Genomic DNA, 70,519 nt, shown 5'->3' on the forward strand with positions numbered 1-70,519 from the left:
ACAATCACGGCCAACCCATCTCTCTTTCCGAGCTCATCGCTGCGCTCAATGTCCACCCTTCGAGAGCTCATTTCGTCTCGCGCCTGATGCGCATCCTCGTTCACTCCGATTTCTTTGCACAACATCATCATGTTCATCATGATTGTGACAATGTGGAGGAAGGAGAAGCTGTTGTATTGTATAGCCTAACACCAACTTCTAGGCTTTTTCTCAAAGACGAGCCATCAAACATCACACAACTTATACTCCTGTCACTCGATCCGGTAGTGCATATTGAATTTGATATCTATTAATTGGAAAAATTAGTATCCGGTCCTTAGTTTCTAATGTTCAGACCTTATTAATTTTTAGATTTTGACCAAAGTCCCTAGCATTAATGTATTAATGAGTTACATAATTTTTTAAAATAAAAATTAGGATTTTAATACTCACATCCTTATTAAACTCCTAATTAATTTTCAATTCAAAACATTTCCAAAATATAAAATATAAAATTAGAATAAGTTTGTATGCATTAATTTTTTTGATAAAAATTTCAATTTTTTAATATTATATGTACCATTCATATAATTATTCAATTTATTCTAATCTTAATTGTACCCATTCTTAAATATATTAATTTATTATATGTAAAATGTACCTTTTGTTAATATAAAATGTACCTATTTTTTATATAAAATTCATTCAATCTTTTTTCTAATCCATTTTTTTAACTTCTATAGGTACATTCTTTGATTTGAGAATGTATCCATGTCAAGTTTAATAGAAGAAATTTAATAATGTTACTAAGCCTAATATATATATATATATATATATATATATATTTGTTTTGAAAAATGTACCCATGTTTGGTGCAATAATTTTTTGGCTAGTTTTGATGAACGTAGCCATGTATGTGTGTGTGTATATACACAATATATTGGAGAATATAATTTATCTTTAATATTTTTTTTATCCCATAAATTATGGGTTTTATATAAAATTTCATTAATATAAATAAATATAAATTTCATTTTTAATTTTAAAAGTTAGAAATACATTACTACATGAATGTTAGGGACTTCGATCAAAAATTGAAAAACACAAAGGTTTCAGTCAAAAAACGTTGATAGTTAGGGACCGTATCCAAAGTCTTCCAATATTATTTACAGGTAATATTCTTTATAGGAAAAATTACTAGCCAGTCCCTACTTACGAATGTTCATTGACGGAAACCTTATTAGTTTTCAGATTATGATCGAAGTCCCTAGCATTAAAGAATTTACATGTCAGTTACATAAATTTTAAAATAAATATTAGTAGTTGATTAGGGTTTAATACTCACACCCTTATTACCTAATTAATTTTCAATTCAAACAATTCCAAAAAAAAAAAATATTAGAATAAGTTTATACCCATTAATTGTTGTTTTATAAAAAGGATTTTTCAAATTTTTAATCTTAAATGTACCCATTCATATAATTTTGCAATTTTCTCTAATCTTAAATGTACCAATTCTTAAATATACAATTTGCTATATGTAAAATGTACCATTTTCTAATATAAAATGTACCCTTTTTTTATATAAAATTCGTTCAATTTTTTTCTATTCCATTTTTAAACTTATATGGGTACATTCTATTTCATTGCTTTGAGAATGTATCCATGTCAAGTTTGATCGAAGAAATTTAATAATGTTACCAAGCCTCATATCTATTCTTTTTAATGTAGTTTTGAAAAATGTATTCATGTTTTGGTACAATAATTTTTTGGTAATTTTAATGAATCTACCCATGTTTATATGTATACAATTTATTGGAGAGCATAATTTATTCTTTTGATATTTTTAATCCCACAAATTATGGGTTTTATTTAAAATCTCACTAATATAACCAACTACAAATTTCAATTTTTATTTTAAAAATGTAATAACTTACATAGAACCACACCATTACATTAATGTTAGCAACTTCGATAAAAAACTGAAAACCTACAAGGTTTCAGTCAAAGAACATTGATAGCTAGAGATTGTACCAAAGTCTCCCTTCTTTATATATACATCACAAGTCTTGGGATTTAATGACAAAGAATATTAGGATTACTAGGAAAGCAAGAAAAACTAATTTACATTTAGTTACAATACTTGTGGAACAAGGAATCCTAACTAGGTTTTACTCTATCAGGTAATGACAACCCCACTTCACTTGATGGGAGCTTGGTTGCAGATGAAGGGTGGTGATGATCCAGCTACTATATGTACACCATTTGAAATGGAAACTGGAAGGCCCATTTGGGATTTTGCAGCTCAGGAACCAGGGTTCGGTAACTTGTTTGATGAAGCAATGGAGGCTGACTCCAAGCTTCTCGCAAGGGGGGTGGTGGAACAGTGTGGAGGAGTTTTTGAGGGCTTGAAATCCCTGGTGGATGTTGGAGGAGGAAGAGGAGCCATGGCCAAGGCCATTGCCAATGCATTCCCCAGCATCAACTGCATTGTGTTTGACCAACCACATGTGGTGGCTGACTTGAAAGGAACCACCCATAATTTGGGTTTTGTGGGAGGAGACATGTTTGTGGAAATACCCCCAGCAAATGCAATTTTGCTCAAGGTACGTAATATATAACACTCAATTATTTGTTGTTTCTTAGTTAATTTCGTAATTAATATAGGATCCACCCCTATTAAAGAAAGTATGAACAAGTGTATTTAAATAGAATTATTGATACGTAAAAGGTGCCGACAAGCAAGTATATATATTGTTGATATAGTTGTGTGTACATATCCTCGTTTTATTTATAGATTAATTGCAGAAATATTGTGACTAATTGAGTAATGTATGAAATTAGTTAATGATCTATATCTCAGTGGATTATGCATGATTGGAGCGATGAAGAAAGTGTGAAGATATTGAAGAAGTGTAGAGAAGCAATACTTCTGAGCAAAAACAACGAAGGGAATAAGAAGATTATCATCATAGACATAGTTGTGGGACATGTCGATAACAAGGAGAAGATGGTGGATAAGAAACTAATTGAAACCCAACTGATGTTCGATATGATTTTGATGTCTATCTTCAATGGCAAAGAGCGTAGCGAATCAGAATGGAAAAAGATCTTTTTGGCTGCTGGTTTCACTCACTATAACATCACTCATACGTTCGGTTTCAGGTCTCTTATTGAACTTTACCCTTGAAAGTAAATCTTCCTACTAGTATTGTATCAATAAAATTATGTGGACACATGCTCTAGCTAATATAGGTGGCCTACTATTATATTCCATATGTACTAATGTTAGTTTATGTGACAAATAAATAATAAGTGAAGTGTGTTTGTATAAATGCATTACTTGTGAATTCTCCATTTCCTTCTTCCTTCTGCTCTCGGCTTCTCTCCCTCTCTGTATGTGCATGTGTGTTGTGCAGGGAGGTTCTCCTTAATTGGTGCCGCATATCCTTTTTATATGTTATCTTCTTTTCTTCCTTTTGTCTCTCGCAACGAGGAGATAATTCCCAATCGTTGATGGAAACAAAAGAGCAGCACTGCTCCTAAAAATATGGGCCAACTAATCGACACCAATTAAACCCATTTGCACCACTTGACTAGGAACGCAGCAGCCCAATTAGATTAGAAAACATCCATCAACTTAAGACAACCAAGAAAGCTTCGCATCAGAATCCTTACCCTTACCTCGTTGCTAGGTCAACAACCCTAACCCAACTGGGTAAATAAATAAAATCGACCACATTAGGAATTCCGAGTTGGGAGAGCCGCAAAGCCAAACAGACATGCACTAAGCCGAATAATTCAAATTCTGCACCGATCCGCACAGCTCATACAGTCCAACTTGGATAACTCTTTGGGTTTCTCATATTTTCGCCGTAAAATTCATATTTTGTTCTCAAATTATAATTTCTACCAAAATTGTATAAAATACATTAAACCCAAACTAAATTATGACTAGAATTTAAGTAAAAGAGGTACAAAATATATGTAAAATATCAACCTAACAATATGCCAATTGGTTTTGTAATTAGGATCGAAGAAGTTAATTGCTTTTTTCTTTTAATGTCTCTATTAATTGTCCAGCAAGGCACTATGTTTAATCATATATTCTGATTATGAAGAACACAATTCATGAGTTCACTGATCTTGATGCAACAAAATTCTGTTCCATTTACTTTTGTGTTCCGCAGATTTATCAAGTTTCACTTAAATGTGTGGAGCCAAACATTTGGTCTTTTTGTTTTATGGAAGTTTGTACGACAACATCTTTTAAGCTTCTACCTGAATCACATGTATATAAATAGTATTGCATATCATATATATTTAGAACTTTTTACATGTTTTATAATCTTTTAAACCTCGCATCATCATGCGGACGCCCTCGTTAGTAAAACATATATTAGAATGACAAATCATGATAAATCACCACATTAAAATTTATTAATAAAGTAATAATCAATTTTAACATGTTTAGTGTTAAGTATGACCACTGTTTAGAGACTAATCGAACCTATATTGTCTTCACACCAAAGATAAGTGTGTGGCATAAGTGTCCAATATTTTACGTTACATGTGGAAAAATTGCATGTTTTACAAGTAGCAAAGCCATTCCTAATTTTTCTTTTTAATTTATTATTGTTAAGGGGAGGGGGATGATTTTATTGTTTGCATGTCCTACAAGTAGCAAACCCATCATAGATTTATTTTTTTAAAAGGACGGGAGAGTTCGAAATTATCACAATAATTTAAGAGGAAGGATTCGAACTGTCACGTATGTGTAGAAATTCAACACCCTGTCTATATAGCCGGTTGCACCTGCATGTTTCTATTGCTTGCGTGGTCTGCACTAGCTACAATTGGAAATCTATAGGGGATATTGGTAGGATTTTTAATACCTGATCAAATAGGATTAAAATCACTGAAAAATACTTGCAAGAATACAAGGTAATTGTAGTATAAATGCTCATGCAAGGTCGTTGTCCCCAAAGATTGTTTGACTAATTTGTAATTAAACTAACTCTTAATTAATTATTAAAACAGATTTTATCAAAGAGTTGAGATTTTTGAGTTTGAAAATATTAAATTAACAATTAAAGAAACTTAGAAGTTAGAAAATAAAGGCAACAAACAAAGAAAACATTTTTAACTTAAAAATCAGTTTAGTGAAAAAACTAGGGTTTAGCCATCACCGTCACAATCCTATGCAATTCTATCAATTTCTTATGAATTTCCGCATACATACTTTGAAGGTTAGGTTTTCCTAATGCATATTTTCCTTGTGATGTTCAAGCGAAAACATATATCTAACACGCAATCCGTCTGTGATGTTCAGATCAAATGTAAACATGCAAGACTCATTAAGTTTCATGAAAACCCTTTGGAAAACCATGCAACCCTTAAGAGCGTGATGTTCGCCTTAAGTGAACTTACAATTACTAATCACAAGAAGCCCTCCTCAATTTCAAGGTGATGTTCCAACAGAAATTGCATCAATTTACTTGTCTAAATACCCTAATGGTGATCAATCATTAAAATATATAGATAGTTTAATCACAATGATTAATAATTCAAAGCAAGCATGCATCCATTCATAAGCAAATTAATAAAATCACTTATTCATGCTAAGGCTCATGGCCTAACCCTAGCATAAAGAATTAGTTACGCATACTCATAATAAAAATCAAAGAAAATATCATTAGAATGAATAAGAATGAAAACACCTTGAAGTAGAATGTCTTCAAGAACCCCTAGCAAATGTTCTGTCTCCAAAGATGAATAAAAATAAACGTAACCTAGACTAGAGCCGGCCAAACCCTTTTAATTTCCTCCTAAAGCCAGCGCACCAACCCTAACAACCAAGTATTTTATTTCCACTATAAAACTAAATAATAATAAAATATATTAAAACATAAAGTCCTAATTAAGTTAGGAGAAACTGCACAAAAACTGTCCAGCCACGTTTTAGCCTCAAATATCCTCCAAATCCGGCCCATGATAGCTTGTTTTGAAGATCAGGACGTTATGAACACATCTCCAGAAGGCCACAAACCCATCCGAGGTTATCTTGGACTCCAAAAACGCGATTCAAGCCCAAAACGTCACTATTCCAGCACTGCACGCTGCTCCTTTATTTTATTACCAGGAAATAATCGCCTGGTAGAAAAATCTGATATTTTGATACAATCAAGCCAAGTGACTCACGAACGTCCTCCAACTGGAATTACTCCAAAATTCATCCGTTTGATCATGTTTTGCTCCAGAGGAAGTCAAAAGTCCTATATTGAAAATACAATTCAAAGTATCAAAATTCTTCCAAAATAATATTCAAAATATACTAAGAATAGGGTTAAATATATAATATGAAACTCACTCATCAGATATGATAACTCATTATTCAAATCTGACTTAGCCACTTTATCTATACTAAAGTAGGGGGGAGGGCAGGCACTATTCACGTTTGTTTTGATTTTGCTTTATTTACAACAATACCAGCCTGATGGGGAGTGGGTTGGGAGGGTAATTCTCAAAATTTCAGAGGGTAATTTTGTCCATGTGGCTTATCAGGGAGCCACTCGATTTCACGCTATTTACAACAAGCCCGTCAGGTTTGGTCTGATATTGGGGCTGGTTGGAAGGGCACTTTTGTCCTATTTGTTTGAGACGGATTGGGTGGGTTTACTTTGCTGTCATTCAGGGAGGGTTTCGGGGATGGGAGGCCATGCCTCCGTTAGAGAGGGAGAGAGAGAAACAGAGCAAGAGAGAGAGGGAGAGGGATCCTGGCATGGGTGAGTGGAATGGAGACAGTGAGAGAAAGAGAGAGGGAGGGGTTGGATGGTGAACAGAGCCGAGTAAGGTCCCCTCAGTTCATGAATCACTCTGGATCGTTCGTTCCCTTTTGCATGTCGGATCAATGGCTGGATTTCGAAAGCTAAGTTCCATTTTTTATTCCATTATTTGCTGTTAGCATAGATGTGAACTGTTGGGTTAGGTTTTGGGGGTTCCTTTGTTTCGTTTTCTCTCATTTTCTTTCATTTTGGGGATGCATCTCTCTGTTCTGTGCATTGCGTTCTGTTTTAAGGTCAGTTTTCTTCTTCTTTTTTGTGGCTTTTTTTTGGGGGGTTTTCAGTTTGTTCATCTTTCACTCTGTATTTAGATTTTTCGTTCGTGAATGACTGAATGGATATTGGGTTTTGGTGGTTGAAAATATGTTTTTTTTTTTCTGCTTAAGCTTCTTGCTCATTTTCCTGGGATTTTTGGTTTTCGGTTGCAAGGTTAAAGAGAACACTCAAATCTCAGGTTAAATGGGTATTGGGTTTTGGTGGTTTAAAATATGATTTTTTTTCTGCTTAAGCTTCTTGCTCATTTTTCTGGGATTTGTGGTTTTTGGTTGCAAGGGTAAAGAGAATGCTAAAATCTTAGAAATTGGTATTGGCTATTGTATTAATGCATTTGCATTTTCGTTGGTTTGCAGTGTAGGTGCATTGAGACCTAAAAATATTTGCGAGAACTTCATAAATTTTTCTGAGGCTCCGATCCTTGAAGGGTATGTGTTTTTGAGCTAAGTTTTTTTTTTTTTTTCGCTTCTCTATTGTTAGCATGTATTGTTGTCATTTATGGCCTTTTGTTATGAATTATTTCTGGATATTATATAAACTGCATAAAATTTGGATATGATGAGAAAACTAATTAAACTCAATCTTGGTAATGATTTCGTTTTTGAGAAGCTGTCGAAAAACAAAGTTTGGATAAGAAAAACATCATCCTTACCAGTTAAGTCATTGATAGCATTTTGAGCATCCTGAAAAGGTAAATGAGAGTATGATGAGTTTTGATTTAGTTAGAAATTGACAAACTGTTAAAGGCAGAGGCTGGGCTCTAAACTATTGTTCAGTGTTTATCTGTACTGGTTTGTTGTGTGCTTGAGGAGCTCTATCTTTTATTCTGTCCTGAAATTGGTCTGTCTGTGGAATGGAAAGATAAAAATTTCGTAAATGTTTTGATATTTTTGACATGATTTATACTTGGGATTCATATTTTTCAAAGTTTGTAAAAGTACTTGACCTGTGATGAGTTCCTTTGTATACCTTATTAAATAAGTTACATATTTTTCGTGAATAATTGTGTGTTTGATCTGGTATTAGAACAAGAATGCTGTTTGAAATTTTGTTGGCGTGCTAAGTGAAACCACGACTACTGAGGCTTTGGAGGAATGGTGTTGAAACCTATCAAATTTTCCCGTACTGATTGCTTCGTTTATTTTTTTAAGCTTTATTTGCTTCATTGTTCACCTGTGATGGGTTCATCAATATTGGTAACATAGGATAATTTCATGTTTTTTTCTTTCGGTTTTACGACATTTTTCCTCACTTCAAAATCTTATAGGTTTCATAAATTTACTTACCTTTGTTGGGATTCTGATCTTTTTACTGAAATTGTTTTGGTCCCTGATACTCAACTCTGATTTCTGCTATTAATTGCTGCTGAAATGTGACTTTTGCTATTAATTTATTTACCCTTCATATTTATGCTGCTTTTTGATTCCATTCGAATTAAATAATGTAGTTAATCTTGATATGAATTCTCTCTGTAACAATAATTAGCGATTTTAATTTAAATTATTACTGATTTGTTCTTGATTTGCCATTGAATCTTTCTTAATTTGGTCTGCAGGTGGTTCTGACGCGGAGGAGAAGCTGTAAGAGGTTATGATCTTGCTGCACTTAAGTGCAGCTGTTCTTCAACTCATATAAACTCTTTGGTAGGGTTCAAACTGTTAAGGGTTTTATTATTTTGTAAAAGCTTTTTAGCAGCAGAAGTTTGGTCTTTTTGTGGTTGCATTATTACACTGTACAACTCGAGTTAGAATGGGTTTCTTGCTAACTGATGTGACTTAGGGATTCTAAAAGTGGTTGCATTTTACAACATACAACTTCAGTTTGTCTCGGTTTCTCAATGAATGTCGTATGAATTCTTAATTTAATTTCAGAAGGTGATGCGTTTAAAGTTTGTGCTATGTGATGAAGTTAGCATTTTGTTTTTTTTATTATATACTGGTGGTCAACATTTTTAGTATATTGGTTGAGAAAGATTTATCATTTTCTCATTTTTGTATTTCTATAAATTTTGAGAGTCTTCGTTCTTCAAAAATCAGAAAGGTCACAATGTAGTAAGGGTGTAACAGTTGCCTAGGATCAAGCAAAAGGAGTAATACATTCAGCATTTACACACTGAAGTAGGCCAAAAGTGAAAACTGACCAGTAAAGATTATGGTAATTCACTGATTTAAACATAAACCAGCTTTGAGAGTGATGCTCACCCATTGTTCGTTTTCCTTGCAAGCATATTTTCTGCCCAAAGTTTCCCAAACTGTTCTCGAACCGCTGTATCAGCATATCTTTCCAACTTCTAATAGTCTCTGGTGCTAGAACATCTTCTAACTTCTAATTTTTTGTCTTTGTGTTGGATTTTGATGTTTATGTTTTGCTGCTAAGTAGACTTTATACTGTTTTAAATCTATTTTGTAAATGTGCTTAAAGATTGGACATGTTATTGAATATTAGCCATGTAGTTTGAATTGGATATGTGATTGAGTATTGGGTATTTAGTTTAAATTGATTTGAAAATGTGGTTTGTTGAATTGGAATTTGGATGTGTGCTAATTTGAATTGCATATGTTTGAATTAGAGATGTGCTGCTTTGAATTGGATAGGTTGAATTGGAGTGTGCTATATTGATATATAATGAACTAATGGATACAAAACACAGACGCACACACACGCACACATTCACCAGTAACCACCTACTTTGGGTTGTACCTGTATGGGTGAATCGCTCTGATACTGTGTATTCACACGGTTAATTCTGTTAGGTGCACGTTACCCTATAGATGTTACAATTTAGGTCTTGAATAATTTTTCTCACCTCCCTTCTAATACCATCAAATCAGGTAGACCTTTCCTTAACAAACCTAGCAATCTCTAAAATCTTCCAAATTTCCATACCTCTTCTATAGGTTTTCAGTGAATCAAGACGTTTTGTTGATATCTTGGTGTTTGTGTTCAACACATAACTGAACAACGAGTTACAAGGAAATGAGATTTTTATGCAAATCATTTGGAGTTTGATCTATTAGTATTAATGTACGAATGGAGAATTATTGTAATTGTTTTTTTTTTATGTTTAACATCTTTTGCTAATCATATTTTTACCTCTTTTCCAATTTTGGGTAGCATTTTTTGCTTTTTAGTTGGCTTTGAAACGAAATTTTTTAAGCTGCCAAACACCATTTCGTTTTGTTTCAAGCTACTAAACCGCATTTGGTTCTGTTTGATTGTTGTCTATTTAGAGTTTTTCCTGTTTTGGTTGGTGGGGTTGAATTTATTTGGGTTTATATTTGATTTAGTTGGTTAATTTTTTTATTGGTTGCAGATGATATATTACTGTGGAACTTTCTATCTTTGTGGTTGTTTCAGTGGTCGTTTTTGCATATCTTGATATGTAATGATAAAAAAGTTAATGACATTGATCATAAAACAATTTTTTGGTTTGGTTTAGAAGAATGCAGTTGGTTCAGTGAGATTTTTATTCATTAACTGTATAACCAAATTTATGAATTGTATATATTGTCTTGATATCTGAATGTGTAATGGAGATGTAAACACATAGTATGAATGAGAGGGTTGAAATGGAATCAACCCTGTGGTTGGGGACTGAACGAATGTGAAATGTTGCATCTGGTATAAATTGGATAGTTGAGCATCCCGCTGTGGTTCTCTGTTTTTCCAAGAGAGGGTATCTGTTTTGAGTCTGCTATACTTATTGCTTTAATTTTTTATGACCCTTAATAATAGAGATTGAACTACAGTGTTGTATGATGGTGTTTCCAATGTTTTAGATGACATTGATCTATATTAGTTTAAAAAAATATTTAAAGATTTGTTTTCGAGGGAACCATTAGGTATTAATTCATATATGTATTCGGTGAGTTGGTCAGCTTCGATTTCAGCAATAGGAGAAATTTAAGCTGTGATATATAAAGTTGGTTATTTGCTTCTCAAGCCATTGAGCCACAAAAGTTATTCATGCACTTAGTTCTTTATTATAAGATTGAACAAATTTAATTTGCTTTTATATCCGATTGTATTGAACTAATTGTAGATTCCATGACATTACTGTTCCATTATGGCCTTGGTATAGAGCCCTTGGAATTTACTCAACATTTCACCTAGGTCTACAACTTTTGTATTCTTCGCTGAACCAAATTATTGTGTTAGATTCAAAATATTCCTAAATTTTTTTTTGTTTTGTTTTGCTTTTTTTTTTTTTGGGCTTTTTGGTTTTTTGGTGTGTCTTTGCTCATTTAGCTAAAATTTCATTAGATTTCATCTTTAAATTTGAAAGTCTTAGGGTTGCTAATGGATTTACTTTTTGCAAATTTCAGAAATTTCGATCGTTGGAGGAAGAAGTTGGTTCCTTGATGTTTTGAGGTATATAATTATGTGCCATCATTTTTTTTTCAAAGCCTGATTAGTTATCTACCTTTTTTTTATTTATATTCGTGAAGCATTCATATTTGGATTTTAAATATATGATTAACTTTTGTTATTTTAGCTTTTATTGGAACTGAGTTTTTTTCTTTTTTATGTGTGTATCTGTTATCTGTTGATTTATGCAAATGTTGAATAACTGAGTATTTATTTGGTGGTTTAAGTTTTAGAGTGGAACTGGGCTTCTTTCTATTTTGTACACGTATCTGTATCTGTCTATTTATGTAAAGCTTGAGAAAACTGAGTGGTCGGTGTATTTGTTCCAAACAACATTCAAAATGGATGATTGGTTTATTTGTTCTAAACCCTATTAGATTTGTATTTGCTTGGATGGGCTGTTAGTATAGGGATGGTTAGATTACGAATTTTGTTTTGGCATTTTGTGATTCAGATCTAATTACAGGTTTTGTGTTCATGTCTCCATGTTTCGGTTTTTGTCCTCTTTGTGTGGTTAGTTTGGGATCTAATTGTCCAATGGTTGGATGGTTTGTTTGTTTTTTTTTCTTTGAACTTTGTTTGTGTGATCCTGTTAGAGTTGAAGGTCCCTTGCTAACTCTCTTATTCTGGTTTAGGCCAGCGTTGTAGCTTTTTTTTATCGAATGTTGTTAGCCATTTTATCTTTGTGATTTTGTTATTGGTTGGTTGGTGTTTTAATTAGGTTTTTCCGATAGTTAACTATCTCATCGTTCCCGAATTGTTTTAACATATGCTGTTCATAACTGCACTTTCTCAACAAATCAGAATTTAAAAAAAAAAAAAAAAAACCAGCGTTTTAGAAAATGAGTTGCCTTTTAACAACTCATAAATACATCTTAGATGTTCAGAAAAATTCGTGAGCATTTACATTCAAAGCGCATTAACTCATGAATAATTAGGTTTTGTAGCTTCTTTATCAGCTATCACTTCAAAATTTGATTTACAACACTGTCAAAATACTTTTTGGTTGTGTTTTCTTTAATAATTATCTAACTTTTGGGAGCTCTTATGCATTTACTTTATTAATTTGAGTTTTAAAGATTTATCACAGTGTCATTCTTAAATCTGGAAAGTTAAATATATTTTGAAAAACCATCAATATTAATGTTGTATTTAATTTCTGATTCAGGGTAAATAAAATGATGAATGAGATTGATCGAAGAGAACAACAAATTCTAGGAGGAGTTTTGGTCAAAAATTTAAGGGAACTGGTTAAGGCACGAAACGAAGAAAAAAATCGAGGGACATTAGTGAGATATTTCGATGCTCCCCCGGGATCTGGTACAAGAGAGCAGTGAAAATAGAAAAAACAAGGATGGGTTTGCGTGTTTATGGTAAAGGTCCGAATCGGAACAAGTTGGTGGTCCATACTATGTATCGACCTGCAAATCGTACTAATCCGCCGAAAGAAAAAGTTCCGATGAATGATAATGTTTTGCAACGATTTTTGGGGTTTTTTCGTGGAATGTTCAAGTTTGATCGTTCGAAAAAGGTTGGAGTTTTGTTGTTCTTGCTTGCCTCTGCTGCAACAACCTTTTGGGTTCTAAATGTCTTGAGACGACGTGGGTCATGGATAAGATAAGGGTAGTGTAAATTTTTTTTGTTTGGTGATAAGGGCAATAATGTAAACAATTAACCCTTTAACCATTGTAAGCATAAAATGTTGTTGATACTCTTTTTTGAACTTTTTGGTACACTTTTGTATCGCACTTTAATGTTTTTTCGTGACCCTTTTAGCATCTTAACTATGAAGTGTTGTTAATACTCTTTTTTACACCTTTTTGATACAACTTTGTATCATTTAAGGATATTTTTTTGCTGTTGATAACCTCATGGTCTTGGTATTATGTTTCTCTGCTTATAGTTTTATGCGGTTGCCTGTTCTCATGAATGAATAATTTCTTTGCTTATTTGGTCTGATGCTGAACAAAGCCAATGTATATGCAAGATTGCTAAAATTCAGCAGATTGGTTTTCCAATTGCAGCTTTGGTCGATTTTTGTAAAGATTCTATTCTCTTTTGTAACTCAAAAAATTTTGGTTGGTTAAATTCTATTTGTATGGATGATTATGTTGTGCAAGTTATTTGTTTTGAGCAATGACTGGACTCTAAAAAATTGTGGTGGTTAATGTGGTTTTTAGGTTGGTTTTTTGGTCGGGAAAGACGAGGTGTGCATGAGTTTTACATTCTTATTTTCGATTGATATATCACTACTAGAATATGGAAGACATTCATATCGTGCAACAAATCCAAGAATTTAAAATAAAAGGGCTAAGTGCGGTTTGTAGAGGGTGGGTTCAAGAATGGGTGAAGTTTGGGTACATGGTGGGATGAATACTAATGGTTTCTTGATTGTATCCATGCCTTTGGAAAACCGTAACGATTGTCTCCTCGCTGTTTCTGTGCGGGAAGCACAATGCCGGAAAACAAAGGTTAGGAAACTAACTACGGAAGCAAAGAAAGAGTGAGGCATGATTACAACGGCAACATTGTGCCCTGCAAGAATTGCCGGTGAGATAGAGATGGCTAACAGCCTTCGCACTTGGGATGCACTTTCAAGTGTTGTCAAGGTCCTCATGTGGTGTTATGTCTCTTTAGATTATAAACTCCGAAAACTCTCTCCATGTTTTGTTTGTATTTCCGCCAAGCAGGAGCAATATCTTCTGCTGTCTTATCTCTCCCCCAAGTGGATGTGGATGTTTCTTTAGCTGCAGTTTTCCCCCAAGATGGTGTGTCATCTTCACTTCCCTTATTTGCCCCTTGGGGAAATGTCATGGATTCTTCACTTTTGCCCTAGATAGATGTAGCATCTTCTGTGGCAGTATTTGTTCACCATGCTGGAGCAGTATCTTCTGCTGCCTTGAGTATCTCCCAAGTAGATGCACCAAGTTCTTTAGCTAGAGTTTTACCCCACGATGATGAAGACCATCGATTGTGTGCCTTTGACTTTTTTTGGCTTTGCTTTAATCCATGAGTTTTTGTGCCGTAATGAATTCTTTCTCATATTGCATATAAAAAACTACTCTGGTGCTTCTATTAAACCAAAACAAAGTTATATGTCACTTATACAATTTGCATGGTAGTTGTTGGTTAGGTTTGCTTAATTCTTTTACTAACAATTTGTTTACACATACTCGGTCCATTTGTCTTCATATAAGTATATAAAAACTGCATCGTGTAACTAATTAGATTTTGTCTACCTATAATTGAGCTTATGGGGCATATCTACTTTTAATGAAAGAAAAAAATGGCAAGCTAAAAATTTAAAGAGTTTCTAACACATATATACAACGATTATGTTTTACCTTGATCTCACTCTAACTCATTCATCGTGGCAGTATATAATCGTTCCATCAAATTTATGTGTTTAAAATACTTTTCTTGCAACGCCTCCTTAATGGCATTATTGTTACTAATCATATAACTTTATATGATTACTTTTTGTTTTTGTTGGTTTGGAAAAATAATCTTTTTTTAGTTAAAAAATGAATAATATAATAACCATAGTAAATATTTATTTTTATAATGATGAAAATTGAAATGGAACTTGACAATTCTATGGATGATATGCGATGGATAGATATTATTTTCAGGCTTAGATTCCAGCCTGATGTATGCTATCGCAAGTGATGGAATTGCATCATTCGTTTCTACCTTTTCTTGAATATATGTAATGAACATTTTTTCCAACGTCTATGGGATCAGACATAGCAAATGCAAACTTTCAAGTTCCGACTTTCTGATTGTTGCAATCTTTGATGATTTGTTTAATCCTCTTAGCCTTTTATTGGATGAATGAAAACTGTTTTGCATTGTTGTTATTTTTTTGTCTTATATGCTTCTTTTTCCTAGATCGGGTTTGATTCTACATGATTCGTTTATCTTGGTGCATTTCATTGGTTAACGAAGGGAAAAAATTTCAATGTTTCAAACCCTAATCATCTTGGTTTTAGGCAATACATCTTTTTTTCTACTCGAAAAATGTTTGGTGCATGTCCTACATAATGGATTAGAACTACTTTCTATGTTTGTTGTTGATTAAGTGCGCAAAGCCCAACTCCATTTTTGACTGCTAAAAATGATTTGTTGTTTTAAATAAACAGGTTAGATTGTTAACTGTGCACTTATCGTCTCGCACCGTTTACCGTTCTAGAATGAATAGAGCCTAAATAATTTGTTTCTTTCTTTCAAATTTATGCATGCATGTCCTACAGAACTAATGGCATAGAATTGGAATTGTGACTTGCCCTTTTTTGTTTAATGTTTGTTTGCTTTTCTATTTCCCTCCAATTATATATGTGTTTATATAATGTCTTCCTCTTTGTCCAGGTTCTGTTTTGATCATTGGGGGTCCTACATTGTTCTTCATTAACATTTGTAGCAGCTGGGCTTCCACATCTACAAAGGTTAGATTTTTGGCCCTTTAAAAAACCATCGCCTTTTTTTTTAATCCACTATTTTCTTGGTTTACACGCTTGATTGTCAATGCATGTCTTTTTTGAATCATGGTAGCGTTGTTGTTTCATCTTTTGCTATTTACCTTTACCGCACTTTTTTTGTTGTCAGAATTCGTTTTATTTGTTCCTTTTCCGTATTCCACTATGAAACATCTTTCTCTAAGGAAACAGCTGCAGATCAACTTTTTGTATTCTTCCTTTTTTTTTTTTTTGGTAAAAGGGCTAGGATTATGTTTTTACTATTATGTTTACAACGTGGTCAGGATTTTGAAAACCTCCTGGTTTAATGGGTTGTGGTTCACTGGTCATTCCATGTGGTTAACATGGTTACTTCATCGTGGCATTGCTTTAATTAGAAAATAAACCACTACCGTGTGGTTTTTTCCGTCTGTGTAGATTTATGTCTGGAAGAATAGGGGTAGCTAGCAATGCCACTGGAACTAAACATGCCGATTTGCCTGCATCTGTTGCAGTCGTTGATCTGAATAGTTTGGTGTTACAAGATGTTCCCACCATTTATAACAATGAATACAGCAATGCTTCAAGCTCTTTGCTATTTTTAAACAGTGGAAGCAACCCTTCCCACACATTTGCATCAAATTTTGAACGAAATTTTCCCTCCAATGATGATTCTGCCTCACCTTTGGAAGCTGGGACAAGTTCTCAACCAATTTCTGTACCTGTTTGTCTTGCTGATCGTGCTACTCTACACTATCTATTAGCCAGAGATACTCAAAGTGTTAATTCTGTTGCAAATTCGCTCATCACTGGACAAGCAGCTTATCAGAAAAAAAGAAAAAGTATGCAATCTTCCAATGTGACTTTCTTTGCATTCTCTTGCTGGTTTGAAAATTTAACATTTCTTCTATGATCAACTTCTATTCATTGGTTTCATTTATGCTTCTATTAATCTTTGTTTTCTATAGGAATTGATCCAGAATATGTTGATTTTGGATTAAGAGATTGCCAATGTCAATACTGCAATGCTCTGTTTTGGCCTGCAGAGCAAACAAAGAAGCATGCTAAGCATACTTCCTCTGTTTCAACCCCGCAATTTACTGCGTGTTGCATGAGCAACAAAGTACACTTTGCACGTGCTAAACCCACTCCTGCTTATTTGGAACATTTGTTAAACCCCATGAATTCTCAAGCCTTTTTGAAGTTTAAAACAAATATTAGATCATATAATTCAATAATGGCATTAACTTCAATGGGGGCCAAAGTTGATCCGTCTATCAACAAGCGTCGGGGTCCATATGTTTTTAAGATTAACGGTCAGGTACATCATTTGATGGGTTCTCTGTTGCCTCCAGAAGGCAGCGATCCTAAGTTTGCACAACTGTATATTTATGACACTCAAAATGAAGTCAATAATCGTATCAATTGTTTCAATGGATCAGAACCGTCTGAAAAACTTGATCAACAGATTGTTGGTGACCTCATCAAAATGCTGGATGAGTGTAATGAAGTTGTTAAGCTTTTTAGGCTCGCCAGGGATAGGATTAATGAAGGGTCCATAAGTAATTTAAGGCTGCGTTTATATGGTGCACAGAGCAATCGTGATGTGCAGTACAATTTGCCGACATGTGACGGGATTGGTGGGTTGATAGTTGGGGATATCGGCCAATTTCACACCGAAAGAGATATTGTTGTGGAGCATAAGACTGATGGCCTGCAGAGAATCACAAAGTTACATCCTAAGTACATGGCACTTCAATATCCTCTTCTTCTCCCATACGGTGAAGATGGTTATAGGAAAGGTCTCCCTTGGAATCCCAATTTTAGGGGGAGAAAACCAAAGGATGGCAGCGGGGTATCCATGAGAGCATTTTTTGGTTATCAAATTCAGGATAGACCAGGCCATACTGACACCCTGTTAAAAGGTGGGAGATTGTTTCAACAATACTTGGTTGATGCATATGCGACACTTGAAGAAGATAGGTTAGATTTCATTAGAGCAAATCAAGATTCTTTGAGAACAGAAGGTCTTAAAGGAATTCATGAAGCACTTAAAGCAGGAAATGCAGCTGGTTCTGCTGTTGGCAAGAGGGTTATTCTGCCAACTTCGTTTACAGGTAGTGCTAGATATATGATAAATAATTATCAGGATGCCATGGCTATATGTCGTCAGTTTGGAAATCCTGATTTATTTATCACTTTTACCTGTAATGCTAAATGGCCTGAAATTATTGAAGATCTGCGTGATAAACCTGGTTGTAAAGCTGAAGATAGACCAGATCTAATTTCTAGAATTTTTAAGGCAAAACTTGACCATATGATTAAATACCTCAAATCAGGAAAACCTTTTGGCGACGTCGAATCTGGTCAGTATATTTTTCTTGGCCAAAATTTTCCCTTTATTTCTTTTTGTCTTTTTGATACAAATCTAAAAAGTCTATAATTTTGATGTATCTACATTCTATTTTGATTAACAGTCCTTTACACAGTGGAGTTCCAGAAAAGAGGTCTTCCTCATTGTCATATCTTACTTTGGGTCAAAAAGCATTATAAGTGTCATTCTCCTTATGATGTTGATTCTATAATTTCGGCTGAGATTCCTGATCAAAGATGTGACAAGGCTGGGTATGATGCAGTTTCACAATACATGATACACGGTCCATGTGGTGCTGCAAATAAATTTTCACCTTGCATGAAAGAAAACAAGTGTTCAAAAAAATTTCCTAAATCTTTCACAAGTGAAACCACTTTTTCTGACGAGGGTTTTGTTAAGTATAAGCGTCGAGATATAGAAAATCTTTTTGTTCAAAAAAATGGAATCAAGCTTGATAATGCATTTGTCGTCCCTTACAACCGTGAGCTATTATTGAAGTATCAAGCACATATAAATGTTGAATCATGTTGTCAATCGATGCTTATTAAATATCTTTTTAAGTACATAACTAAAGGTGCTGATCGAGCTAGAGCTGTTTTCGAGGATGAAGAGTTTGATGAGATTGTGGCTTATCTAAACTGTAGATACTTATGCCCTTACGAAGCAGTTTGGAGATTGTTACAGTTTCACATTCATTTTAGAGAACCATCGGTTCAGAGATTGTCTGTGCACCTTCCATCTGACCAAAATATGGTTTTCAAAGAGACTGATGATCTCAACCATGTTGTTAACAACCCTAATCTTGAAAGCACAATGTTAACACAATGGTTTCAAACCAATGTTGAAGACCCTGATGCACGTGAGTTATCTTATGTTGAATTTCCTACAAAGTATGTATGGAAAAATGATGAGAAACAGTGGTCCCGTAGAAAAAAAGGCAGATCTTTAGGTAGGGTTGCATATGTTCACCCTGCTGCCGGTGAATTATATTACCTGAGATTGTTGCTAAATTACCAAAAAGGCAGCTTTGGATTTGACCATCTGAGGACCGTCAATGCTGTTCTTCAACCCACATTTCAAGCTGCATGCACCTCTCTTGGTTTATTAGGTGATGATAGGGAATGGAATAACGCTATGTTAGAAGCTGTTCTCACTGCATCATCCTCTCAACTTAGGCAATTGTTTGTCACATTGGTTCTCTTTTGTGATGTTGCTGATCCATCAGCTTTGTTTGAAACGCATTGGAAGACGATGTGTGATGACATTGTGAAAAATATGATGAATGCTTTTGGCTTGCAAAATGTTTCTAAATACCAAGATGAAGTTAGAAATTTACTTTTGTACGAGTTAGAAAAACTGTTTGTTGCTGCAAATAGTTCTTTGTTGAAGCATCACTTACCGCAACCAAGCAATTTGATGATGGATAGGCTTGCAAATCGCAGTTTGAGAGAAGAGTTAGATTATGATGTGGACAAGATGAAACATGAGCACTCGCTCTTAATCAGCCAGTTAAATACAGAGCAACAATATGTTTATAACAGTGTCATGGAAACAATTGACAACAATAGATCCGGCCTATTTTTTGTGCATGGTCATGGTGGCACAGGTAAAACTTTTTTGTGGACAACCATCATTGCTAAAATAAGATCCCAAAATCAGATTGTTTTGGCGGTGGCTTCATCTGGAATTGCCTCCCTCTTGCTACCTGGTGGAAGAACGGCTCACTCTAGATTTAAAATTCCCATCAACATCACAGATTGTTCAGTTTGTGAAATAAAAAAAGGGACTCATCTTGCAAAACTAATCATTGAAGCTGTTCTTATTCTTTGGGACGAAGCCCCCATGAATCATAAACAATGTTTTGAAACTCTTGATAGATCTCTTCGTGATGTTCTTAAAGGGTCAAGACCAGGTTTCGACCATTTGCCATTTGGGGGTAAGCCGATTCTTTTTGGAGGTGATTTCAGGCAAATTCTTCCTGTTGTCCCAAACGGAAGCGTCGCTGACATTGTTGAAGCTTCATTAACAAGTTCATATCTTTGGCCCTATTTAACTATATTCTTTTTGAAGCAAAATATGAGACTTTCAAAGACAGGTTTGGACGAAAGGGAAAAACAAGAACTTGCTCATTTTGCAAAGTGGATATTAGACATTGGCAATGGTACTGTTGTCGAATCTTTATCTTCAACTGATGAAGAAAGCTGTTGGGTTCAGATACCCGAACAATTCCTTATTCGTTTTGATGAAGATCCCATCAAAGCCATGGTTTCAGCTGTGTATACGGATTTCATGACAAATTTTCAAGATGTCCCGTATTTGAAAGAGAGAGCTATTGTGACACCACGTAATGATACAGCTGCTGGAATAAATGATTTTCTGTTGGGTATGGTACCCGGTGAAAGTCGTACCTATCTCAGTTTTGATTCAGTGTCTTCTTCAACAGAAAATTTAGAGAATTTAGACGTGCTTTATCCAACAGAATTTCTAAACCAACTTGATTTACCTGGTTTGCCGCATCACAAGTTGGTTTTGAAAGTTGGCACCCCAGTGATGTTGATCAGGAATTTAAACCAAAGTGTTGGGTTGTGTAACGGAACACGATTGGTTGTGATCCAATTAAACGACAGAATTATACAAGCAAAAATCATTACAGGAAGCAACATTGGTGAAAAAGTTTTTATCCCCAGGATAATTACTGAATCATCTCAGCACAAATTTCCCTTTATCTTGCGAAGGCGACAGTTCCCTCTAAAAATTTGTTATGCGATGACAATCAACAAAAGTCAAGGACAATCCTTGAAAATTGTCGGTTTGTATCTATCCCAACCTGTTTTTTCTCATGGGCAACTATATGTTGCGGTGTCTAGAGTCACCTCAAAAAAAGGTCTCAAAATTGTTATCACTCATGATTCCGACATGCCTTACGGCTATACAAAAAACATAGTTTATAAAGATGTTTTGAAACATTTGCATGAAGGTATAACTTTGCATTATTATTTTGTCCTTTTATTTATTTTTCTAAACATGACTCTGCCGTTACTTTGATAAATCAGCTTAGTAAGTTTTCAATTTAATTTGGTTCTCAATTTTTATTCTATTTAGATTGATGGAGATGATGCCGCTTCATTTTCCAATACCATACTAGCCAGCAAACAAGCTCCAAATCAGGGTTTGCAGGTTGGTGATCAAAATGTGATTGTAATCAATATTTATATATAGATAAATAACTGAAAGTTTTAGTTTCAGAGATGAAATAGGTATGAGTGCTTATTGAAATCTGTTCTATTGTGGTTTTTTTTTGCAGGAAAAGCAAGAAATTACAATTGAAAAAGAAAAGTGTAATAAGCAGAAATGTATCACCATTGTGAAAGCACTGCAGCTTTTTGGTGAGCTATCTGTTGTATTATATCCTTTGTCTTTCTATTTGCAAACTTTTATTTAAATCCTAGCATAATAGGTAACTGCAATTTATTTTTGGATTTGGTTCTTCACTGATGGGATGTTGTGGGGGCGTGATTTGCGGGAGATAGGGGAGGGGATTGGGTGCAGAGAGAGGTGAGGGCAGGTGCACGATTAGGGGGACAGAAAGAGAGTTGATTGGGTCCACCATGAACAAAGCTCCTTTGAAGTTCGAAAGCCCGATATGAAATGCAATTTCCATAATCCTGTTCGCCCTGAAATCCGACAATGTCCTCATCTCCTCTCGCGACCTGTAAGTGTTACTCCACTTTGGTTCTCAGTAATATGGAGTTTGTAGCACTTTTGGCTTTTCAATTCTAAAAATTTATTCTTTAAATTCTTTTTGCAGATATTAAGATTGTACGACCTGGAAGTGACGGGCATACCAAATGGATCCATGGATGGATGAAACTATGAAGAAGACTCATGTCAGCCGCCAAGCTACCCGAAAAGTGAGGCTTCAAATTTGAGTTGTCTTTCATATCTGTGTGTGATTTTGATTTCTTTGGTTCTGGATGGGTTTTGATTTCTTTGATTCTGGGTGGATTTTGATTTCTTTGATTTCTGAGTTGGCTAATTTATGTGCTCATTTATTTCTTTATACAGCTTCCAAATCTTGCGTGGATTTTTCAATGAGTTGCACACCTCAATTCGGTTGTTGCGGTTGACAGGATTAAAGCCCAGTTTCAGCAACATTTACTCCCAAATCGACTGTTTAACAGATAGGTATTTTCTTTTGCTTTGTTGTTGACAAAATGAAAGCCTGTTATGTAAATTGATCGCTTTTATCTCGATTTTTTGTATTAATTGGACGACAGTGATCCTGACATGGCAGATCCTCTTCTTCAATGGTAAATGACTGAAAAATATTGTCCCATCACCGCGGAAAATGAGCTGTCCATTGTGACCATAATCCATGGAGGTAATCTCACCGTCAAATATTTTATGAATGACTCTCCCACTGTTAAAATTGAAAACTTGAAATATAGGTGTAAAAGTTCCACCAAACAAATACAATCAATTAAATTGATAATATCCTTGCAACCCTATAACATTATTGGAATAAAAAAAACAAAAAAAATACCTCCCTCATGTTTCATAAAAAGGATAAGCAAATATGAAAGTAACAATATAAACTTTTTATATGGGGATGTCTAATAAGATGTTCCATTGTGATTGTAATGCAATGCATGCAATAAATGGCGTTTTGTTCATCTTATCAGGAGCAGTAAAATCTTTAGTTATAAAGTATGAATCCGTGTTCATATTAATTTGAGATCCAAGATGTTTTTTAGACTAAAAGAAAGAGTTATAAAGTAAATATGGCTGCAGCACCATTGGACCAGAAGACCACATACTTTAACAATATATGATGAAAACTACTCATTGTTCTCTTATTCATTTTCTAATTCTTCTCTTTAAGATATAATATGAAAATCTTATTTCAAAATTGTGTTTTTTCCCTTCAGAAAAAATTTGGGCTATAAGAGCTCAGTGCAAAGCTTCCTGTAAGCATGGGACAAAACCAAGGCACAGTTCCACGCAAGGTGGTTCAATCGTTCATTTTCGTCTAATTGGTACTTGCCCTCCAATTATTAGATTTCTTGCAATTTTACTTTTGCAGTGCTCTTATAGTTTGTCATTTTGTTTTGAGATGCTTTTAATTCTTATTACATAGGGGAGCAATAGTTCATGTGTGTGAATTTTTGTTTGGTTGTGTTTGGGGTTCAGAAGTGGATCCATTATGCATGGATAGCTGGCTGTCAGCTTATCCCATGTATCTCTTATGTTTTCACTTTATTAATGTGCTGAATTATGGTTTCTCTCTAAATTGAAGAACTAAAAATCGCAACCAATCAAAAAAGTAATCAGATTATGAAATGAGTACTTTGCTTTCTCATCATTTGTCTGTTTTGTAATTTTCATTTATTCATCTTCTTTTGACACTCTATTCAATTGTATTTTTGGTTTTCCCTGCTTCTTTTATTTTATGCTTGCATGTTCTTTTGTATGCCTGATGTCTTTCTCTACAAGCTATGCATGAACATTTGTTGTTGTTCTCAACTAATAGATATAATTTCACGAATTATGTTTTTAAAGTCAGGGAAAAGACTTCTTCAGCATAACTGGGGTTGCCGTGGGGTTGCTGGGACCTGTTTTCACTACAAATAGGATGTATCTTTTATATAAAAGAAAAAAATGGTGAGTTCACAAAATTTCATTCTTCATCTTGATTTCTTTGATCATACTTTTTCTTTCATTTTGATTCTTCCGTTAGCTTTGCTAATTGCTACCACTCAATTTGCAATTTAACATCAATTACATGCTAAATGAACTTTAGAGATCAAGTAGGGAGTGGAATGAGAGGAAAAGTCGTCACTTTCTCTCAGCTCTCTCTAGACAAGGTTTCCAAATAGTTTTCCCTTATTTTTTATAATTGTTTTTTTTTAGTTTAATGGGATGGAATTAAATAGTTAAGCTACCATACTAATGAATGTGCTTTATTGAATTTTTAGTAATCAGAATGTGACAAAATGAACACCTCTTTGTGTTTTTAATTTTTCTCACCTTTTCGGATTCAATCCCATGCCGCCATGTCCAGCTCGCTCGGTTACCATAATTGACACAAAAATTGGAAGTACCATATACCCAGTCACAAACACTCAGGAAATCACAGCCACGTGAAAAGAAGCTTCCTTTTTTTGCTGGTCAAAGAAAGCTACTTCCTTTAAAAACCAGAAAAGTCAAAGCGACTGCCTTTTCTCTCTCTTCTCATCACCATCACTTTTTGTGTCTAATTGGAGTAAGTGTTTTCGGATGCCCCTACTTTGAATCTTCAATTTTTTTCCCTGCGTCTTTATTTACATTCTCAGCTTTTACACTACAACCGTTAGATCTGTTATTTTGTTTTCTCTCTCTTATTTTTTTTTGGTTTTCAACAATAAAGTCATCATCTTGCTTCCCCATTAACATTTAGCGCAAATAAACAAATTCAAGTTTTATATTGGGTTTAATGCATGCCCAAGATTGGATTTTGGGCAAAGTTTTTGAAAGTTAATGGTTACATTGCTGACGATTAATATGTAAACATGTTAAATTCAACCAGGTGCATAGACTTGAATTGCAACGTTACATTTCCACTTTTATTTATAATTGCACCATAGAGAACCACTATAATTCTGAATATTGTTATGCTAATTAAACGCTTAATAAATTTTGTAAAAAAAAAAAAGATTGTATATGGTTCCCACAAATTTAGAATGTGCAAGAACTAGGAAAAAGAATTTGTATACATTGTTTGTTCATTTAATTTTGCTAAATATTAATTTTACTCTAATTGTTTGCTTTGTGTTTTAGGTTTTTGGAATTTTGATGTTTGGTAGTTATTTTGTGTTTCGATTAAAGCATTTGGTAATCTATGACTCTGTTGGTGCATGATCTCAGGATTCCAAATATAGTTCTCAAACTATATTTTGGGATCCCACTTCATATGCCAATACATTTTGTAATATGGATCAATGAAATTAATTACTAATTTTTAGACTTTTGCATAACCTGATTTCTGAGTTCGACTCTGCAAATAATTTTAAAATACAGTATAACCTGATTTCTTAGTGGTTTGGATTTATGTAATCTCATCATCTCATGGTTTCTTTTTGTTGAGCAGAAAGCTTGGGAAATTGTACAGGTCCCATTCAAGAATTTGGTGATGATGGTTTCATGATTTGGATGGCTGGGAGTATAGTGTATTTGTTTAGCACTGAATCACATTTTCCGCTCTTTGGCAACCCATAATCACCTTACATGGTGTAGAGAAGGGTAAATGATTCTTATTCTGTTAATTGGTCTGTATGTGTTTGATTCTCCACTTCAACTCCTTTATTTGGTAGTGTTATATATTCTGTTCATACAGTATAGACTAATGCTTAAATTAGATATTGCTAAACTTCTAAATCCTTAGCTGCTCTACCTTGAATACATTTCGAGTTATTTTATATAAGATTTTCCCTTATGAACAAGTAAACTAAATGGAGTGATTCTTATATTTCTTAAGATTTGGTTCCCCAAAATGATTGTGACGATGATGAAAAATGTTTATTATGTGATTTAAAAAAAAAAGGGTCAAATACAGTAAAAGTAACTCAAACTATGTCATTCAGGGAGGGAGGGAGGGAGGGAGAGACAGAGAAATGGATTTGGTGAGAGTAAGGCATGCGGCTCGCAAGCAGACAGAGTTCTAGGGTTTAAGAGTTGGTTTCAAGAAAGTGAACGGGCTAGAGTGGGGGTAAGGCTTGGGCTGGGTTTGTGCAATGGTGCTGGATTAGTTACAGACAGAGAAGGCGATGAGGACGTGGAATGTCAGGGACAGGAAGGGAGAGGGAGGTCTGCCAAAAATTAGGATTGATGGTGAGGAGATTTTAGGGCAGGCATGAGGCCATGCTGCCTCTGAGATAGAGATAGAGAGAGACACACAGAGAGAGACAGAGCGAGAAAGGGCGGGATTTCACAGATTTGCAAATTCATCCCCTTGCTGACAATTCCGATCTGATTTGAAGATTTGTCAACTGGCTATAATTTCATGGTAGCTTGGTTTAAAGCGGTTCCAAAATATGGGATCGTTTGGAATATGTTCCCCTCTCTCTCCATCTCAGATCTCTGCAGTTTCATAAATTAGGGTCACAAATTTCTCTCTAACTTCTGATTTTTTAATTTGTGCTCAGTTTTTTGTTTGTTCAGATTTTCGACCTATGGTCTGATTGACATTGGGTTTGCTCGAGTTTACAGATCTATGTGTGCAGCAAGCAAAATCCTTTCATTCATATGAGCTTCTTGATCCTCTTTAACTTCACAGCAGCTGACCTACCTGGGTCAGTAATCTTAAATTGATTTGTTAATTTCTGTTGTTAAATGTTTATCTTTAATTGATTCCTTCCAGGTTATTTTCGTCTGCAGCTTTTCTTTCGGCTCCAGAATACCATATGGAAACATATCATCTTTCTCTTCTCTCTCTCTCTCTCTCTTTCTCTCTTCATGATTTGTGTCTTTCTTTCTTTAGGTGCGCACCATCAGGGTGTATTATTCTTTGTTTTCAGGTCAGTTTCCTTTTTTTTTTTTTTTTGGTTTTTTTTGTAGGTTTTTAGTTCGTTAATTTGTCACTATGTTTAGATTTTTCGTTCGTGCATGATTAAATGGGCATTCGGTTTTGGTTGTTGAAAATATGATTTTTTTTTTCTGCTTAAGCTTCTTCCTCTTTTTTCTAGAATTTTTGGATTTCAGTTGCAACGGTAAACAGAACACTAGAATCGATATTGGCAGTTGTATTAATGCATTTTCATTTTCGTTGCTTTGCAGGATAGGTGCATTGAGACCTAAAAATGTATGCGTGAACTTCATACATTTTTGTGAGGCTCGGAACCTTGAAGGGTAAGTGTTTTTGCTTTGTTGTGATGTTAAAATGATGTGAGTGTTGGGGTTGGGGAAGGATACTGGTTCTTCCAGATTACTGGATTATGGTTGTTAAATTGACACGTTCTTAGATTATTGGATTACGGTTATTTACCTTCTCTTTGAGTTTAGCATGTTTGAGAATTGATAATGGATTTACTATGTTTCAGGATTTTGGATCGTTGGAGTAAAAACTTGGTTCTTTGGCATTTGAAGGTATATAATCATACACCTTTTTTTGTTCAGAGCTTAATCAAGAGGACAGCCTTATTTAGATTTTCTTCTCTGTGAAAAAGTGAATTAGACCTCAATTTTTTTAGCATTCTCTAATTTCTGTGATGTTTGATATGTATTTTATGGTTTGTGACATCTGTTATACCAATGTTTACTAAACTATGATTCATGTTTTTTATTATAGGGCTAAACATGTTCGTCCACCGAAAAAATGACTGACTAGAGTCTCCATTATAAATTGCCACAAAGTTGCTCTGCCGTTTTTTGCCTTTAAAACATGTACAGCTGAAAACTTAGTTGTTGAAGCAACAACAGAACCTTTTTTTGAGTTTTTTGTAACTGCTTAAACAAGTGCCTAGATTCTAGAGTATGTATTTTGTCACCTTAACTATAGGGGAAAATATGTGTCAACTACATCTTCCTTTTGTAACTAACAAAAACAGGCATCCTACATCTTTATTCCTTTGAACATTTGGCTTTCTTTTTTGTAAGTACTTAAACAGGTGCCTAAGACTGCAAGGCCTGTATTTTGTCACTATAACTACAAGGGAAAAATATGTGTGAACTACCACTTTCTTTTATAACTTATGGAAACAAGCATACTGCATCTTTGTTACTTTGAACATTTATACTTGAAAGATTAGCTTCCAAAAAAATTGCTTTTTATTTAATGTTGATATGCGTACTGTTTTTAGTTAATAGAAATTGGCTGGTAATTAACAATATTACCATTTAGATGCCTTCAATTGTTCTTATTGAAAGTATTTAGTTGAATTCTACTATTTACATCAAGCCATATATACAATGATGTAATTCTAAAAGTAGAGATTTAATGGCATTACTATGTTTTTAGTTCAATTCAATGATACAAACTGTTAATTTCCTTTACAGTTACTTTTATTTCAAGACACTGCACTCTTCTTTCAATCCCACATTCTTATAAATCCTCAAAATATTATTTTTACGCAGAATTAGTTTTGCAAAATACACACGACGGTGTTAAAATTGAGAGTTATTAAAATAATATGATTTCCCTGGAATCTGACGGTGTTAAATTGCAACAACTAAATTTTTTCCGTTGTATTAAATTTTCGAAGCGCTTCCTTTACACTTTTGATAACTTAGCAGCTGCAAGAAAAGCACAAGCAAATAAATTTTTATTTTACTGCAGCTAGGGGTAGATGGGTTAGGAAAGTGGGAAATGGACCAGTTTTTGTTTTTTATTCCTTGAGTCCATTATTTTGTAAGTGGTTTGCCGACTCCTTAATTTAATAAGATTAGTTTAGCACTTTGTGATAACAAAACAATTTAAAAGTTGAAAAACCTTATCCACTCATCTATTCTATTAAACCTTAAAGATACCTCCCAATATAAACATAAATTAAATATAACTAAAAAAAATACAAATAAAACAAACAATACTAGAGAAAGCAATGTCATCCACAAAAACCAGAAGAAGGACAATACCAGATCTGATGTTGACCTCTTTGACATTGAAGATTGATTTTTTTTAAAACCGGCTCCTTTCTTTTCTCCTATTTCGGCTCAACTACATGCTGCTACACCTTTCAATCGACTGGGTTAGGTTGCTAATTCTCAAAAGTTCAGAGAGTAAATTTGTCCATATTGTTTAGCAAGGAGCCACTCGATTTCACACTATTTACAACAAAGCTGTAAGGTTTTGCCTCATATTGGGGCTGGGTTAGAAGGGTAATTTTATCCTGTTTGTTTGTGACAGATTGCGGTGGGTTTACGTTTGCTGTCATTCACTGAGCTTTTCGGGGATGGGAGGCCATGCCTCCGATAGAAAGAGAGAGAGACACAGCGAGAGAGAGAGGGAGAGGGAGGACTGGGGATCTCAGTGTCATTGCTGCAGATCCTCGATTTCATGAGTGGGGAAGGAGAAAGAGAGAGAGCAGAGAGCAACATGCGTTTTTTGAGGTTAACGAGTTACCCCACGGGGTTGGTGAACAGAGGATGTCTGAGAGAGGTATGGGAGAGGAGAGGGTTTTCAGTTTTGTCCTCTGATTCAACAGGTAAAATACTGTTGAGAAATCATTGTTTGTTGTTTGTTTCCCATTACCTTTGTTAAAACTGTGATTGACATTTTTTTTGTTTCAATAAAATTGTAATGGATGTTTATAACCTGCTTAGTTGGGTATTAGCAAGATAGATCTGTTTAGTGCACTGTTTGGTACATTGTTACAGTCAGGTTCGTGTCTTTTAAACTTAGGGTGTCGCACTGTTCGCATTTCTGTTTTCTTTATGCTTTGCTGCTGTTTCCTTCTCAGCAAGTCGAATTGAGGTTCCTTTTCTGCTTTACATCCTTTGAATCTCCCTCTCTTGCTAGGTTGTTTCTTTGAATATCCCTCTCTTGCTAGGTTGTTTCTCCATGTTTTGTTGCTTCTGTATTTGTGCGATAAGAATGTTTGAAGACTGTTTTATTTATTGTTTTGCTCCTCTGTTGCTAGGTAGTATAATTTTGGAACAAGTTTCTTCTCTATGTGTTCAAATCCATCATTGTTTTTTTGTTCTTCAGTTTCTTTTTCACCATTTGCTCTCTTCTGATCATTGATAGTTTAATAGCACTTGCAAATTCAGCACAAACAAATTATCTACTCTGTTTATTTCTACTAAGCAATATTTCTTTGCCGAGATTATGTCTAACTTTAGCATACTTGAAGCCGGTATGCTATGCCATCAGTTGCTTCTAATTTTGTAAACAGTTAATATTATCTTAAAAGTGAAATTATGAATCCTTATAATTCAAATGCCAATGATTCGAAGCTCATGACTGCATTATTATAGCTCTGTAAGACTTATACTAATGTGAATAAAAATTGCTGACATACTTGCCATGTAAACTCATATCCATTTGCTACTATTGTCCTGCTTATTTGACCACATTAAGGGTAGTGGAAGAAGATAAAGAGCTTGACTTAGTCATCCTGTTTCCTTTACATGAGGAAAGAAACATAATAAAAGTTAATCTTCCTGTCAATTTCCAGTTCATTATGGCCTTGGCCGAGGCCTCTTGCAGTTTACTCAACATTTGACTTAGGCCTTAACCTTTCGTATTCTTTATTGAACCAAATTAGTTCTGTTGGTAAAAAATGTTTGTAAATTGTTATTTTTTTTTTGGTGTGTCTTTTGGTCATTTAGCTAAAATTTCATTACATTTGGTCTTTAAATTTGAAACTCTCTGAGTTGTTAACGGATTTACTTTGTTTGCAGATTTCAGAAATTTGGATCGTTGCAAGAAGAAGCTGGTTCTATGCCGTTTTGAGGTATATAATTATACGCAATCGCTTTTATTCAAAACCTAATAAGCTATCTACCTTTTTTTATTTATATTTGTGAAGCTTTCATGTTTGGAATTTAAATATATAATTCAATTTTTGTCGTTTGAGCTTATTTTGGAACTAAGTTTCTTCCTATTTAGTCTGCGTATCTGTATCTGTCCGTTTATGTCAAGATTGAAATAACTAAGCATCCATTTGGTCGTTTAAGCTTAGAATGGAACTAGGCTTCTTTCTATTTTGTGCATGTATCTGTATGTCTCTATTTATGAAAGCTTGAGATAATTGAGCATGTATTTGTACCAAACCCGTTCCAATTGAATGGTTGTTGTATTTGTTCGAAACACCATTCGAATTGGATGATTGGTTTATTTGTTCTAAAACCCCATTATAATTGTATTTGCTTGGATGGGCTGTTAGTATAGGGATAGTTAGATTAGGAATTTTGTTTTGCCATTTTCTGATTGGTATCTAATTACAGATTTTGTGTTGCATGTCTACATGTTTCAGTGTCTGTCCTATCTGTGTAGTTAGTTTGGGATGTTTTTAGATTCTTAAATAGTGCTGCTTAATATTGTTTATAAGTTTATTTTTATGACTGGGGGAGCAGCGATACTGTCGCAACTGAACTTAGAGTTGTGAACATAACTGAATTGATAGGTAACAAAAGTACTGGGAGAACTTTCATGGGTAAGAATAAGATCGCCATTTTTTTCATCCTCTTAGCTCAATTTCGTAGTTAGATGTCCATTGAAGACACAGTCAAGGTTTAGATTCAATGTGTTTTGTATAATTTTGTTTTTTAGTATTAAACAAGCAAGAAGCCACCTTTCAAGGACTGCAGCATATGTAAGAGTATACGTAAAATTGAAAACCATTTATAGTTAATAAAAAAAGGGACGGATTAACTAAAGAAAAGTTGAAAATTTTTATCTTCCCCATATATTACTCATGATTCCGACATACCTTATGGTTATACAAAAAACATAGTTCATAAAAATGTTTTAAAACATTTACATGAAGCTATAAGTTTGCATTGTTATTTTGTCATTTTGTTTATTTTTCTAAACATGACTGTGCCGTTACTTTGATAAATTAGCTCATTAACTTTTCAATTTAATTTGCTTCTCCATTTTTTTCTATCTAGATTGATCGAGATGATGTCGCTTCATTCTCTAATACCATACCAGCCAGCAAACAAGCTCCAAATCAGGGTTTGCAGGATGTGGATCACAAAAACCATCGAAGATGACCCTCAGCCACAAAGTCTTGATTGTGTGTTTGTTGATAAACAGGTGAGAATATTTCCTCTTTTTCGTTATCGTAAGATGCTTATGTTTTTTATGTATCCAAGTGTGCATGCTGTGTTCTTGGTACAACAAATTTTGTGGTCAAACATTCTCTAAAGTTTGGGAACTGATTGCTCTATGCAATTCATTGCCGAATTATACATCACTTCCACATGATTAATGTTTGTGTGGTTAATTGTTCTATTGGATTCAATCATGGGCCTTGATATCAATTTTTAAACTGAGCCACTACATTCATGCAAATCCAAAAGAAATCAAAATTCCATCTTCTCCATATAATGCCATGTGATGCAATAAATTTTGTTCTTAGAAAACCAAATTTTAGACTCTGTTGTTGACACTTTTCCTCTCCTTGCATTTCACTACAAAGATTATATGTAATTCTGCTGAAACAATTTTTTTTGCATGTGTAAACAAAACTAAGTAGAGACAATCAATTCTTCTTTTTCTTAATTTGTTTTGTTTCTTTTTTTTACTCACAAAAATTTAATTCAAACTTTATTTATAAGTTTGCTTCACTTGCTATCATTTCAATTCATAAAGTAATCTTTACTATTATGGTGTATTATCTTAAATGCCGCCTCTGTGAACAGAATTGTTCTATCCTCACTGTTTTTTAGCTTCTTAAACCGCATGTATTAAATGTTCTCCCGCACATTTAATAATCTATATTATTTTAATTTTCTCCTTCTAACAGGGGGATGCAGTTCACGCGACTGTGAATGCTCGAGACATTCAATTTTTTTTGGACCTTCTGACAGTCGGCGATGCATACGAGATCACTAAATTTCGTGTTGTTCACAACAGGACATCGAGCAAAGTTGTCCCTCATCCTGCGGCGCTTGAATTAAATAGGAGAACCACATTCGTTCCAATTCACAAAACAAATCAGGAGATCCCAAAGCAATGGTTCAATTTGATTGACCTTGATCAACTTCATAAGAGAATCAACAACGATGTTGAACTTACAGGTAACAAATTTGGTTTTGCGTGTTGCACTAACATCTAAAATCATCATTATAATTTATTCATTGCCTTTGGTGCGCAATAATTTTCACCGCTAAATATTATTCATAGATGTGTTTGGTTATTTAACAGCTAAATATTGTTTGTAGATGTGTTTGGTCATTTAACGGCTGTGCAGCCGATTGAAGACGTGACTGTCCAAAGCTCAAGAATTGCGAAGAAGAGGAATCTTAACTTGCAAGACATCAGGTCATTCCTATGCGTTAAGTTAAAATTACGCACATAAAACGTCATATTAATGACATAAAACATCACATATTTTTAAACTTACAGGGGCGAAACGATTAGGATCACCTTATGGGGAGAAGCTGCAACAACTTTTGAGGACAGTGGAATAAAGTCCCTTCCACCACCTATCTTCCTTGCTGTAACAAGCCTCAAAGTCAAAGAATACCGAGGTTGTACCTCAACGTCCTTTATTTAGCTGCTTAAACCATCTATTGCTCATTCTTATGTTTTATATATAGGAAACCCTGTTCTTGGAAGCACTGGATCAACTGTTTGTATTTTCAATCCAGAGATTCCACAGCTCACCCAATACAAACAAAAGTAAATCGACAACCTTCCTTTAATAACTTTGCTGTTTATATTTCTTCAATTTGTCTTTCTCAACCTAAACATTCATGACAAAGGTTTAAGGATCTGAAATCACCTGTTCAAACCTTACGCACCTCAGCGGAAATGTATGCAGACCGTGCTGTTAGTCCTAATTTTGAGTCCAAAACAATTGATGAGCTCCTTCTATTTGATCCTGCTTTGCACAAAGTTAGTCTCTTATCACCTACTTATTAAGAAAAATCACATCTTTTTAATAATAAATTTTATAACTGCTTCATACTTAGCTATATCTTGCTTTCTTCTATATTCATTTATATTTCATGTTTACAAGACGATGATTAAATGTATTTCATTATTTTAAAATTGTGTGATTCCATAACAGAATGTAAGTTTTGAATGCAAAGCGACTGTCATTGGATTTGATTTGAGTAGAGGTTGGTGGTACAAGTCGTGCCCATTCTGCCATAAAGCTGTCAAAAAAACTTCCGGAGCATTTCAGTGCAATGAACATGGTTCATTAAACAGGTTACCTGAACCATGGTAATTTCTTTTACACCTATTTTACATCTAACTGTTGTATTAAGCTGCTTAGTCATTTTTAAATTTCTTGCAATTATAAAATTTATGATTGATGATGTTTTTGTGGCTATCATATGGTTCCTGTGCTATTTTACTTAAAAATAGTTTAGTTATATTGGTTTTTTTTTTTTCGTTTTGGATTTTGTGATCATTAGCATTCTTACACCCATTATGTGGTATCTGGTTAAATTTGTTGACTTGATGCTTTTGGCAATCTATACTTTCAGAATGTTAATGGTAGTGATAAATGCCTAACCTGAAAATATATAACTCTTCCTTAGGTTCAAAATCAATCTTATAGTGGAAGATAGCACAAATCAGCACAATTTCCTCATGTTAGGAAGGAACGCTGAAAAGATACTTCATGTTTCTTGCCACACTTTGGTAATAGAAGACGGATATGACGATCCCTTCATGGTGCCACCACCTCTAAAAAAATTGGTGGGCGAGACAAAAAGATTTTTGCTATCTTTTGGCAATCAAAACAGTGATTTTAGGAAGACAGACTTCATCATTTATGGATTGCTTCAAGATCAGCTGCCCTTGAACACAGCAATTGCCTCAATCGACCCACAAACGCCTACTGCCACTGCAGGAAAACAAATTATAACTGAAGCGACTCCTGCCCCAGTGACACCTTCCCAGCGGCCAGATCACCATCCCCAATCGGTTGTACCTCTCAAAACTTCAAAGAGACCATTGTTCATTGATCAAGCAGACAAACCAGACAGGTTAAGTTTTCCTTTCAGTTATCATCTTATGTGTAAGTTTTAATAAATATACTTGCTTATCTTGGGTGAACATATGTATTATGCTGTTGATATAAAAATTGTTAGCCAATATTTTTGCTCCAGTCTTTTGACTCCTTTTTTCATACCTATCACAATTCTCTCAGACCTTATAAATTCTACCTTCATTCACAGCAAAAAAACTCGCACCGAGCAAATAGAGGTAACCAATTCTGCTAGAATTGCCAGAGAATTCCACAAACTGGTTGTCCCTAAGATTGAGCCCGCCGATAAAGAACCGATAGCTGCGCTCAAAACAAAGTCTCAAACCAAAAAAACCAAGGATAGGTAAATTACAATTTATTTTTTGCATGCACACCTACATAACATCTGTTATACCAATGTTTACTAAACTATGATTCATGTTTTTTATTATAGTGCTCAAGATGTTCGCCCACCAAAAAAGTGAATGACTACATTCTCCGTGATGAATTGCTACAAAGTTACTCTGCAGTTTTTTGCCTTTAAAACATGTGTAGCTGAAAACTTAGTCAAAACATTTTTTTGAGCTTTTTGTAACTGCTTAAACAGGTTTCTAGGCTGCAGGGCATGTATTTTGTCACCTTAACTATAGGGACAAAATATGTGTGGACTGCATCTTCCTTTTGTAACTAATGGAAAACTGCATCCTGCATCTTTATTCCTTTGAACATTTGGCTTTCTTTTTTGTAACTACTTAAACAGATGCTTAGACTGCAGGTCATCTATTTTGTCATTATAACTACAGGGGCAAAATATGTGTGTCCTCTTTCTGTAACTAATGAAAACAAGCATATTGCATCTTTGTTGCTTTCAACATTTATGCTTGGAAGAATAACTGCAAAAACAAAAACAACCTTATCTTTTTACCTTTCACTCATCTATTCTTTTTATTAGTTCGTGTAGTTAACATTTGTGCATTCAAGTCCCGCAGCAACGCGCGGGCAGTTTTGCTAGTTATTACCAAAAAAAGATGGATGAAAGATTCGTGTAACCCATGCAATAATTGACATGTTTCCCCCGAGCCAATAGTTGATACGTTTGGTTTCTAAACCTAACCTATTCTTGTCCACCATTCAACTCACCTTCATCATTGGATTAACCCAAGTGGTTGGCACTACGTATATGTATTAATTTATAAAGAGGTATTTTCCGATTTCCTCCCAAACTTGTAAGGAGTTGCTAATTTTCCTCATGAATTTTAATTTTGGCCAATTATCTCTCAACTTTTATTATTAGCCAATTTCTCCTGGTGTTAAATTTTGGAATTTTCTATTCAATCATTTTCTATCGATTTTGGTCACATGGTAGATCTTTGACGGCAATAAAATAGTTTTATCCCTAGTGGACAACATATTGCTTTTTTCTTCTTCTTTCGCTAGTTGGCTCCGACATAGTTTTATCTTTCACTAGTTGGCTTTGACACTTTCTATTTGAATTAGCCATGAGAGTCCAATTAGTAGCTACAAAGTATGGGCTAAGTGCCCAATTTTCTAAAACACAATTACCTTTTTTACCTCATACAATTGCCATGTGTTGTCCGGGTGACCAAAATGGATGGAAATTAAATTGGATGAAAATTTTCAAAATAATGCCAAAGGGAAAAATGGTAGCTCTATACAACGTCGAGGGGAGGAAGTCGACAAATAGGTCATTTATTAAAGGTTACTATATTCCTAGGTATAATATATTACTTGAAGAGATATCCTTAGGAGACTTTCTGCCATTTCACTGTTTAACGTCGATTCATGTACCAACATTATAAAATATTGTGCCGAAAATATGAGTAGCAAAGAGTCCATGGAAATTTCTACCAAAATATTTTTTTATATAAGATACTTAGCATAAATTGGTGATGCAAAATGTTAAAAAATAAGAGCTAATTCATTGGAATTCAAAAGAGTACTAAATTTACAATATTTTCATAAAATTTAGTTCATGGAAAGTTTAAAATTTAAAAATTTTAAAAAAAAAGAAAAAAGAGAGACATTGAATGCAAAGTCTAGGGACTAAAATTAATTTTTAATCTTGTGTAAGACAAGATTAAAAATTGATTTTAGTCCAAGCTCATTGTAAGATTTAGCCCACTCTCCCACCTCCTTAGTGTAGATACTATCGTTTGTTAAAATAAAAAAAATAAAAAAAAAATCTTATACAAGACATTTTTCTAAACTTCCATCTTATTTAAGGATTAAAATCTAGTTTTCTAACTATTTATCTTAGTTAGTTTCCTAATCAATGACCTTTTGTTAGTAAAAACATCTCACCCTTGTCTTTGCAAGTTCTAGCTAGCAAGCCTAGCATCCTTGTCCCACGTACATGCTAGGGTCCACCTCTATTAAAGAAAATATGAGCGAGTGTGTTTAAATAGAATTATTGATATGTAAAAAGTCCCGACAAGCAAGTATATCATATGCATACATACATTGTTGATGTAGTTGTGTGTACTATCCTCCTTTTATATAGAGATTAATTGGGAAATGTTGTGACTAATTGGGTAATGTATGAAAATAATTAACGATCCATATCTCAGTGGATTTTGAATGATTGGAGCAAAGAAAAAAACGTGAAGATATTGAAGAAGTGTAGAGAAGCAATCTTTTAAGCAAAAACGAGGGAGGGAATAAGAAGATTTTCATCATAGACATAGTTGTGGGGTATGTCTATAACAAGAAGATGGTGGATGAGAAATCAGTTGACAATTAGCTCAGGTTCGATATGCTGATGATGTCTACCATCACTGGCAAAGAGCGTAGCGAATCAGAATGGGAAAAGATCTTTTTAACTGTTGGGTTCACTCACTATAACATCACTCATACGCTGAGATCTCTTATTGAAGTTTACCATTGAAATAAATCTTCCTACTATTATTGTATCAATAAAATTATGTGGACACAAACTCTAGCTAATATTGGTGGCCCTACTATTATATTCCATATGTACTAGATTAAAGAGTGTCAGCGAGTGTCAATTTTATGTGACAAATAAATAATATGTGAAGTGTGTTTGTATAAATGCATTAATTTTGTGTGTTCAAATAATATCACTTAATTAATAATGATACTGTATGCACTATTTGCATGTAATATGCAAAATATACAACCAACGAGATGAATTGTCTTTTTTATCTATTTCTTTTGGCGACGATGACTGTGATGGCTTTGGAGAGGGGAATTCTGGGTCCACAATTGACATGGTTGAGGAGCAGATGAGGGATTGCTTCATCAAGAACAAGCGGCCCAAAAGGCGGCTTTCTCCTTCTGCGGCCGCCCTGGCGGAGGAGAGGCGGCTTAACGGTGATGGGTTTGTGGGGAGTGTGAAGACTGAAGAGTTTTGCCCCTCAGGGCTCAAAGGAGAGGGCTTTGGAGCTTGTGTACCGGTTTCATGGGTGAGTTGGGTGGAAACAGAGCAAAACAGAGGAGTTGTGTTGCATTTTGCACCGCGATGAATGCGATGAAACCGACGATTCGCAAGGACATGAATACAGTGAGTTTTTTGTTGTATTGTTTTTTCTAATTTATGGTTTTGTTTATGTCATGGAATGGAAATGTATGACATTGTGGGTTTGATGATTAAGGGTTTTGCTTGTGTTGAATGAGAACATTGGTCTTCTTGTTCATATCTGTGCAAACAATTTAATTGGGGGTAACCTTCTTGCGGGTTATATTATAACAAACACAACGACACGAGTGATAATATTTTTTATGCATTGCAAACCATAATTATCAGTCAAACAAACTGCTAGAAACAAATTCGCGAACGATTTCTTCTTTTTCTAGGAACAGTATTTGGAAATTTCCAGCTTGCTGTATATATTGTTGCGTTCACGATTAAGTGAAATATGCTGCAAGCCTGCAGCTCATGTGCTAGAGAAGGCTTGCTATCTATAATGTTATACTTTAAACTCAAACTATGCAAACGAGATCATCCCTGGATAGCTCTTCTGGTCTTGACTGCCAACCAATCGCAACAAGAAACTAGCAGAACATACTTGAGTCCTGACCAACATTTCCCCAAGCATTTTCAATCATCATCGGAGTGCATATGTTCTGAACCGCAACATCTTGGATATCCGATTAAGTGCAGAATGAATTGTGTCAATACATTAATCCTTAACTGATCATGCTATATATCATCTACACATGGGAAAGAATCCAAATGATAACTCAAGGTATTGTTGGAGAATGACTATTCAAACCCTAGTCTTTTCTACTGTGTGCTAGATACCTGATAAGGTTGAGACTGCAATAGTTCTTCCCCTTGTTTCGTGTCAGGAACAGTTTTATTTTACTTTTTTGCCATCATTGTTTTCTATCTTTTTAGCCAATGAATCTTGCGTTTGGAAATCGAACAATCATGGAAGAGAAGCCTTCAGTGAGGAAATTGGGGGTTAAGTGTGGAGATTGCTTCAGCTTAAACTTAACAAAAGCAGCTTCAACCTCCACCAGAAGAAAAAAAATTCAGTTCAATCTCTAGTACTAGTGGTTCATCAATAATTATTAAAGTTTTGACTGAATTGTTCTGTGATGTTGTCAGCCCATTCAAACAAAAGAATTGTTAGACTCTCTTCCCTTGTTTTAACTGAATTGAATTCCTCTCTTTTCTGTTATAAGAAACAAAAAACATACACAATGGTAATTCTCCTTGTTTCCCCCTCTCTTCACAAAAATTTCAAGGCTTCTTTCATATCCTTAGGGGGCATCAGTTCAACCGATAAGCGTATATCCTCTTTCCTCGAACAAGGTAACCATCCCAGCCTTATTGTATCTATCACCGTCTTCCTTTGACTAATATGTGTACACACACTACTCTTGTTACAATTACGTTATTAGTCTGATTATTTCTGTAAAGAATAGTCTAGCATATGGGCTTTTCTTCAGGTCGTCTCTGCTAAAGCACTTGAAACTATTTTCTAATCTGATGCTGCAGTATCAAGTAAGACTCAGGTAGGGAAGTAGTTGTCCAGTAATAAGGTCATTGTAAAGTTTTTGTATGCTAAGCCAGGTTACCATTTATAAACTTGTGTCTTTTAGTTTTGTATTTTGCAGTGAAGAAAGAAAGTTTTCATATGCAATTCAAGCCTTTCAAATTAGAAATTAACGCGTGGAATAGCTGTGCCCCAGTTGATACAGGCTCAAGGGTTTTCTACCCCTACTGATTGAGGAAGGTGCGTAAAACTTTGTTTCTCAGTGTTATATTGTTCTTGTTGTTTTTTTTTTTTTTTGGAGGAATATTGTTCTTGTTGTTTGCATCGGCAAAACCAATCAGATTCTTTCTGACTATAAATTTTTATGGGTTACTATTGTTTAGTCTTGCATCATCAATAAAGTATGTTTTCATATTAAATTATGAATTGGGTATTCGTTATAGTAATTCATCGTAACAGAAACCTCAAAAACACAAAAACATAATCTTGAATTATGTGTATCAACTTCAATTGGAACGATCCTCTTACTCGTCAAATGAGTCTTACAACCAAACACAAAACATAAACATTTTAGAGCATGCTTGCTAACCATTTTGTTTTTTAGCTGAAATAGAGAAGATATTGGAGAAATGACAGAGAGAAAAACATGTGATCCCCTTTGGCCCATCCAAGCATTTCCGTATGTTCCCTTCACTGAAAATATACAATTACCGCAGCTAAAATCAAAATGAAAAGTCTTGTAAAAAAAAAATCAAAATGAAAATTCATTTTGAATTTTTTTTTTTAACTTGTAAAAAATGATTTTTAATATATTACCATGCTATCACCATTCAAAATAGCTTTTCGTACGCAAGAACACATGCATATACTATGAATAACGGTTAGTATCGAAAACTTCTTTCGACTTAAAAATTACTTCGAAAGGCAAACAAAGTGGGTTTTTCTTTCTCAAATTTCCATATAAATAGCGTTTTTTAATTTACTTTGAAGAGATAAATTAAGCCACGGTTTTTAGTGGGAGACTTGTGGTGCTAATGTTACTTACTATCGCTGTGCATGTTCTATTCTATCAATACTAATGATTGTGGAAGCTGATGATCTTCTCTTCATTTCTCTTCACATCATTCCCCAATTCTCTTTTCACTTGCTTCTAATTCTAGTGAAGACTTTAAAGTTACAAGTATTATCCCCACATCGTTCATGATATTTAGTCAAATTCCCGACAACACGAAAGAAAAATTTGGGTTAGGCAGAATTAGGATACTCCTGTCCGAGAATTGGTTCATTTTCATGAATAGATATTCTTGTTTCTGGGAAAGGAAGCGAGCTTTCAAATGCCTCACAGAATGTAAATGCCAGATATGGCTTCCATGTGCTAAATGATGCATACAATAACCTTATACAGAGTTATGTTGTTGCAGATTTTAGGCAGACTGGTAACCCTCTTGGTGATCATGACATAGGGCTATTTAGCATTATTTATGGCTTATTGGGTCATGATGTTCCTACATACTTGCAATCTAAACTTTTTGAAAATACCATAGCAGATCCTGAGTTTTGGACCTGGTTAGCCATGGCGCATGCACTCGGGACAGCATATCTTGGAACTGAGAAAAGAATTATGGAGAAATCAAACAAGTAGGTTAAGGGGTGTTAGTAGTTTCAAGTGATACAGCAATATATAATGTACTATTAGGGCAAGTAGATGTTGGTGGTGTTTGGGTTAAAACCTGAACTTTGGGCTTAAAGGGAAAGCAAGCCCAAAGCAAATGAAGAAGAGGGGAAAGCCCAGAATTGGCTGAAGCCCAGGATGCGGCAGAGGCCTTTATCCCGACCAAGTGCAGCTCATCTGGAGACAAGTTGCTCACCTACCCAAGGACCAAGTGGTGTAGACCAGCCAGCTGTTCAGCCCAGAAAGTACTTTTGGATGGCAATACAAGTAAAAAGCTGGTGAGTCACCACCCTTCAGTGGCATTCGGGCAAGATTAATGTGGCAGAAGGCCAAGCCAAACCGGCTATAAAAGAAGAAAGAGAAATCAGAGATAAGGACACTCAATCAAACAAACAAACAATCTTACAAACTTGTCTCTCCCAGCCAAGCCAAGAAAACCCTTTAAGCTAAGCTTCTTCAAGCTTTGTCTTCCCTGCGCACGACCTTAAGTCACCCCTTAGATCAAACAGTTTCTGTCTTTGTAATAGCTCTGCTACCTTGCATGATCCCTGCAGTAGTATCGATTCCCTCCTATAAACCTCTTCCCCAATCCCTTTTCTAATCTCTCAAACACTTTGTAACCACAGAGAGCAATCTTTGCAAGACAGTTAATCTTGCCCGACTAGGTGAAACCTTACCCGACTCTCTGTGGTCTTGTCTTTTGTTCATAGATCTAGGAATATTATGTATATGCTCATATGTATACAAGTTGTTTCTAGCAAGTTTCATGAAACTAAAAGTCTTTCAATCTTCGGATCTAGCCTGTTTAGATTCAAGTACTAAATCTTTCGAGCATATAAACTAGATCATGTGAAAGTCCTTGGTCTCAAGGCATAAAAAAGAACTTTATGTGGACTTAACCCATCCACGACAATCCTTGATAGCTAGAAGTTGAGTTACTTAGGGCGCAAGTAATCAATCTACTCTTAAATTTGTATTCGTTCGACTGTGATCGTCTTAGAACGTTTGAGCATAGAACTAACCTGATGGGAAGCCTCAAGGCCTAAACTTAAGGCCCGACAAAGGCATTCATTTGGATTCGTTCTTCCTCTGCGGGCTCGGGCTGATTGAAGTAGAATTAATATAAACGTCTATATAATGACGAACCAATCATTATATGTTAGAGTATCTGAGCGATCCTGGTTGTGAGCCTCAAGGCCTACACCGAATGCCCCACAAAGGCACCTTCCAGGAACAACTCGGCTTCTCGGGCATATACGGTTTAAATACCCAGACGTTAGTTTTACATCTGTCATGCTAAAGATGGCAGTGGCACACCTGAACGCAACCTGTTGGTTTTGATTGTGAGCCTCAAAGCCTGTACTTAAGGCTCCATAAAGGCACCTCTCAAAGCTAACCATGTCCTTCTGTCTCAGCCCAACAAGCAGACGGAAGTCGCTCAGACAGGAATCAACCGGCGCCAACCTCTCGGGGAGCTGTGTGCTCGCGGGCCAGGAAACGTCCCCGACGGATATTCTTGCCACGAACAGGTGGTGGCCAATGTTGGCGGTTCTCGGGCCGTTATCTGTTGTAAAAGTGGTATGCTTAAGAAAGTGTCGGTTGTTTATGACAAGAGTGGTGGTTCTTTCGGGGCATCATGGTTAACAAGGGTGTTCGGTGTTACACACATGAAGAAATATATTAGTTGCGATTCTCGCGGGGTTGTGGAGACGATAGATGATGAAATAGAGTTCCTTGTGTTGGCATACGGAAGTGATGTCCAACCAAAAAGTTGTGGATTCCGTCATACAAATAAAGATTGTGCATAAAGCAGCAGAGTACCTTACACAAGAGCCACAGAATATGAAGAGCTATGATCACCATGCTGGTATGTCTTATATAATTGTAAGATTTTGGTGATTATTGAGTGTAAAATTTTGGTATTGGATGATATTATATTTGTTATAAGGATTTATAAGTACTTGAACTCCATAACCTCTTTTACATAACTAAGCCAGTCCAAAAATTCCTCAAGTTGGAGGCTCCCTTACCTAGCTACGATGCAGATCGCAAATTTTATCCTTCAAAGTTTTGGGTTTGTTAGGAATGCTTTTGCAGGAAACACTTTTGCTATTAAGTACTTTTGTTTGCATATTTGTTTGTATGTATGTTTGTTTATTTAATACAAAGATATATTTATACTAATGGGTAGAGGATTTGGGTTAAGCCACACATTGGGCAATGTCATCATAGTTTGGTATTGAAACTCAATGTCCACGAACTATTTGCTCACAAGCATTGACGGGGCCAATGAAGGCCATGAGGATCGCATGACCCTTCTTCCAAGTTTTTGTTATATGATTGTATATTTTTACATGAAAATCCTTAAGGTTTTGACCCTACTTATAAGTGAAAGAAAAATACTACTAGGTGGCATAATATTTTCTTAACATTGAACATACGCGGTATTAAACGAGCCCCTTAATTTCCCTTCATGTTCTTCAATTAAACTCAAGGAGCTTCACGAACTGTAAACTAGCCTAAAAGAATAACAAACTTTCAATCTCAGCGCATCAGCCGATTGGTTGTGAGTAGAAATAAAATATATCACAATGACAGATCATGATACGTGACCACATTATTATTTAATAAAAAAAGTAAGAATCGATTTCAACATGTTTAGTGTTAAGCATGATCATTGTTTAGAGGCTAATCGAACTAATATTGTTTTACATGTGGAAAAATTGAGTGTTAAAGCAGCAGACCCATCACTGATATGTTTATAGCATGCTAATTTTTGAAAGTTGTTTATTTCTTTTATGAAAAGGGGGCCAGCACGACAGTCCACTCTTTCGATAATTGGGAAGACTTATAGAGGTATTTAAGCCTACTCCTGACCACCAGTGATTCACCAACGCCAATAATTTTAAAGCAGTTTAATTAGCTTGTTTTTATTGAGTTGATACCTTATCTGCACGAGGAGAAATTATGTGGTCGGGAAACCAGACCACATGTTTCCCACAACTAGGGTTGGTTCGGTTGGAGATACCAAACCAATACTTGAATACCGAAAATCAAACTGAAAACTTCCGGGAAGGAATTTTGAAAACCAAAACCGAACCGAAATTTCAGTTTCTTGAAATTCATTAATACAAAAATTATTTCAATTTTTCGGTTTGGGATCGGGAATGGGCCTTTAGGTCCAATTTTTGGGCTTTCTAATTTGATCTAGATTTTGGGCTGAAATTTGGTTAGCCCAATTTTGGGGCCTTTTGAATGTGTAACTTATCTTAGTTTGGTCATCCTAATTCTATTCATACCAATTTGGTCAGCCTGATTCATACCTATTCATACCAATTTTGTCAGTCCAATTCATACCAATTCTATTTATCACCACAATTTATAATGAGAACTGTTATTAGCATTCCAAAAATCTCATTCTACACTCCTCACAAGTGTATTTTTCTTTCTAATTATAGAAATTTTGGAGTGCCAAATGAGATTTTTGGAGTACTAATAATAATTCATTTTATAATTTTATAATGACAAACTACAAGCAAATCATTTTCATTAGTATCAATGTATCATTTGTAATTACCATCTCTATACTTACAAACTACTTAAATTAAAAATACATACAACCAAAATGAAATAAGTTAAGTTACAAACACAAAAGCAAAAAATTAAGTTACAAACCAAGATTCTAAATGAATTTAAAATTGTTTCAAACTTGAAAGTTCAAGTTCATGAAGATTGAGAGGAGTTTCGAGAGAGAGAGAATTAGAGATAGGTGTAGATGTGGTGTGGGTGGACTGCGAATTGGGCGATGAAGTTAGGGGAGGAGGAGAGCTCGAGTCTTTTGGGTTTGGGCAGAGGAGTCAAAGGAGACAGAGAGTCACAGAGTGATGTTAGGTCAAGAGCGAGAGAAGGGTTTATTTTGAATGAAGGGTTGATTAAATCTCAACCAAGTCTAGTGGCTTATAATAATTAAAATTATATATATATATATATATATATGTGTCAATTCTGTTCGGTCTTACCAAACTAATGCAAGTGGCATATCGTATTTCGTACTGAATTTTCAGTATTGGTTCGGTTTCGGGTACCAAAGTTTTGGTATTGTCGATTCGGGATTTGTTTGGTTTTGGTATGGGTTCGGTCGGTTTCAAAACCTCTCCTACTCCAGTAGAGGAGCCATGTGTGGACTACCCATGGCCTTCTCCCTGAGAAATTTTTCTTTGTGCCCGGAATATAGGAAGTTTTATTTTTTAAATTGTTAATTTTTTAACACAAGTATCTCACCACTTGTATATAAAAAATAAATCAAATTGCCAAATTGCTAACTTTTCCAACATAATGAACAACAACCACATCGTTCAACTTCAAGAGCTAGTGATTGCAACTACTAAGTATGATAAGTTGTTGGCAGAAGAACATCAAGTGAAGCATTCATCTAAAGTGACCCCTTTTATAAAAGCAAAGTACCAATACATCAGCTGGAGTTTGAAGGCCTAAAGGCGGGAGAAAATGATAACATCTTGGGAAAAGGGATAAAGTTGTGTGCTACAGAGATGACCACTCTTTTCAAACCTTTGATGGTTAAGGGATTGGTTCAACCTATCAAAGACTAGAAGATCGTGATGAACGATGGAGGTTTTGTACTCATGAAGCCTCCAAAGTATCAACCATATTCCTTTAACTTAACCAAGGCCAAGACCTTATCAAGGAAAGATTATTGATGGAGAAACCCCAGGCCAACATGATGATTGACACATATCCATTCCCTGAAGCCCTAATTAACATGATAAATCTTAATTGGGTTGAGAGAGGGAAATGAAAAGTTACCTCGGATGAAAAAGGAGAAAGAAAGCAAGCAGTTAGGCCAACATAAGGCGTCAGAAGGTTGCCCGACAGACCCCAAGCAGTTGTGGTCAAATGAGTGGTTTTGTGTAGCAGATGTCAGTGTGAGTGTGAGCTCAAGGTACCATCATCAGGTGCCATTATTGATCGAGAGTTGGTCAGAATGAGAGAGATAAAAGAACATGACGCCTGCATGAGTATTCTTCGGGCTGCTAAAATAAACAAGGAGACGACTAAGAATGTGTTCTAGAGATTGGGAAGAGATTCAAAGCCTAAGGGTCTGTCTGAAGTGTTCAGAAATTTTGAAGCTTCGGAAGAAGTAGAAGATAGGGAGGCGAGGTTACCACGCTGGGTGGATGTTAAGGCTCCCTAACCAACCACCTACAGCAGCATGAGACAAGGAAGGCTTTGAGAATGTCACATTCATTAAGCCACAGTTAATTTTTCAAACATAGATTTTATTGAAAACCCCTCAACTCAGTATATCATGGTCAACATTAATATTAGCCACCTCAAAATCTAAATTTCAAAAATAGATTATATAATGTGGAACCTGATGATCAAAGGGTATTGAACTGCATCGAAAATAGACTCAAATTGAAATTACATCGTCTCCTAACAAATAAGAGGATTAATAATTCAGATAGGGTTCCAAGGAGCTTGTTTCTGCTCATGTGATTTCTTCATCCGCCGATTCTCGACTCAAAGCTTCCAATTCTTCTTTGTGGGCAGTAAAGATGATGGTGGGCACATCATGGCAGTGCATACCATTTTAGCAACCTCCATGACCTTCTCCCCCAACGTTGGCGGCAGTTGTAGGGTGGATTAGGTGCTTTTGCGTTGAGTTTGGAGGTGATAGTCTGATATGAGTGGTGGTGACCATTAATTAGTGAAAGCTATGCTTCCATGACCTTCTATTGTTCTTAGATCCAAAGAAACCCTAATTAATTTGACAAATTTTTAACTGGAGCTTTAATGGATGCGACATTTTCAATAAATCGAGTACTTGTTTAAAATGTTTAAAAATATTGTGACCAATTTAATATGACACTAAAAAATTGAGAGATTTTAAGTACTTAATCCTATATTAGTATTTTAACGATCCATCCAGTAGTTACTCCACCATCGAAATTCAATCCGAAAAATGTCAATCCAGCAGGGGATTAAAAAAGCAGATTTGAAGTAAAAGTAAAACTCAAGAAAATCAAATCGAAGGACGGTCTGTTTATATAAATTGCTACCCTCGTTCGTGGGTCTCAATCAATAAGGTTAGATCAAAGGGTAACAAATACATAATATTTTCAACTTCAACTTTTAGTTGTTGAGTTCCCAAACTAAGCATTAATCCAACAACGAATATGAATTTTGCAAGATATAAAGTTTCAAATCAGCCACCGAAAAGATACCCGGCTGCTTGTTCTTCGTTACCATCAAAAAATTTAAGAGCTTGTATTACCGCATCTCTCCCGAACCCTAGCTCGACAAGCTTTGCAACTTTAGCTTCAAATTCAGATCCCTGCAACCACAACTTTGTCAGATGTAGAAATTTTATTCGATGATCCAACTTCTCTGTATGGTGAACCCCCGAAAGACTGAAAACCCTAGTTGATAACTTAGAATGGAGATTAAGCAAATGTAAAACACTACAGCTTAATTAAACTTCTCGATATAAATTAAAAAATAGCGTAAAGCTAGAAAAATTTACCTGAGTCTGGTTTGAACGAGCACTAGCTGTGTCAAGTTCAAAAGGAAAAGGAAACGACCATCAGTTATACGTGGGGAAAATTCATACATGCACTGCTATCACAATTTGCAAGTAACCAATTTAACCAAGAAGAGCAAACAAACTAAATTTCACCTCCCTGACACAAATCATTATCAAGGCATCCCATTAAACTCTATAATTCTCATTAACCGATTCAACCAAACAAGAGCAAACAAACTAAATTGCGCCTCACGACACAAATCGTAACCAAAGCATCCGCTACGGACTATGAGTATTTTCCAAACTAACCCGAAGATTGCCCTCCCGATGGTACAGTTTTGCTCGTATCTGCTGTTCCCGCTGTAACCTGAAGAATACCATTATTAAAGCACAATGAGCAAAAAATGAAAGAAATTAAATCAAAAGTCAACTGCCTTACTAAATTTGAAAACTTTTATAAGACAACATATCCTAATGAATGCTATGATCATTAAAACCATGTTATATCTATAGATTCTACACTTAACAAGAAAATTAGGAGGGGATGGGAAGATATGAAAATAAAAAGGAGCAAATACAAAGCCTCACACGAGATGATCCAACTGTTTTTACAGATAACAACAGAATTTTGATCCTAGATTTTATTATTATTATTATGCATTTAGGAACCGGAAACAGCAAACAGTAAATATCCTTGACTTCAGGAAAAGCATAAACTCGAGTAGACTTACAGGAGCTCCTGAGCTGGATGCTTCCTTGGAGAACCTTTCTTCATCGAGAAAACGAGATGGGATGTCTTTTTCTGAAACAAATACATAGTTTTAGATTTTTCTTTAGCAAAGGACCATAAATATTCCAGAATATTTATACATACAAACATACATAGAGATCATGGGACCTACCTTGCAAAAATGGTACAGAAACTTCTCCACCGCCAACTCTCAAAACATTTTCGTTCAAATCTATAATGCACTGAAGACATCTTTAATGTTAGAAGACTAAGTGACTAACAAATGGAGCTCCTCATTAATTACAACCATTGAGGAAGACAGCTATCACAGAATTTGGAGCATAGATTCTACCTGATGTTTACGGAGCATATCCAACCCAAAGAGAAACTCCATATTCGGAGCATCGAGAACCATGAATGAACAAGGGTAAAATATACTTCCAATCTACAGAAACAATGTTAAAAAGCCTGTCACTCAAGTAAACATTTCAGATAGTGTATAAAATAATATTGATTTGCTCAGCATAGGCAGCTACCTTGATTGGAGCTACATGTATTCGACCCAATATCTCTGATTGACCAACTCCATGAGCAATGCCCTTATAACGTTGATCTAAAAGCCTCAACAATCTAGAGAGTTTAATGCCCAAAACAACACAACATTAGGCTTTTGCTCCTGTAACTCTCACATTATTCATAAAAATATGAAATCAAAAGAATTTCTAATAAAGAAAGCAGCAGTAATGCATTCAAAAATTGCCTTCTTTTTCATAAAAACTTATCAGAAGGGTTGGTCGCCAAAGCTAAATTTATGTGGCTAAAGTTGTATGATATAAAGTAGTCAGTGAAAAAAAAAACTGACAGATTGTTACTGAACTACCTCCTACGGTTCTCTCATGCATCCAAATCAACATCAGTATTCATAAAAATATGGAAGAAAAAAAATCAACAGAAATTCTAATAAAGAAAACAGCAATAAAGCATTCAAAAATTGTCTCCTTTTCACATGAACTTATCTGAGGGTTGGTCGTAGATCTTATCTAAGTGGCTAAAGTGATAAGATATAAAGTAGCTAGTGAAAACAACCGATTGAGATTGTTATCCAAATCAACATCCGTATTCATCTTAAAATCATGCATGCATATTTATTGTGTTTGGGCCACTGAATGTCCACCATGAAACACACAACCACACAACTAATAGACAGTGGACCGATAGCCCTGATAATAGCACCAAACTTGCTAATCCAAAAAAGGCACGAGACTCGAGTACATGATCCAAGCATATTCATCAATAGAATATTAAAATGAGTGATTGTGTAAATATACTTTCACAACCAATAAAGAGTAGTCTAATAGTTAAAATTAGCTCATACCCACAACGCTCGGCACAACTTTTTGATATAATAGTTGACTGCGCTCCACTGTCAACAAATGCCTGGATACAAGTGGAAATAAACAAAGTATGTAACTTTTGCAGTTACTTAAAGTACAGACAATCCATAAATAACGAGAACTGATAATATTAGTTGAGATGGATAGCCTTTATTTAGTTGTACAGGAAACATAAAGGGCAGTCGAATTAGGAAGGCAACACAGATGACAGAAAAATATTCCAGCCATCTCATATCACATTGAACTGAAGAGAAAGATGAGTAACAGTCCTAAGCTATTTGGGAATAATTACCTTCAACGGGACACCATTCACTTCCATGTCAACATACAACATAACCTGGAAAAATATAGAACATTAATACCAATTTAAAATGATAACACTGGTAGAGAAAGCTGATAATCATACATACCACTCTTGCAAAAGCCTCAGGGTTATGCTCCAGAGCAGCAGCCCAATTTTCATCAATTCCTTTCTGCAAATGAAATAAGCAATATTAACAAAAGGGTGGTGCTATCCACACACCCCTTTGGGGAGTGTGGAAGTAAAAAGGGTGTGTGGATAGCACTACCCTAAAAAAATCAAAAAAGAAATAACAAAATACATATTGTGAGCAATTAAGAATTGATTTTTAAGAGTATGTTATCACTGCAAATATTTTAGGAAAGAACAACTACAGCTCCAAGAAACTATGGAGTTGAATTATCTTCTGTGAACCTCACTCCTTTGACAAAGACAATAATCACAATACCACTAACCTGGCGAATAGCAGCTTCAATCTTCTTCTGGGCTTCAACATCAAAAGGATCTGCATAAAGAAGAGCCTGCTCACAAGATTCAGGTAACCAAAAGCTCCATCAGTAACAGGAATTATAAATCATGCCAAAATCTACATTCAAGAGGTAACACAGGATAAACACGCATACTTACAGGAACAGACATCGCAATATTATTTACAGTTAGTTAGCATCACTGTATTTCTCTTAAACTTCATCAATTACCATATGGCTGTATGTATTTTATTAATCAGTATGTATGGAGACATATTACAGTGTAGGCCATATAAAGTAGCAACCATCTTACAATGACTATGGAAGAAAATGTAACTTACAAGCTCCTCATCTTGTTTCCGTTTTAGTTCAGATTTTTGGCGATGACGCTCTCGCAAAAGCTCCTGCAGCCTATTGAGATCATTTCCAAGAATAACTTGTGCCAAGTCTGGGTCACTCTGTAAGCTCCCAACAAAAGCAAAGACTATCAGAAACTCACGGGAAGTACAAAATCACACAAACTAGGGACAACGAATTACATTTTGAAAGACTCTGCAACACTAAGTAGCAACTGTCGACAAACGCCAATCAAAACCAGAAAAAAAGAAATTGAAGTATCAGAACATCATGCTACCTGAAACAACTGTGCTGTCAAATTAGAATCATTCCTAATGTGCTGCTGGAAAGCTCCTGGGTTTACCGCAGACCCATCTGGATTGAAGCTCAAGGCATTGGACGGTGCACTGAAACATATCCACAAGCCCATTAAACGCATGAACATCATGAAGTGAATTGCACATTAAGTACAGCATTATCAAATATACCTCGAGGCGGCATTGGACACCATCATTATCAAGTCTTCATCTCTAACACCAAGAGCACTCAGCTTCTCAGAATTCCTCATCTCCCTCCCATTATATAGCAGCTGCTGCTGCTGAAGCAGCACCCGCGTCTGCTTATACGCATCGGAAAATCAAATCACGCATTCGTTATACATTACTCCTTTAACTAAACAGCTAACTGGATTCAAAAAACTAGCTTTCAAATCAAGAGAGTTCAGCACTTTAAACTCTGCAATTATATTCCAGTTCTTCACCTCTTCCTCTAAATCCCAAGTACAGAAAGATCTAAACTTCACTTCAATCCAAAAGTTTTTTCCCCAAAAAAACAGCTCAATCCTTCAAATTAAGTAAAAAAAAATGATTATTTCATGAATTAAATTAAATTAAATTAAATTAAATTTCTCACCTCCACTTCCAGCAGAGCTTTCACATTCTCAACCTATCACAGAAAAATTAAAATTAAATAAAAATAAGAACTTCCAAATTAAGTTAAAGAACTATCAAAGTAATTGGGGGTTTTTAGGGTTTTACAGTCTCGTGAGGATCGACGTCTAAGGAGAGGATCTGTTCGTCCGCGGTCATCACAGTGATCTTCATCTTCTTCAATCCGTCGATGCGATTGGATCTCCGAAGTGGATTGGTGAGGATTTTGTGAGATTGTATGGTGGGTTGTATCGAATCGGAGCTTCGGGATTTTGGATATGTAGGGGGATTTGTTTGACGAGTTTGGACTTCTTGTCCCACTTGGACAAGAAGGAGAGAAGGATTGTCTGTGATACGAATTAGTTGCACTCGTTGATAAAACGCTCCGTTCTGTTTGCTTTCTCAATAAGAAAGTAGTATTCTTTTACTATTATTATACATACTAATATATGCCCACACACAAAATGTGCGGAATTTTTTTTTTTTTGTTTTCAAATTGAAGGAGAGCTGAAGAGAGTGATCATTCATCATACATCGTGCGGTCAGAAATTTTTAGGTACTATTTATATTTAATTTTATTCTTAAATTTTGAAATAATTTATTATTGCACGATGTACGATGAATGGTCACGATCACAAGATCCCTAGAATCCCCAGGAAAATGATTCGACGATGATCCTTTTCCTTCGTTTTGGACTTTTATTTCTTCTTTTTAATTGTTTAATGATTATCCACAATTATTATTTTGATTGTTTAACATGAATATCCACAATTACTGAACCTTGTTTATAAACTCAAGTTATGAAAGAAAGGGTAGAGTTGTCTTTTCAGTGTTTTTGGTTGACAAAGACTCTTCTCTTAATAATAGTATAGATATATACTAGTATATGCCCATACATAAAGTGTGTGAAATTTTTTATTTTGTTTTTAAAATTGAAGAAGAGTGGAAGAGAGTGACAGAACGTGGGAGTTGGGAGAGGGGGAAAGAGATTTTTTTTTTTTTTTTTTTAATTAGAGATGTTAAAATCACCTATAGGTGACCACTTAGAACAACGGTTTGGTAGTATTCCTCTTCACTTGGAAGTGAGAGGTTTTAAGTTCGAATCTAGTGGATGACGAATTCGATACCAAATTAGGCTGCCCATTGTGTGGCTTAGCCAAACTCCCTCTCCCCTTAGTGTAAAAAAGGTGATGTTTAAACATCAAATTTTTATTTTATGAAATTACATTACTGCCCTTGACTTTTTTGTTGTGATAGAAGACTAAATAGTCTTTTAACCTTCTTTTAGTTGACAAAAAGAGTTCTATTAATATATAATTTAGATATATATAATACATATTTTTACATTTCGCAAATAAAAATTTCATGTTTTCTCTTCAATATAATTTTGTGTAGATATGCCTTGATGCTCATCTAAGATCGTCATTTTGAGGACCTCTTTCATATGAATATTAGATTAATCTAAGGGTAGCTAGGCTAACTTCACCTTACGCCTAAACAAAATATTAATTGATAAAATTAAATAAAAACAGAGAAGAAGGTTTCCCGTATCCCCTCTATTTGCAAAACCCAATCGTCCTCGACGTGTATCTCAACATAATTCAACTTGAATGAAACAGAGCAAAGAAATCCAATAAATCCAATTACATAAACCCCTAATAACTTTATAAACTCATTTTGAAATTGGTCTTCTATCATAGTTGTGGAGATGAGTGTTGCTCTTACATCACATCGTGGGTTCGAATCATGCTGGTTCCCTAATCTAACGTCTAATCTAACAACTAATATAACAAATCTATCGTTTAACATAAAAAAAATTGCTTCAACCATTCAAGAATTCCAATTTTCGACGATGCAAAGTCCCAGTCGGTCGTTATTTTTAATAGGCAAAAAAAGAAAAATTGAAATGGAGAAACGATTGCCAAGTGGAAGGGATTCGACGTTGGACGTCATCTTCTGGGTACGAACGATAGCACCCTATTCTCCATGTCTTATTATCTTTATATAAAAATTAATATAAAATGTTGATATAGCTTAACCATAACCATTCAAGTAGGAGAGGAGAAAAGAAGAGAGATTAGGAAGAAAGAGAATCCTCCTCCTCTGGTTTTGGACTCGAGACATGACGCTAGCAAAAACCAAGGTTCTAAAAAACGCTAGGTGCTAGTCGGGCGGCGGGCTAGCGCCTAGCGCCTAGGCGGCTAGGCGGCGCCTAGGCGGCCTATGCGGATTTAGGTAAATTTTTTGTATATCTTGTAAATAAGTGCATATTGACACCTAAAATAATGATAAAATGCAAATTAGGTACACTATTTCCATAAGTATTGGATGAACTTGTAGTAAATTCATCATTTGCAAATTAGATACACCATTTCCATAAGTATACCACCATGAAACCAAAAAAGAAAAAAGCACGCAATTAATAAAAAATAAAAAATAAAAAAAAACCTCCTAGGACCGCCTAGGACCGCCTAGGGCCGCCTAGGACCGCCTAGGACCGCCTAGCCCGCCTAACCCGCCTAGCTGCCCAGCCCGCCTAGACCGCCTAGGCCCAACCCGATTTTTCCTCCCGATTTGCCCAAAAACAACTCGGTTGCTAGGCGGCCGCCTAGGCCGTTTTTTAGAACACTGGCAAAAACACGAATAATTTTTTGGTTGAAAGCTTTGTAAGGATGTATATCGTTTGATTGCAATAAAACTACATTTGCTACAATAAGATTAGCCACTGTTAAGTATCGAAATAATATTTATTGTCATGGTTTTCATCTTTTAAATAAATCAAGTCAAACACCACACGAAAGAGGAGTTTGAAGAAAAAACGCATTAAACTATTTAATAGAAAGAAGAAAGGCTTGAATTCTTAGTTGCGTCGTGGAGGCTTCTAACTCCAATCGAACGCATGTCCTAACAATCATAGCAAGAGCTTGATTCGTGTTTTCCAATCGTCATTGCGCTCAGTTTTATGTCAAATATTCCGTCAACTTCAAGTACTCTATGTCTTTTTTTAGAGTCTTTCGACCTCGTGACATTATTTTGTAATTTCTCTTTTCTCGGGCTATTAGCCCCTTTGTTTAACCAAAGAAAAAAAAACAACGTACATAAGAATATCATCAAAAGGGGGATTAACACCAAATCAAGTACAAAAAAACACAGGTAAAAACAGTTTATTTAGGTTTCAAGACCAACTCAAATTCATCGGTACAACATATACGTAGCCCTAGCAAACCTGAAAAAAAATTCAAAAAAATAGAAAGAAGAGAGGAAGACACACAAATAGATTACACTGTATTAGTGCAGCAACAAGAACCCTAGAATGGTGAAGGTGCTATCTCATCCAACCAGCTGGTTGAAGGTAGGTTGCCAAGGAAGGGTCTTCCAGGCTTGCACAGTGACCCATAGTAGCTTGGCTCACAAGATTCCACAAAATGCATGTGTGTCTTAATAATCTTGAACCTCTTGATCGGACCCAGCCCCAACAGCAGGCAAACTATTACCGTCAGTATTATGGAGCAACAAATGCAAGTGCAAATCCTAGCAATGCACCCGATGCAACACATATTTGCTTGATTTCTTTTGTTTCTCCTTCTCTTCTTTTTTGAAGATTTGGATCCAAAAAGAGAGAAGAGGGAGGGTTTCTCTCTTTCTCTCTCTTTGTGTTTTTGTATTTGGCCAAACGAAAAGTTTTTCTTCCTCGAAATCTTGGAATTCCCTTAGGTTAGGGAACGCAAATGGTTTGACAATGTGTTTTCTGTTTTAAGGGCACACCGAATGTTATAATTAGTAATTTTTTGTATAATACGCGGACGTCAACCGTGTTTTTAGAAATCGGTTGATGGGAGTACTCTCGTCGCTGCTGATACACCTTTCAAATTATTTCATGAGAAAAAGAGACCCTTTCAAATTATTCCATGAGAAAAAGAGACTTTCTAACTTTGCTTGTGGCCACTATTAATATTGTAAAAAAAAAACATTGTCTTTTTTCTTTTCTATAAAAAATTTAAAAAAAAAAAAAAAAAAAAGGTCAAGCAGACTCATCATCAACTTAGAGTATCGAACTCGAGACCTCCTACATTTTTTTAAAATTTGAGACCTCCCATATTTTTTTGTTTATTGCAGAGCCGCAATCTGCGCCCTTATCACTGGACCACCTGCTGTAGTTTGTCTTTTGATTGTTTAACTTAACTTCAAAGTAAATTCTTCCCAAACCTAGCTAACAAACTTGACAAGCTTGTTATGATTTGACTTGGTCCTTCTTCTTCTTGTGGAAAAAAAAAATGATAGACATAATTTGTGCACCGTATGTGGTAATCTTGTTAATGTCTTGCGTCGGTCTACTACAAAGAAGATATTGTTTGGACTTATATTTGTCATCCCTTGTTCGAATTAAAATGGACTTAAATTTGTGCACCATCAGATTGTTTATATACATAGAATATTTTAACAAATACAATACATGTTGTTTATTTTTGGCAATATGATATGTCACATGCTGCGTTAGCTCTACTATATTGAGTTATTGACCAAAAAAAATTTAGCTACACTATCGAAAGGTAGAGCAATACTAGCCAAGTGTTTATTATTGTAGCTAGCTAAATGATTCAAATGTTAATTTGTCTAGCCATCACTTGGGAATATTTTTTGCTCACCGTCCTATTTTATTTATCACCGTTAGATGAGTTTAACTTTCAAGGTTTATCTAGAGGATATATACAAACCTTAAAATTTAAATTTCATCCAACCGTGATATATAGGGCGATGAGCATTACCATCACTTGAGGGTGGTATGCAAAAATGTACCAGCCACGACTTCCAACAATACTAGATATGTTAAGTTAAGTTAAAATATTTTAGTATTATTTTTTATAAACTTAACAAGTGGCCATTTACCACAGTAGTGAAAATGTGTTAAACAATTGCATGACAGCGTGGATATCTATTGTTTGATCCAAAAAAAAAAACAACCAAAACCCTTTTTCTTCTCTTGAAGCCCACAAATAATGCAACTTTATAACTTTTAATGTTTAGCAAAACTTTAACTTTCTCTCCTCCTAACAAAATTTAGATAGTCAATCATTTAGCTAACTTATTGGATTTTATTTTATTTTATTTTTTGCATTTTTTGTTACAATAGCCAATAAACCTCATTTAGTTAGGCCGTTGGAGACGCTTACACAAAATTAAAATAATAAATCATTTAGCTAGCCTGTTGAATCTTGATTTTTCTGCATTTGTTGTTAAGGTATCCAAAATCTCATTTAGTTAGGTTTTGGAAATGAGCTTATCCACTATTAATTTTCTGATTTTGCCCTATAACCGCCAATATATGACGTTCTCTTCTATTTCTTTTAGGGAAATTTTATTTAAACCCATTAATCTTTTTTCCACACCTAACTTAGAAATTTTGTCCCACAAACTTACCATTTTATCCTCAAATACAAAATTTACATACTTTAAAAAAATTACACAAACACGTAAACCCACCCAACCACCTACCCTGGCAACAACCAAACTTGATTATGGTCATCATTCCAGAAACTGTCACCACCGATCTGCTCTTTATCTCGTTGTTTTTCAATTCTTCATGCCCAATTCCATGGGATTGGATTTTGGTCTGATTATTATCTCCTTAAACCTTAATGAACTAATTATAAAAACCCAGCAAATAATACAATTCACCATCACCAATTCAAAGTTGTTTGTTATTGCATTCTCTTGATTTGTAAAGGTACGACTCCAATTACTTTGTCCTCCAAACCCTTCTTAGCATCTGCATCAACAATTGCAGAACAAAAGTTAACCCAATTGCTAATCTTAGCATATGCAGCACCGATTCATCATCACCTCGCATTTGATCTGAGGCTCTACGTACTGCAATTTGTTCAGTCCTCACCAATTTCATGTTCTTTGAGTCTCTAACTATATATGTAAGTCTTTCCCTCTCTCTGTCAATGAGCACCGCATTACAGTACTGCAAGAAAATAATTTCATGGATGTCTTGATTATTGCAATAATACAAGTTCGATTTGGTTATGACTATATATGCAGACCTCCGGCAATCCCTTTTTGTTGTTCTTCTCCACCCTTCGGCAACCCCTTTTCTGAATTCCGGCAACCCACCCAGCCACCAATTGTGGCTCTCAGGGCCATTTCGACCCACCCATATTCCCCAGTTGATACTTTCTTTCTACACCCATCTTTTCTTCAGGGCATAATTAGAATTTAAAATTTAACAAAAATTTAATAGGTGTAGAAATGGGTTTATTAGGTCCAAATAAAATTTCCCTTCTTTTATTCTCTTAGGATCAGTTGGACCACAATGTTATTACTGCTATCTTTGAGCCCATTTGCCTAAGTGAGAACCCAGCAAACCTTGATGTATTTTCTCTCTTTTTGCCCAGCTAATATAACTATGAATAAAATGTGTCAAGATTAATTTCCTGTTTTATTTTTGATAATTTAATTTCCTGTTTTATGATTTACGAGAGATATAACTTGTGTGGAAAAAAATCTAGATTTTAATTTTTTTAATATTATTTAAAATAAAGTTCAATCGGGTGAAATGAACTCTACTATGACTGATTTTGATTGCTCATCTCATTGCTTTTCAAGAGTTATTGTGGAGGGATTGGATATGTCGGCTTCACATGTTTATCGTGAGAACAATGAAATGGTTGATGGTATTTTATATATAAAGCCAACAAGTCCAATGAATAGTATTTTTTGGTGTCACAAGCTTCATAAAAAAATAATTGGACAGAAATGCCTCTCAAAAAAAAAAAAACTTCAAAAGCAACCCAAAATAATGCATAAAATGTGGTAAGGGTATTTTCATCATTTTAACAATGTTTTTTTAATAATTAATTTCTTTTGTACAATTTTTTTTAAAAATTAAAGTGTAATGTCGATTATAAAAATGATTTTTCGTACGCACATAATAATGTGATTAAATTAGTTATCAAATAATTTTTTTTTAACAAACGATATTATCTATATTAATGGTTTCTTTTAACATAATATAAGGTTATTCATTTACTTATAATATTTGACTTTTTTTTTGTCAATTCACGCATTAAAACGTATAAATCGTCCATAGCACGCTGCGGTTCAAAAAATGTCTTCTGCACGCGTAACAATATTTGACCCGTTAATAGTTAGTTGTTTTTCTTGAGTCTTTAGACACCAGTTTTAACCAAAAAAACATAAGAAAAATAAAATAATAAACTGAAATTGGGCAAATACAAATCAATTTGTAAATTCCAAGAAAAACCCAAATCCGTAGTGCAATAAAAAATCAAACCTAAAACCCTAGAAATTCAAAAGTAATAACAGATAAAGAAACAGATTACATTGAAAAGTAATGAGAGATAAACAACCACACCAAACCAAACCAAACCACCTAGAAAGGTGGGGGAGCAGCATAACCCAAGAAGGGCCTACCCGACCCGGCCCCGCAGAAAGACCCTGGAACACTCGGGTCACAGATATTCACAGTATCTTTCAGCTTGTGGAATCCGTTCTTGAAGACTCCGAACCCGAATAGTATACCGACCAGAACCACCACCAGAATCAAACAGGTGCACAGCATGCAAACCCTACCCGGACAGCACATCTTGCCTCTGATTTGGTTTCTCTCTCTCTCTCTCTCGAAAACGGGTTACGGGTTGCTTTCACTCGCTAGAAATTTCAGAACCCAGAAACTGGAATTTGAGATCTCGAAATCTGGGAATTGGGTTTTACTGGGTTTTTGATGAATGTGGGGAATTTTTAGGCTTTTAAGGGGCTGCTTCTTCTTCTTCTTCCGAGCGAACTCACCGATTTGCGTTTCTGTCTCTCTCTCTGGAATGGGTTAGCTTTCTCTCTCTAGAAATTTCAGAACCCAGCAAATGGAATTTGAGATCTTGGAATCTGGAAGGTGGGTTTTGATATAATGTGGGGGAATTCAATTCGGGTCGTTTTCGGAGATGGAAACGCTTTAACAAGACGGGAATTGTTAGCTTATAAGGCAAGCAAATTGCGAAAGGGGGTTTTTTTAGGATTTTGACCTTTTTAATATTGGGTGGATAAAGTGGGCAAGAGAAAAGGATCCGTTATTTTCCTTTTCTGCTACAAGCATGAAAGATGGTCTGCCTTTTTATTGTTTGATGACGTGGATGGATGTGATTGGGGTAGTGTTTGATGGGAATATTCTCTAATAAGTTATTATTGTTTAAATTTGAAGTTAAAATAATTGTAGTAAATTACAGGGACCACTTAGTACTACTGTTTAGTGATATTTATTTGTAAGTAAGCCCCGATTCTTGTCAAAGGAGAATCTGAGGTATTTTTTTCACTTGTAAATGAGCCTCGATTCTCGCCAAAGGATAATCTGAACTACATTATCATGACTAGCCAATGTGAGGCTTAGCTCACGCTCCCACCTCTTATTAGATAATATCGTTTGTTAAAAAATGAGTAAATTATATGGTAATTCTCATTAAATTTATAGAGATTTGAATTTGAATGCAAGGAGAGCGTAGTCCTCTAACTGGAGTAGTTGTGAAATGGGTGAAATCAGGCTAGTGTAGTTTTATTGTATTTAGTTAAACTCATTGTGTTCGTGTTAGCTCTACACATTTAAATAAAAATTTCATACTTTATGTTGTGTTGTTTGTGCTAAATTTAAAATTTAGCAAGTTTTGGGCTTGACTGTCATAGAATCAAGGCTACAAAATGTGTTTATATAGCCAATAATTAGGATTCTCAAAACGCATTTGTTTTATGACTTGTTTGTAAGCGCCTTTTTAATGGTTGAAATCGTTTATGGCGAAAATATTTTTGGTACCAATTTTTAACAAAAATGAAAGCAAGTCTTCAAAAAAGCACTTCAAGTGCTTTATACAAGAATAATGTATAACTGATGCTTCTTGTAAGAAGTACTTTAAGTGCTCTTAGAACCTGAAAACATTTTTTCTAATAGTTTTTTTTTTGTCATTTTAAAGCACTTCCAAACGAGCCATTAGTCATTTTAACTTATCCTAAATTATCATAAATTATTTTTAATTCTTGTGATTCAATGAATTTTCTTGTTTAGGAAAATGAATTTTTTTGACAAATAGAACTAGTGCCCCACCACCTTCAATGCCCCGCTACTAATGGTCACAAGCCCACGTAACTGTGGTTTTTGGAGCCCCATTAAAAAACACCTCGGGAGAGCTTTTAAATTTAGGCCCACAAACCAGGTAGTACAAGCCCAGTTCTTAATTCATAGCACTTGCAGCCCAAAATAAAAACATTTTTTTCAATTAAAAGTTAAAATTCGTTTTTGACCTTCACTAAAAAATAGAAATCCAAAATTCACAGCTACTTGACCACCACGGGGTGGCTCAATTGTTATAGACAAATTTTAAATCCGTATTTCACACGGTACGTCTTGAGTTCAATTTATGTTGTTGGTGAATCACACGATTATAGCCAGGGAGAAACTAAAATGCTTTTATAAGTCTTCTTGGCCTCCGAAAAATGGACAACTGTAATGAGGTACCAGCTGATCCCGTTTTGCTAAAAAAAAAAAATCATAGCTACTTGTGTCACATACCGTTCTATTGTATGAAAAAAATCCACAATCAATGCAATCATTTGTATACCAAAAAAAAAAAAAACAATCAAAGTCACAAATGCATTTGAAAATTTCTGAAAGAATATAACGTTGAACATCCGGTTAAGAGATACTTTAAACTGCTTGCTACAAAGAAACAAATTCTATGTAGCAAACTATTTTTTGAATTTCTTACTACCTTTTTATTAAAAATAAGAAAAATAAAAAGGCCACAAATACATTATAATTATACGTAGGGTGGCCATGGGTATATCCCAAAAGCTTTAAGCTCCTAAATTCAATTACATTCCACCGTTAAATGATAAATATATTTAGTTAATGCATTTGTTGTAGCGAATCTTTTAACCTAAGAGAGATTTTTAAGTGCTTTGAAAATACGGCTTAAAACACTAAACGACGTAATGCAATTGAATGTGATTTTTTTTTTTTCATCTCTAACCAATTATATCATGAGATTTGACGTTCCGGGCCGTATTTCCATCCACCAACTGAAAAGTTTCTTCAAATGTGAGGTATTTCCAAGTCCCCACTTCTTCCACTCCAAGGTCCTTCCCCCCTCTCTCTCTCCCCTTTCCCTGCTCATCACTCTCTTCAGATCCCACTCTCTCTGCAAATCCGAGATTCCCAATCCCCATCTATCTCTCTCTCTATATATATATATTTATATATATACAATCCATTCCGTCAGGGAATCAAAATCCCATTTCTTACATTCACTTACAAAATCCACAAACATATATTTATAGATCTGCTGCTCCTCCTCCTCCCATGGCTTCCACCGGGCCAAATCCGCCGCCACAGCAGCAACCGCAGCCCTTCGACATGCAGAAATTCTTTAAACCCACAAGCCCAGCTGCTCTCACCGCCCAAACCTCATCCCCCGCCATTTCAAACCAAAACCCTAACCCTAATTTGAGTTCCTCCTCGTTCCCAGTCCCGCCCGCTTCTTTCCCTCCTCCGACGGGCCCCTATTCGTACCCGCCCCAAACGGCACCGTTTCACCACCATCAGTTTCAATACCTCCCCCAACCGCAGCAGCCCCACCCCCAAATCCAATACTCTCCGCAGGACCACCACTTGCTCCAGCAGAGGTCTCTCTCGTTCCCCACCCCGCCCATCCAACCCCCTGGTAATTACAACATTGCCACTCCCACTTCCAACCCCAACGGCACCGGCAGTGGTAATTCCAATTCGAGCCCCAATTCCGGTGCTCGGATCATGGCGCTTCTTGGTGGTCCGTCAGGAAATCTAGAGCCTGAGTTGTCGACTCCTCCAGGTGTCTCAATCCCGCCCACTCTCCCAATGGGGATTCAACCCACTGGCCCGATTCGAATGCCCAGCAATAAGCTACCGAAAGGCCGGCATTTGGTTGGCAATAACGTGGTTTATGATGTGGACGTTAGGTTGCAGGGTGAGGTTCAGCCACAGCTCGAAGTTACACCCATAACCAAGTATGGTTCGGATCCTCAGCTTGTGCTTGGCCGCCAAATTGCGGTTAATAAGTCGTATATATGCTATGGATTGAAGCAGGGCAACATTCGGGTGTTGAATATACACACTGCATTGAGATCTTTGTTTCGAGCTCATACACAGGTTTCATTCTAATCCTTTATACTAGTTTGTATTCACATCTTAGTGTTTGGATTGGTTATGTGCACTTTTATTTTACTAAAATGACATTGCATTCTTTGATCGCTATCCGGGTGTTGATGCCTTGTATAGTTTATGAATTCAAATTTAGATTCTTTACTTTCGGATGGCTGCAAAAGTTAGTTTGACTTCATGTACTATTACTTATGTAACGAGAAATGGCAGTGGGAGTTAGACGGATAGAGATAGCGCAGTCTAGGACCAATGCTTGAAGTACTGAAGTGCAGGAAATATCACTGCTTGACAATTGATACAATTAAATTAGCTTGATTTATTGAAGGCCTACTATTATATTCTGTGGCTATCCCTTATTAGAAAAGATTTTTGTAAATTGGTGTCAGCTTACAAGTTTTTAGTATCTTATTGATCTAAGTGATGTCTTGTTCTGTCAGAGGGTCACGGACATGGCTTTCTTTGCTGAGGATGTTCACCTTTTGGCTAGGTAGGTGTTTTCCGCTATTCTTAATTATTTTTTGTTCATCTAGTTTGGCTTTCTGTTATTTGACATAAATTTGTGCAGTGTGAGTGTAGAAGGACGACTCTTTGTATGGAAAATTTCAGAAGGTCCAGATGAAGAAGGTACGCCACAAATCACTGGAAAGGTTGTGATTGCTATTCAAATAGTTGGAGAGGGTGAAGCTGTTCATCCACGAGTTTGTTGGCACTGTCATAAACAAGTAATTCATCTTTCAACTTCTATTTTTCATTGAACAGTTACTGCTCCTCCTTCAGTGCGTACAATCATTTTCTATACTTTTTTTGTTCTTCTTTTTGGCTTTGAATTGCCTGGATGATATGTCTCTTACTTATGAGTGTTATGAAAAATAATCTTACAGGAGGTTTTGGTGGTTGGGTTTGGAAAGCGTGTACTAAGAATTGATACTACTAAAGTTGTGAAGGGTGAACCCCCTTCTGCTGATGAGCCTCTCAAATGTCCTGTTGAAAAGCTGATTGATGGAGTCCAGTTTGTCGGTAAACACGATGGAGAAGTGACCGACTTGTCAATGTGCCAATGGATGACCACCCGTCTGGTTTCTGCTTCTATGGATGGAACAGTATGTACCTTTACAGTTTTTGAAGGCTTTGTTTCACCTTACATATTTTCTTGTAGTGCGAAACTTTATTCAGCATTTTCATTTGAAACAAATTTGAGGAAACCTGGTTGCCTGCGCCTTTGTGTGATGGTAAAAAAAATCAACTTGGTTAGTTGATTTTTTAGTCATATGGATTTTGTTCAATTTTTGAGGTCAAATTTATTTTAGACACATTGACTTTCTTTGCATACTACTGTTGGATTTATTTGCTCTATGGAGTTTGGTCTAGGTTTGAGGTAAAATCTTGCATACATTTTGTTTTCCTTGCATGCATTTGACTGTTTGCTTTATGAGTTACGTGGCTTTTGCTCAATGTTTGAGGTCAATTTCACATGCTTTGAATTTTGTTGCATACTTTTTACTGTTGGCTTTTATGACCTCTATGGAGTTTGGCCATGATTTAAGGTTTTGGTCTAGGTTGAGGTGAATTTTTTTGCTGCCCTTTTCTATTTCTATTTATTTGTGCTCAAATCTTGAGCTCACCACCTTTTGGCTCATACATATTGACATTGAAAATTTGTCAACAAAATATTTTTCTGAATACAATATGGCTGGTCAAAAAGTGACACTGAGAGGTGTATGATTGTCATTTTCTCAAAAGATACAAAATTACTATTTTGCCCTCTTTATGTAAGTATTGTGTATCAAAAGTGAGGGCAAAATAAGGAAAAAGGGGCAGAAGATACAAAATTACTATTTTGCCCTTCTTATGTAAGTATTGTGTATCAAAATTGAGGGCAAAATAGGAAAAAAAGTGGCAAAAAGTTGACAAGGAGGGTTCTCTTAATAATAGTACAGATTTTTGTATTGACGGGGTAGAGAAATAATCATGGGTTATAACTTATAATTCACAGGCATCTGCTGGCATGCATGCTAACACTTTCTTAAATATTCCTGGTTGTTTTGTAAGAATATTTGCTGATTCCACACAAAATGTATGTCATGCAACAGATAAAGATCTGGGAAGATCGCAAAGCTCAACCTCTTTTAGTATTGAGACCCTACGAAGGGCAACCTGTTTATTCAGCTACATTTGTGACAGCTCCCCACAGGCCAGATCATATTATACTTATCACAGTGGTAAGTGATTTTTCATTCTTTGCATGTATTATAAGGGTTCTAGTTGTGTTTCTGCTACCTAATTTAAGTGTAAGAATGTTCTTATTTGTTTCGTACTTGTATACATCGGTTTTATAGGGGCCACTAAATCGGGAAGTGAAGATCTGGTCCTCAGCCAGTGAAGAAGGCTGGCTGCTTCCCAGTGATGCTGAATCATGGAAATGTACCCAGACATTAGAGTTGAAGAGTTCTTCTGAACCCCGAGTCGAGGAGGCATTCTTTAATCAAGTCATAGCATTGTCACAAGCTGGCCTTCTCTTACTTGCAAATGCTAAGAAGAATGCTATATATGCTGTACACTTAGAATTTGGTCATGATCCAGCAGCAACGCGCATGGATTACATTGCAGAATTTACCGTTACCATGCCTATTTTAAGTTTTACTGGGACAAGTATCTCTCCTCATGGTGAACAGATTGTTCAGGTTTATTGTGTCCAGACTCTGGCCATTCAGCAGTATGCTTTGGAATTATCAAAGTGCTTGCCTCCACCACTGGATAATGTTGGATTAGAAAAGTCAGATTCCAATATCTCACGCGATGCAATTGGGGCTGAAGGATATGCTTTGGATCTATCTGGAAGTAAACCCACAGAGGTGCTGCTAGCCAATTCATCACGTAGACCAGCCGTACATGAAAGTAGTTCTGAGGGTGCAGCTGCCATGAGGTATCCTGTAAGCTCTAATGCTGTTGAGGCAATCACTTCAAAAGATATTACCACTTCAAGTACAGAATCAAGACCTGTTTCATTGGCATCGGCATCTAGTGATTCTGCTGTTGTTTTTGTTGCATCACCATCTATTCCCTTGAGTCCTAGGTTGTCCAGGAAACTTTCTGCTATAAGAAGTCCAGCAGATAGATCTGAGCCGGGTCGCACACTTAATGACCATGTTGGAGACCAACAAGTCAATGATTACTCTGTTGACAGGCAAATGATCACTGCTCGTTCAAACGTGTCAGAAGTGCCTGCAGTGGATGATGACTCGAGGAATGATGAGCCTAAAGTTGGACAAGATGATTTGTCTAGTGTGCTCAATCCTCCTATCATGTTCAAACATCCAACCCATCTAATAACTCCCTCTGAGATTTTAATGGCTGCTTCATCTTCTGAAGGAGCTAATACTGTTGACTGCAAGAGTGAGGGGGAGGGAAATATCCAAGATGTTCTTGTTAACAGTGATGTAGGTAATTCTGAGGTGGAGGTTAAAGTAGTGGGTGAAACTAGATCTACTCAAATTGATGAGTTTGTCTCTCAAGGAGAACCACAAAATGCTGTCTCAGAAAATAAGGAAAAATACTTTTGCTCCCAGGCATCAGATCTTGGAATTGAAATGGCCCGAGAATGCTGTGCGATACCAGCAGAAACTTATGTTATGGATGAAGCTCGGCAAGTTGATGGTGGCAGTGTGACAGAACCACCGGGCCAATCTCATGCTGGAGACGAAGACCAGGACTCTGCAAAAGATGTTTCTGGGTCATCTACCTCCCCAACAGTTTTGCAATCGCAGACATCAAATACAAAAGTGAAAAAACAGAAGTGGAAAAATTCTCAAGCATCAGGTTCATCATTACCATCAGCAAGTATGACCAATTCCATAGATTCCGCCAATGAACATGGTGGGAGTTCAAGCCTACCCTCTGCAGAAGTTGCATATCCGCAAATTATGGCCATGCAGGATACGGTTAATCAGGTAACTGCTAATTCCCATACATTAATGTTTGACATACAAATTATTCTCCACATGACAACTGAAAATTTTCTTTTATTGTTTGAAGACTACTCATCCTGTATATTGACAAAATAATGCTACTGCCTCTGTTAATCTTTGTCTCTTTCACTTTGGAACATGTCCTATGTCAGATGGATTTTCTTGTCCTATTTGTTTTTTTTTTTTTGGGAAAAGTGAGAAAGTTGTGTGGTTGATGTGTGGACTGGAACTGTATTTATTTCTATCAGCCTTTTCTTAACTTCTTCTACTTTTCTGTCTGTGCAGCTACTGACCATGCAGAAAGAAATGCAAAAGCAGATAACAATGATGGTCGCAGCCCCCGTTACAAAGGAAGGGAGGAGATTGGAAGCTGCTCTTGGGAAAAGTATGGAGAAGGCTTTAAAGGCCAATAATGATGCTCTATGGGCTCGTTTTCAAGAAGAGAATGCAAAGAATGAGAAGTTATTGCGAGACCGTAATCAGCAAATAACCAGTTTGATAAATAACTTCATGAAGGACTTTCCAGTCATGTTGGAGAAAGTGGTGAAGAAGGAATCATCTGCGATTGGACCAGCTGTTGTTCGTGCTATAACTCCAGCTATTGAGAAGGCAATACCTTTGGCTATTTCTGATTCCTTCCAGGTTGGAACTTTGGATGATTTGACCCCTTAATAAAGCTGGCCTAGAATTCTATATGATCTGGTATCTTTTATAATAAAGTTCCCTTGTAGTTATTTAATTGACTCTTGTGCTGCAGAGAGGAGTGGGTGACAAGGCTGTTAACCAATTGGAGAAATCTGTTAACTCAAAACTTGAAGCTACTGTTTCCAGGCAAATTCAGGTGCAGTTTCAAACTTCTGGCAAACAAGCTCTTCAGGTGTGTATTTGCCCATGTCAGCTTAATTTTCTTGTATTTGTAATCTGAATATGTAACATTTTACCTTGGTTTTGACAATTTGTTTACTGATAATATGACCTTTGCACACAGGATGCTCTTAAGTCTAGTATGGAAGCTTCAGTGGTACCTGCCTTTGAGAAGTCATGTAAGGCCATGTTTGAGCAAGTAGATGCTACGTTCCAGAAAGGAATGGTTGAACACACAACTGTGGCCCAGCTGCACTTTGACTCCACACATTCGCCATTGGCATTGGCTCTAAGGGTGCGCATGCTTTTACCAAGTTCAACCTTTTTCTTTTTGATAATTACTGAAGAGATGATTCTGTATTGTAAGGGACAATTGTTTTCTTTCGAGTAAACTCTGATATCTTTTGGGAATGAAGTATTTTTGGTTTTCCTTTGCTTTTGCTATTCCTTCTGATATCCACTGCATGGCTTAATATGGTTTGTATTTTCATATGTTTCTGTAGTTGATTTTATATTTTGATGATATTTGCAGGAAGCTATGAATTCTGCATCATCGGTGACTCAAACCTTAAGCGGAGAAGTGGCTGAGGGTCAACGTAAGCTCATAGCTCTTGCAGCTGCACGAGGAAACTCAAGTGCAGTAAATCCTCTGGTCACACAACTCACTAATGGACCTTTGGGTGGTCTCCATGAGAAGGTTTGTTGGATCTTAAATATGTGGAATCTGTGGATGTGCAACTCCAAAGGTTCAATTTTATTGAACGAGGGTTGGTTGGTTGGCTATTTTAATCATGAAAAGCAATCTATTTTTGCATGATAGGTTGAGGTACCTTTGGATCCAAAAAATGAGCTATCGAGGCTGGTATCTGAACGCAAGTATGAGGAGGCTTTCATGGCAGCTCTGCAAAGAAGTGATGTTTCCATCGTATCGTGGTTATGCCATCAGGTATGCTTTAGATGATATCCGTGGTGGTTATCAGAGATTCTGAGCTTGCAAAAGATTATCAGCCTGGCACATTCTTACGATTTTTTCTTTCTTTTCCAGGTTGATCTACGGGGGATATTGCTGTTGAATCCTGTTCCTCTGAGCCAAGGTGTGCTTCTTTCTCTTTTGCAACAGCTGGCCTGTGATATCAGCAATGATACACCCAGAAAAGTTGCGTGGATGACGGATGTGGCGGGCGCCACAAACCCGGCCAACCAAATGATTGCGATGCACGGTCGGCCCATATTTGAGCAAGTTTATAGCATACTGCACCATCAACATGCCTTGCCTGCGATCAACAGTGCCGAACACACTAGCATCCGACTTCTCATGCATGTCATCAACTCCATTATGATGGCCTGTAAATGATCATACATCGTTCGAAAAGCCTACCATTGTGCAAGAAACAATTGTTATATGGACATTTTGTACAAAAATCTGCTGTGATCCCTTATGAAAAAAAGTTACCGAACTGTAGAGTCAGTTTTCGGCGAATTGGATGCGTCGGCTTAGGCGTTTCGGTTTCTTTGCTTCGAGCTACTGTATTCATCGTCTTTTTTGTTTAGCTTTCTTTTACTTGTCATAGCTCCATGTAAACCTGCAATTTTGTGTATTCTTCACACTTGTGAATGCATCTGTGTTTTGATTTTTGTTTAAATTTTAGCTGTTGTTATCTTTCGAGGCTAGAGGGTCGATGTGGTTTGTTGCATAGTTTTCTTAAAGATTGTGGGAGGGAATTATGTCAATTTTGCTAATTCTGTCAATTTTGCTGTTTAGCAACTAAAGAATAAACCTCCCATCTGGTTAGAAATTGCGATTATGAGACAGAGGTTCAAGGTAAAAGGGGCCGAGGAAGATCTCGAAATACTTGGAAAAAGACTTTAGAGCAAGTCCACCCCTAAGTACTTTGCGCCAGCACTCAGCGCATTTATCCACTCAAGTGAACAGTAATATACTTGAGTGAACAGTAATAGGCCAAGGCATCTCCACCCCTAAAAAAATGCGCTGGCACCCAGCGCATTTATTTGGTGTGTTTTTTTTTTTTTTTAAGTTTATTTCGGATAAGATTTTTAACCAATTTCGGATAAAATTTTAAATAAACTTAAAAAAAAATACACACTAAAATAAAATTACATACTCATCAAATAAACTTTAAAAAAAACACACTAAATAAATGTGGTGTAAGGTGGAAGATGAGGGTTAGGTATTTATAAAAAAAAATAACTTTTTTAAAATTT

At 35.6% G+C, this 70,519-nt stretch overlaps 6 protein-coding genes across 15 annotated transcripts in view; 4 read left to right on the top strand and 2 right to left on the bottom strand.

Annotated features, from left to right (window-relative positions):
- Positions 1–3,314, top strand: part of LOC139194160 (trans-resveratrol di-O-methyltransferase-like) — a 3,538-nt gene extending 224 nt beyond the window's left edge. The window contains exons 1-3 of the mRNA XM_070818557.1: positions 1–263; positions 2,163–2,585; positions 2,843–3,314. The exon at positions 1–263 is cut by the window's left edge and continues 224 nt beyond it. Coding sequence (XP_070674658.1) covers positions 1–263; positions 2,163–2,585; positions 2,843–3,169 — 1,013 coding nt within the window. The 3' untranslated portion in view covers positions 3,170–3,314. The remainder of the gene's footprint in view (positions 264–2,162; positions 2,586–2,842) is intronic.
- Positions 3,315–7,292: 3,978 nt separating this feature from the next.
- On the top strand, positions 7,293–35,926 carry LOC103449955 (replication protein A 70 kDa DNA-binding subunit B). Of its 9 annotated transcripts, XM_070818768.1 has the most exons (29): positions 7,293–7,522; positions 8,650–8,737; positions 11,420–11,465; positions 15,831–15,907; positions 16,681–16,758; positions 21,393–21,467; positions 21,595–21,676; positions 21,821–22,002; positions 22,099–22,201; positions 22,356–22,475; positions 22,585–22,671; positions 23,219–23,326; positions 23,850–23,951; positions 24,352–24,552; positions 25,417–25,568; positions 26,487–26,617; positions 27,102–27,173; positions 27,365–27,410; positions 30,663–30,715; positions 31,875–32,022; positions 32,735–33,008; positions 33,153–33,252; positions 33,337–33,461; positions 33,531–33,612; positions 33,696–33,828; positions 34,004–34,161; positions 34,482–34,931; positions 35,124–35,276; positions 35,367–35,770. In XM_070818768.1, exons 16-29 carry the CDS (start codon positions 26,571–26,573, stop codon positions 35,395–35,397), a joined length of 1,872 nt encoding a protein of 623 aa, XP_070674869.1. In that variant the 5' UTR covers positions 7,293–7,522; positions 8,650–8,737; positions 11,420–11,465; positions 15,831–15,907; positions 16,681–16,758; positions 21,393–21,467; positions 21,595–21,676; positions 21,821–22,002; positions 22,099–22,201; positions 22,356–22,475; positions 22,585–22,671; positions 23,219–23,326; positions 23,850–23,951; positions 24,352–24,552; positions 25,417–25,568; positions 26,487–26,570; the 3' UTR covers positions 35,398–35,770. The 9 variants fall into 9 exon arrangements, with proteins under 9 accessions (XP_070674869.1, XP_070674870.1, XP_070674873.1 ...); XM_070818770.1 differs by lacking the exons at positions 7,293–7,522; positions 8,650–8,737; positions 11,420–11,465; ... (10 more) ...; positions 24,352–24,552; positions 35,367–35,770 and adding exons at positions 26,703–26,842; positions 35,865–35,926 and having other exon boundaries at positions 25,488–25,568; positions 26,535–26,617; XM_070818767.1 differs by lacking the exons at positions 7,293–7,522; positions 8,650–8,737; positions 11,420–11,465; ... (9 more) ...; positions 23,850–23,951; positions 24,352–24,552 and adding an exon at positions 26,703–26,842 and having other exon boundaries at positions 25,494–25,568; positions 26,535–26,617.
- LOC114826273 (uncharacterized) lies at positions 16,359–22,158 on the top strand. The gene is made up of 6 exons (XM_070818648.1): positions 16,359–16,758; positions 16,885–18,282; positions 18,394–20,963; positions 21,393–21,467; positions 21,595–21,690; positions 22,099–22,158. The coding sequence occupies exons 1-6, from the start codon at positions 16,359–16,361 to the stop codon at positions 22,156–22,158; spliced, it is 4,599 nt and encodes a 1,532-aa protein (XP_070674749.1).
- An 11,683-nt stretch (positions 35,927–47,609) lies between the features above and the next one.
- On the bottom strand, positions 47,610–52,637 carry LOC103407630 (protein DNA-DAMAGE INDUCIBLE 1-like). 2 transcript variants are annotated; one of them, XM_029099489.2, is made up of 16 exons: positions 52,376–52,637; positions 52,251–52,283; positions 51,827–51,954; positions 51,637–51,745; positions 51,344–51,460; positions 50,991–51,056; positions 50,645–50,707; positions 50,527–50,571; positions 50,216–50,277; positions 49,377–49,470; positions 49,193–49,285; positions 49,013–49,082; positions 48,842–48,912; positions 48,420–48,477; positions 48,111–48,136; positions 47,610–47,921 (listed from the first exon to the last, which is right to left on the bottom strand). In XM_029099489.2, the coding sequence occupies exons 1-16, from the start codon at positions 52,439–52,441 to the stop codon at positions 47,793–47,795; spliced, it is 1,230 nt and encodes a 409-aa protein (XP_028955322.1). In that variant the 5' UTR covers positions 52,442–52,637; the 3' UTR covers positions 47,610–47,792. The 2 variants fall into 2 exon arrangements, with proteins under 2 accessions (XP_028955322.1, XP_070674880.1); XM_070818779.1 differs by having other exon boundaries at positions 51,827–52,180; positions 52,376–52,566.
- Positions 52,638–59,494: 6,857 nt separating this feature from the next.
- Positions 59,495–60,238, bottom strand: LOC108174584 (uncharacterized). The gene has a single exon (XM_017335708.3). The coding sequence runs from the start codon at positions 59,874–59,876 to the stop codon at positions 59,664–59,666; it is 213 nt and encodes a 70-aa protein (XP_017191197.2). The 5' UTR covers positions 59,877–60,238; the 3' UTR covers positions 59,495–59,663.
- Positions 60,239–62,262: 2,024 nt separating this feature from the next.
- On the top strand, positions 62,263–69,939 carry LOC103417297 (enhancer of mRNA-decapping protein 4-like). The gene is made up of 12 exons (XM_029099490.2): positions 62,263–63,455; positions 63,905–63,954; positions 64,033–64,189; positions 64,349–64,567; positions 65,558–65,686; positions 65,804–67,414; positions 67,718–68,074; positions 68,190–68,309; positions 68,421–68,591; positions 68,829–68,993; positions 69,117–69,242; positions 69,342–69,939. The coding sequence occupies exons 1-12, from the start codon at positions 62,631–62,633 to the stop codon at positions 69,648–69,650; spliced, it is 4,239 nt and encodes a 1,412-aa protein (XP_028955323.2). The 5' UTR covers positions 62,263–62,630; the 3' UTR covers positions 69,651–69,939.
- The last annotated feature ends 580 nt before the right edge of the window (positions 69,940–70,519 follow it).

Source organism: Malus domestica, chromosome 03 (genome assembly GCF_042453785.1).
Source record: "Malus domestica chromosome 03, GDT2T_hap1".
Lineage (NCBI taxonomy): Eukaryota > Viridiplantae > Streptophyta > Magnoliopsida > Rosales > Rosaceae > Malus > Malus domestica.

Bases quoted from the DNA above. Each gene is read 5' to 3' on its own strand.
- LOC103417297 (XM_029099490.2), top strand. From the start codon at position 62,631: ATGGCTTCCACCGGGCCAAATCCGCCGCCACAGCAGCAACCGCAGCCC. The intron at 68,994-69,116 runs GTTTGTTGGATC...TTTGCATGATAG, and splicing joins TGGGTGGTCTCCATGAGAAG to GTTGAGGTACCTTTGGATCC. The intron at 69,243-69,341 runs GTATGCTTTAGA...TTTCTTTTCCAG, and splicing joins TATCGTGGTTATGCCATCAG to GTTGATCTACGGGGGATATT.
- LOC114826273 (XM_070818648.1), top strand. From the start codon at position 16,359: ATGTCTGGAAGAATAGGGGTAGCTAGCAATGCCACTGGAACTAAACAT. The intron at 16,759-16,884 runs GTATGCAATCTT...TGTTTTCTATAG, and splicing joins TTATCAGAAAAAAAGAAAAA to GAATTGATCCAGAATATGTT. The intron at 21,468-21,594 runs GTTGGTGATCAA...TTTTTTTTGCAG, and splicing joins CTCCAAATCAGGGTTTGCAG to GAAAAGCAAGAAATTACAAT.
- LOC103407630 (XM_029099489.2), bottom strand. From the start codon at position 52,441: ATGAAGATCACTGTGATGACCGCGGACGAACAGATCCTCTCCTTAGAC. The intron at 52,284-52,375 runs GTAAAACCCTAA...TTTCTGTGATAG, and splicing joins ACGTCGATCCTCACGAGACT to GTTGAGAATGTGAAAGCTCT. The intron at 48,137-48,419 runs GTTAGTTTGGAA...AACTTGACACAG, and splicing joins ATCGGGAGGGCAATCTTCGG to CTAGTGCTCGTTCAAACCAG.
- LOC103449955 (XM_070818767.1), top strand. From the start codon at position 26,781: ATGATTTGTGTCTTTCTTTCTTTAGGTGCGCACCATCAGGGTGTATTA. The intron at 30,716-31,874 runs GTATATAATTAT...TTTTCTATCTAG, and splicing joins TGGTTCTATGCCGTTTTGAG to ATTGATCGAGATGATGTCGC. The intron at 33,462-33,530 runs GTTGTACCTCAA...TTTTATATATAG, and splicing joins CAAAGTCAAAGAATACCGAG to GAAACCCTGTTCTTGGAAGC.
- LOC108174584 (XM_017335708.3), bottom strand. From the start codon at position 59,876: ATGTGCTGTCCGGGTAGGGTTTGCATGCTGTGCACCTGTTTGATTCTG.